The sequence below is a fragment of the Peromyscus leucopus genome, chromosome 4 (genome assembly GCF_004664715.2).
Source record: "Peromyscus leucopus breed LL Stock chromosome 4, UCI_PerLeu_2.1, whole genome shotgun sequence".
In the NCBI taxonomy this organism is placed as follows: domain Eukaryota; kingdom Metazoa; phylum Chordata; class Mammalia; order Rodentia; family Cricetidae; genus Peromyscus; species Peromyscus leucopus.
Window position 1 is genome coordinate 127983127 of NC_051066.1, and position 69436 is coordinate 128052562.

A 69436-nucleotide genomic window follows, 5' to 3' on the forward strand; every position below is an offset into this window, starting at 1 on the left:
TTTTCATGAAGCCAGAGGACAACCTCGGGAATACCCATTCACCTCTTTTGGCCTGGAGCTCACTAATTAGATTAGACTGGCTGGCTAGGAATCCTCTGGGAAGACCCTTTAAAAAGGTCTTGAAGGGCAGGTGGTGGTGGTGTCATAGCACTCAGGCGGCAGAGGCAGGTGGATCTCTGAGATTGAGGCCAACCTGGTCTACAGAGTGAGTTCCAGGACAGCCAGGGCTACACAGTGAGATCCTGTCTTTAAAGACCAGGAAGAGACAGAGAGAGAGACACACACAGAGAGACAGAGAGACAGTGACAGAGAGAGACACAGAACGAGAGAGAGAGAGAGAGAGAGAGAGAGAGAGAGAGAGAGAGAGAGAGAGAGAGAGAGATTTTGCAGAGTAAAAGTGTGAACCTTGGAATCTGGGCTAGAGAGAAGGATATGGAACCAAGAGGGGCCAATACTTATAGAAGAAAAAATTAATAACAGTGAGACTAGAGGAGCTCATCAAACAAACGCATGGGAGCATCTTCACTGGAGATCTGGGAGGTGAGGCAGTCTCTGGGGATGCCCTAACTGAGGTGGTGAAAATAGTAGCAGTGAGGTTGGAGAAGAAGCTCATCAAACAACTAGACTCACGGGAGCATCCTCACTAGGGATCTGGGAGATGAGGCAGTGTCTGTACATGACCCTCAGATGTCACTGAGCTTGGGTTTGAGTGTGTGTCCAGTTAGAAACCCGTAGGTGAGGAGCCCAAAGATCCGATTCGTCCAGTAGCATTTTGACCAAAAGATCACTGCTTTGCACAATTCAGCGAGGTAGTTCATAACCATCTCCATGAACTGTGGCCCTACCCCTGCGTCGTGCAGGCATAGCCAGCGGAGCTGCATAAGGCGACCCTGCTAAGCTCGGGGAGCCAGGTATGACCGGAGGATAAGCCCTTGGTAAGCGAAAGACTGCGTATAACCTTGGAACTTGGCAGTGTCCAGCCTCGTGAGTTCAGTATTTTCTTTTCACAACTATTTCACAGATAATAAAAGCAAAAGCAGTGACAAGATGTGGCCCAGCATGCACGCACAACAAAGTTCTAAGACTCCATCCTCCGCACCTGTTTTCCACTGTCAAGCCGCATGCGCGCGCCCCAGCCCCGCCCATACCAAGACGTGGGTCACGTGGGGGCGTGGCTGTCTGCGCGCCTGCGCGTCGCAGGCCGACGGAGACCAGCCTGCCCCGGCCGAACTGGGATTACACCGCGGTGGGAGCCGCGCCTCAGGCTCCGCCGCCAGCCGGGGCTCGGGCTGGGGCCCGGGCCCCCGGGGATGGCCCTCCGGTCCTCAAAGGGCGACGGCTCCGCGGGCAGCTGGAACCGCGGCACCGGGAAGGCAGGTACGGAGGGCGACGGGCGAGGGCCGCGCAGCGGCCGGGGCCTGAGGGGGGCGGCGGCGGATGAGGAACCGGGCCTCGCCCCAGCCGCCGCCCGCCACGTCCGCAGAGCCGGCTGGCTGCCTTTGGTAGGCGGCTGCCGGAGCTCCGGCCTCCACGCTGCACTCGTGACCCTAAAATTCTCCTCTGCACGCGCACACACACAAACTCGGGCAAAGTCGCCACTGTCCGATTCCAGAAACTCCCGCCGGTGAGACTTCACCCCACACTCCCTCCTGCTCAGCTACTCTCTGGCCCTCCCCTCGGCCACCTATGCTGGTGTTCTGTTGTGTACAAAGCAGTGCTGTTTTCTGTACTCTGCCGTCTAAATCGTTTCTGTGAAGTCTTGGTTCTGTTGTGCGTGTGTTCTGGAATGCAATTCCCATATGGTGGCTGCTTGTTGGTAAGAATTCCCGTACCAGGTGAGCTGATCCGAAGGCGCTGTTCCACTTGCGTCCTCTGACAGGTGGTGCGCATGTTAGAACCGACCCTGTTATCCCCCCCATATGTTTGGATGATGCTCCCAGATTCCACGGCTTGTTTCTCCAGACTCAATTTCTGTTACTCCTTTTCTCATCTGATAACTGGCCGCCATTGAGGCTCAGTCTGTGAGCCACTTTCCTGGGCTCTTTGGTATTTGTAACAACCTTGGCTTGTGGCTGTGTGGCATCTGTCTTGACGGCATAATAGCCAGTGTGCGCCAGTGTGCCTGTGACATGGGTCGCGTGACCTGTTGCAGTGCAGCTGTGTTTTGGTTGCAAAACTTCAGGCCCTCCAAGCTTGTCTGGCTGGAAAGGGAATTCAGAGGATCTTTCTTAGTTTAGATTGGTTTCAAATATATTGGTGACCAAATTACTAATGCTAAAAGTTATCTTTTGTAGAGCTCATGGCCAGATTGGTGTGCTCTGTTTTTCTCCATTCAGTTAAGTATTCTTTCTTTGAAGAGGGCAGGAAGTGCTTGAAGCTGGACCAAGGGCCCCGAGCTACACGGCCAGGGCCTTTTTACAGTTACTTTCGGAAAGGATCTTGATGATTTACCCAGGAACTTACTATCTTCCTGCTTCAATCTATCTTTATGTTAGTACTTAATGAATTCCTAATAGTTTAGTTATGTTTTGTAGAAATGAATTAGTACTATCAAAGAAAAAGGGAACTTGGGCTGATTTTCTTTTAACAAGAATTTTACCATGAATATAAGATTTTCATGGTCCACTGTCCATGGTTTATACAGACATGGTGCTCAAATGTATTTTTTCTTTTCCCTTTTCTTTTTAATTTATTGTTGTTGTTGTTGGCAGGGTGTGTTTTTTTTAAGGCTTCGTCTCACTGTGTAACCCTGGCTGTCCTGGAACTCACTCTGTAGACCAGGCTGGCCTCCAACTCAGAGACCCACCTGCCTCTTACAGGGACTCATAGATTCCAGGCTGGCCTTGAACTTACTTTGTAGCAGAGAATAGCATTGACTGTATCTTCTGCCTCTACCTCCATGGTATTAGGTACAGGCATGCACTGCCACACCTATTAATACTATTATTTTTCTTGTCTGTGTTTTTCCAGTATATGTGCTGTGGAACCAAGCACAGTACTACATTTTTTTGTTTGGTTGGATTTGGGAAACAGGGTCTCAATATGTAGCCTTAACTGGCCTGGAACTCCTTTGTACACCAGATTGGTCTCAAGAAAGCTTTACCGTCTTTTAAGCAGAAGTTAGATTGGATTTTAAAATGTTTCACCAGAACCACAAAATGTTTCATCAGAACCACAAAAATGTTTCACCAGAACCACAAAAACCAAACCAGAATAATATTCCTATAAAATGTTAGCACTGCCTAGGCATAGTAGTCCACATCTTTTATCCCAGCACTCTGGAGGCAGAGACAGGCAGATCTCTGTGAGTTTGAGGCCAGCCTTGTCTACATAGAGAGTTCTTGGTCAGCCATAGCTACACAGTGAGACCCTGTCTCAAAAACAGAGTAGGTAGGGGTTAGGGTTATAGCTTAGTAGGCAGTTGCTTGCCTACAGTATGTGAAGCCTGTGGTTCATTCTCCAGTAACAGGAAGGGAGAAGAAAAATCTTCTGCTTCAGTGGCCCTTTTAAAATAAGCATGTTGGGGGTAGGGGTTTAGCTCAGTACTAGCACACATTTATCTGCCATGCACAAGGCCCTAGGCTCCAGCCCCAGTGCCATGAAAAAAAAGAAAAATCACTGGAGAGCAGGCCAAAGGAGTGCCGTTATCATCTCTCTCTTTGGTTGAATCAATTACTTTTCAGGCATCTGGGGTTTATTTATAGTAGTTGTAATATTTTGTAAAAGACCTCGGACAATCATTTTATTTCATCATGGTGATGATAGCCAAGTCCTCTTCCATAAAGGAATTTGGTAGCTATCAGCTTAGGAGCATATGATACACCTTTCCTCTGAGTGAAGCATAAAGAAATCATTAATTGAATTTACCTTAAAATAAAACAGACAGTAGGCATGCATTTCAGTCTTTCTCCCATTAAAGAAAGGGTAACTTGACTTTTCTCTTTGTAGGATAAATAGGACGTTTGTGAATCAGTTGTCCAGTGTGACCCTGATGCTCTATTGTGTAGGCTGGCCGTTGGCCTCACTGTGCGGTTTATACACTACTAGCTCACTTGAGTTCTCTGACTTGTTTTTTCTTTCTTATTACAATGATATGCCATACATTGGGCTCAGGACAGAATGTGTAGGGGTGGCATATGTAAAAAAAAAAATGACTTCCTCATCCGCCACCAAGCTTTAAGCTTGTGACTACTGAGTATATATGGAGGTCAGAGGACAGCTCCCATGAGTCACTTCTTCTGCCACCTTGCGAGATCTTGGAATAGAACTTGGGTCATCTGGCTTGTATGCAAGTGCCTTTTCCCATTGAGCTATCTCACTGGCCCTGCCAACCTTACTTACTGGGAGGTTAAGGTTAAGGAAGGCAGTATCCAAGTGGCCAGACAGTTCTCCAAATCCACATTTGCGTACTCTTCTCAGGGAAACCAGAAAATCTACAAAGTTGTTTGGCACCCTGCAGTGAGCCACACCGTGGTGTGGGAAAAAGTAATGCCACTTACTATGGGGCAGTTTTCCCCAGACGAGCAGAAACTGAGGTAAATGATTTATTCGACTACACATGTAGTTTTTGAGTTCCACATAGTCAAAATTGAGGGTTAGCCAGGTTCAGTGGGCATACCTTTAATCCCAGCACTCAGGGTCAGAGGTAGGCAGAACTGAGTTCCAGGACAGCCAGGAGTAGTGAGACCCTGTCTCAAAAACAACAGCCAGACATGGTATCTCGTGCCTTTGATCTCAGGACTCAGGAAGCAGGGTTCAAGGCCAGCCTGGTCTACAGAGCAAGTTCCATAACAGCCTGTTGTGGGTACCGTTTTATATAAATAAAACATGGAGAGAAGCCCTCCAGCTACAACAGCCAGAACTACAAAGAGAGACCCTGTCTTAAAAAACAAAAAATAGCAAAAAGCTGAAAACATCAGGGAGAAGTAAGTATTGGAACCATGTTGCTGGGGGGCTTCTCTCCAGGTTCCACCAAGCCCCGCAGTCCCACAATCCACGTATAAAATAATCACTCAGACGCTTATATCACTTATAAACTGTATGGCCATGGCAGGCTTCTTGCTAACTGTTTTTATATCTTAAATTAACCCATTTCTATAAATCTATACCTTGCCACATGGCTGGTGGCTTACCGGCGTCTTTACATGCTGCTTGTCCTGGCGGTGGCTGCAGTGTCTCTCCCTCCTTCTTCCTGTTTCCCCAATTCTCCTCTCTCCTTGTCCTGCCTATACTTCCTGTCTGGTCACTGGCCATCAGTGTTTTATTTATATAGAACGATATCCACAGCAGAACCATGCTTTGGTTTAGAATTAGTTAACTCATGGCTGTGTCTTTGCCTAGACCCCTTGGGAATCCAGGAGATTGCAAACTATGTTCTTTCCCAACATCACTGAATACTCACTGGGAATGGGCAGAAACATGGCTTTTTGGTACTCTTGGCAAAGGGTCAACAGAACTTGGAAGTGACCTTGGGACTGTGACCTTAGTGCTCTTCTTCCCTGTGGTGTGTGGAGTGTGCAAGGGTACCTGCTGCCAAAGTTTTACATGGCGCTTATATTGTGCTTACTGTTGGAAACTATTTCAGCTCCTGCTGAGTTTCCTGATCAGCCTGTGCTGCTGAGGTCACACAGCATGCGGAGCTCTTGTGGTAGGTAGGGGTACTTGTGAAATATGCATAGGCCCCGAGTTCATCCCCAGCACTGCAAGAAAAAATTTCTTAAAAAAAAGTTGCTTATTCTTCTTGATCCTCATGGAAAGCATGCAGACTTGTTTTCAAAGGATGCATGTAGCCCTACAGGGAAAGCCCAGGCTGCCTGCAGAAAGAACCCAGCCCAAAGGTTCCACTTCCCCACTCCAGTTGTAACTTCCTCTGCTCTCTCCCTGTGCCTGTTTCTTGGCCATGATGTTTTGTTTACATGACATGTCTTTGCTCACACTCTTTCCTCTGCCAGGAGTGCTTTGCCTTTGACATACTCTTCAGTGTGCTAGTTTTCAGGAGATTTCAGAATCAATTCATGGCAAAGCCTTTCCTCATTACCTTAGAAATAGTCTATCCTCTGTCATCCTTCAGGGTTTTCAAATACCCTATGTAATAACTGTGTCCCTTCCTGCTGTGAGCTGCTCAGGAGCTATAAGGGAACCATGGTTCATCCTTCACCTCGGTGTTCGTACAGACCCATTAAATGATGGACTTCCTAAGAGAATGGGAGCCATGGAGGGAGGCACAGCTGAGGCAAGAGAAACATACCTCAGAAACATTTGCCTGAGGTCCTTTACTGAGAGAAGAGCCTGGTTGTTTTATTTCTAGGTACAGGAGCCATTTAATGTAACATCCTACCGGGCCAGTCTTGAGAGTGAAGAGAAGATTTTGAATTTACTCTGAGAAGTTATGCTCAGAGGCTAGACTTATACCAGGAAAATCTCAGACACTGGTCCTCCTCTCGTGTTACTAGGGACAATAGCCAACAGTCTAGCAAGAGAACAGGGTTACCTAGGCCAGAGATCACTGTGTCATCTTCCTGCCTGACCTCCAATAGCACGTGACTCCAAAGCTCTGGTTGTGTGGCTCACGTGTCATAGCTCACACAGGTAGGTCACCAGGACTCTTAACTCCAGTTGGTGTTAATAACGCCACCTTTGTCATGAACACCGTTGTAGACTATTGTCTCAGAATAGGACATTATTGAGGTCATCTGTTCAGTAACTCTTCCAGAATCTAAGATACTGTGTGATACTGTCACTTAAGTCAACCTCCCTTCTTCTGGGGGTGTCCACCTTACATGAACCCTAGTATCTAGTATCTGTTTTCTAGGTGTGTGTATGCCTATGTAGGTTGGCCTGACCTACTGTAGTCTCTTTGAACTCTTGGCTTTACTGTCTACATGCAAGTTTTCTTGACAATTATAGTGTACTGCCTTGTGACATTTGGTGCTTTTGTGTTAAAATTCTGAACAGTTTTTATTTTCTCAGTGCTGCAGGTAACCATAAAATCTGAGAAGTGTTGTCTGCTGTTTATAAAAGTAGACGTTCCACTTGAGAACCAAGAGGCTTTGTACTATTGAAATGGGAAAACTAAGACAGACAGCAGTCTCAGATGCTCATCCTTACTTTCTAAAAACTAATTTTTGAGGCAGAGGCAGGCAAATCTCTGCAAGTTTGAGACCAGCCTAGTCTATATAGTAAGTTCCTCGCCAACCTGTAATCACTGAGATCCTGTCTTAAAAAAAGAGTTGAGCCGGGCATGGTGGTGCATGTCTTTAATCCCAGCATTTGGGAGGCAAGCAGGTAGATCTCTTTGAGTTCAAGGCCAGCCTGGTCTATAAAGTGAGTTCCAGGATAGCCAGGGCTTCACAGAGAAACCCTGTCTTGAATTCTCCCCCTCCTCATAAAAATTCATTTTTGTTTTGTTTTGTTTTTTAAAATAGGATCTTATAGCCCAGGCTGGCCTTGAACATGCTATGTAGAAGAAAGAGGTTGGCTTTGAACTTGGGATACTTACTCCTGAGTCTGCCTCCCAAGTGCTGGGAATAATGGTACACTCCATTGTACCTAGCTTCTAAAAGAATATTTCAGCATTATAAACTGGCTGTAAATAGCATACTCTTCTTACATATGAATGTGAGCTACTCTGTGGCTGGGATGTAGGTCAGTTGGTAGGGTGCTAGGAAGCCCTGGCTTCAGTCCACTGCACTGCATAAAGTCAGGTATGACAGCACAGGCCTCTCTTGCAGCACTCAGGAGGCAGAGGCAGGAGGATCAGAAGTTAGGTCATGGTTATTGTTGGCTTCATGGAGAGCAAAAGACAGCTGCTAGAAAGATGGCACAGGAGTTAAGAGCACTTCATGCAGAGGGCCTGGATTCAGTTCCCAGCACACACGTGGCTGCTCACAACTATCCTTAACTCCAGTTCAGGGGATCCGAAACTTTTTCTGACTCCACTGGCCCCAGGCTTTGATGAGGTGCTCACACAGACATGCAGACAAAACACAAATATACAGAAAAACAAAACAAAACAAAAACACTTTCTGATTGCCAAAGATGAATGTGGCTTCAATTTTTTTTTTTTTTTTTTTTTTTTTTTTATGTGTATGAGTGCTTACCTTCATATATGTGTATCTGGTGCCTGCAGAGGCCAGAAGAGGGTGTTGGATCCCCTGGAACTAGTTGCAGGTAGTTGCGAGCTGCCTGATGTGGGTGCTAGGAACTGAGCTGGGCCCTCTGGAATACATTATCCACTTTTAACTGCCAAGCCATCTCTCCAGACCAGAATGTGGCTTTTGGCATTCTGTTCGCTTTCGTACAATGTCACAGCCTCTTGAACCACCAGACACGATAGGAACCTACACTCCTTTGACATTTGGCCTTTGAAAATGTCTCCCTGCATTTCTGGTGTTTTACTAGTTCTGTTAGCTTGCGGCTGGAGACTTGCATATGGTTTTGTTAAAATGTAGAGTTAAACATTTTTTTTTTCAGTGTTAGGGGTTGAACCCAGTACTTCTAATATGCTAGGCAGGTCCTCTACCACTGTACTACTCAACTCAAGAAGAACACTTCCGTTGAGACACCTGTGTTCTGAAGTTTGAACAGGAAAACATTGACAATAGCTTCTACTTAATGAATACTTCTTAAAACTATAATTCCTTGCTACTTATTTGGGGTCCACATTTTGCAACAAATATGTGTAGTTTGTAGAAGAAGCAAGCATGAGGATCCACGTTGTCTGAGAGGAGGCACCTGAGTTACATCAAACCAAATTAGAAGACAGGGACCTGAAGCAGAAGACTGCACGTGCTAAATGTGTGTTTCATCCTCTGCACACACACTGTTTATCTGTTTGTTTCTTAGACTTTAATGCCAAAAGGAAAAAGAAGGTGGCGGAAATACACCAGGCCCTGAACAGTGATCCCACCGACGTGGCCGCTCTCCGACGAATGGCTATCAGTGAAGGAGGCCTCCTGACTGATGAGATCAGGTGCCAAGTATGGCCCAAGCTCCTCAATGTCAACTCCAATGAGCCAGCACCTGAGTCAAGTAAGAGAGTAAAAGCCTGGGGTGGGGTGTTTTAACTAGGGATTAAAATATTGTCTAGCTAGAGGAGTTTATTGAAAATGCCTATTTTAGGGGGCTAGAAAAATGGCTCAGCAGTTAAGAACTGTTTTTTTTTTTTTTTTTCAAGACAGGGTTTCTCTGTGTAGTTTTGGTGCCTGTCCTGGAGCTCACTCTGTAGACCAGGCTGGCCTCAAACTCACAGAGATCCACCTGGCCCTGCCTCCCGAGTGCTGGGATTAAAGGTGTGCGCCACCACTGTGGCTGCTGGCCTCACTATTGCTTTTGCAGAGAACCTGGGTTCAGTTCCCAACACACATATGGCAGCTAACAACCTTTTGTGCCTCCAGTTTTAGGAGATTTGGTGTCCCCTCTGGCCTCTGAGGGCACTACAGAAATGCTAAGATTCCTTGGAGTTCCAGAATTCTTTAATTCTGCTAGAAGCTCTTCCTTAACTAATCTGTAAGCCATGCAGTTAAGGGAGTTCTGAGAGCAACTGAGAACAAGTGTTAGAGCCAGTGCCCACCCTGCCACCTCTGTGTGCTGGGTGCACCAGGGCTTCTCTTGTTCATTTGGCAAATCTTGGTGCCCCTGGGATGTGCCACATCCTGGATGTGATTAAAATGACTCATGTGCTAAATAGTTTGATGATGTGGTGCCAAGTGGATGCTGGGTTGCCACTTGTTACCAATGTTACAGATGTTTGAAACTGGCTGCCTGGGAGCAGTGGGCTTTGGGTTAGAAGGGCAGTCCTGTGCTGTGTCCTGGATTGTCATTCCAAACTGCCCCTGTCTGATGTTAAGATGAAGGGTGTGTGTGTGTGTGTGTGTGTGTGTGGTGTGAGCATATAAATCTTGCACAGGCTCCTCTGATAGCTTTCTGTGTAGATTGTAAGGAAAATCAACACTTACACAGCACTTGGCTTGAGGTGAAGGAAATACATGTTTATATCTGTAAACCATCTCTCCAGCTCAGTCAATAAGAGCATTTGCCTAGCATGTACAAAGTTCAATTCTAGCACTGTATAAAACTAGTTGCGTGGCACATGCCTATAATCCTAGTACTGGGTGGTAGCATCAGGAGGATCAAGGGTTTAAGGTCACACCTTTAATCCCAGCACCCAGGAGACAGATTGGTGGATCTCTGTGAGTTTGAGGACAGCCTAGTCTACATAGTGAGTTCCAGGACAGCCAGGGGCTACATAGGGAAACCCTGTCTTGAAAAACCAAAAAAAAAAAAAAAAAGAGTTCGAGTTCAAGGTCAGGGCTGGAGACATGTCTCAGTGGTTAGGATCACTGGCTGGCTGCTCTTCTATATGATTCAGGTTCCATTCTCGGTGCTAACATGTCAGCTAACAATTGTCTTTAACTCAAATTCCAGGGGATCTGACACCCACTTCTGGCCTTCTTGGGCATTGCATATATGCAGTGTATAGACATATATACAGGTAAAACACCCATCCATACATTTGAAATGAAAATAAATCCTTTTTTGTTTGTTTTTGTTTTATGAGACAGGGTTTCACTCTGTAGCACTGGCTGTCCTGGGAACTCACTCTGTAGACCAGGCTGGTCTCGAACTCAGAGATTCACCTGCTTCTGCCTCCCAAGTTCTGGGATTAAAAGGATATGCCACCATTACCCGGCTAAAATTAAATCCTTAAAATACACACACACACATACACACACACACACACACACACACACACACACACACACACACACACTTTGTAGGTGTGGTGTGGTGTGTGTGTATATATATATATGCACACACTTTGTAGGTGCAGTATATTGTGTATATATACATACACACTTTGTAGGTGCAGTGATATATATATATATATACACACACACTTTGTGCAGTGATATATATATATATACATATACACACACACACATACATATACATACTTTTCAGGTGCAGTGTGATGTACACACACACACACACACTTTTCAGGTGCAGTGTGGTGTTTTAATGTGCAGTTGTTTGTTAGCATTCAGTGTAGTTTCACTCCAGAACCACTTCCATGCCCATATCTTCAGATGCTCAAAGCCCTGCATGTAGAGTTACAGTGCTTGTGTGCTGAGCACAAACTGTGCCATGTTCATAATTCCAGTCAGTTCTCATGGTAACCTGAGAGGTGCATGGACAAGAACAACCTCACTTTACAGGTGGGGCAGTTTCTTGTGAGGACAGTGGCAGTGCACAGTAGCCAGGACCTCTTGACCTTTTTGTCCCCTCCCATCCTTCCTTACGTTGCTCAGGACAGTCTCTTCCCACCCTGTGCTCATCAGACTTGCATGTAACAGTTGTGTTTAGAACAAACTAGAGCTTACCTACTATCTTTTTGTTTTTAGTGGCAGTGGGCATCAAATTCAGGGCCTTGCATGTGCTAGGCAAGCACTCTACCGTTAAACTGTGTCCCTAGCCTCCCTCCTTTTAGTATTCCCCATCCTTTTGTGGTTTTTCATTCTCTTTTTACATTTTTATTTTGGATGGGGTCTTGCGGAGTAGCCTGGGTTGGCTTCAACCTGAGGCAGTCCTCTGCCGCAGTCTCCCAAGGACAGGAATTACAAGTGTAAGCCAGCACTGCACCTGACCGAGGAGCTGGGCTTCTGCCTTGACCTGGTGCTCAGATCCAGGTGTTACATTCTAAGTGATGTCCTCTTGAGGAAAAGGCTGCTCTGTGTGTCCTTTAGGTCTCAACTGTGACACAGAAAGCAGTTTCTGTTACTGTTTGCTTGCTCTGTGGTGCTGGGCCTAAACTCTGGCATCAAGCTTGCTAGGTTAACTCTCTGCCACTGAACTATACTGGAAGCCCCAGAAGAATTGACTCCTGCTCTGGTTCCCCAGACCTCTTTGTAATAATACCATGTTCCTCTCTCTCTGATAGGGAAGGATCTTCGACACATGAGCAAGGATTACCAGCAAGTGCTGCTAGATGTCAGGCGGTCTCTTCGGCGCTTCCCTCCTGGTGAGCAGATTTCCTGACTTACCACATCTGGAGTGAGGCTTTCCATCCCTTTGCATCACCTTACTGTGTTGATGATTGCCAAGGTTGGGTTGTTTCCTTCCTAGCAACCAAACACACATGTAGACCCTGCTCTCACGCACTCCAGTGGGTCCCCTCACTGTGAAGTCCTTGTGGCGAGTAAGAGAAACAACTCTCGCATCCTTGGCTGCCCTTGTGCCCTGGAGGAGCTTTGTAGGGATTGGCAGAGCAAGGGGTCTGGCTTTGGAGAGCAGGTTGGTTTGGAATTGTGCCCTAATGGGAACTATTAATATTTTCATTTGTGTTACCTCACATCTGTGGTTCCTGGGCCCCTTGTGATGGATGGAGGGTTCCTTTCCCTGCATGTTTGTAGAGTATGTTTCTGAAATTGCTTCTTGCTTTCCAGGACAAGAAAATGACTATACTTTCTGTTTTCATAATGGAAGGAATTGGGTAGCAAACCTCATCTGTATAATCTAGCTTTCTTCTCATGTAACTCTACCTGACTTCGGAAGAGATAGGGGCGCCTCTAACCCTTTTGTCATACTTAGCTGAAGCAAGCTCTGGTTGGGACACGTGTATTACAGGCCTTCTGCCCTACTTGGATCTTTTCTTCCTGGGAGGCTCATGAGGCTCCCACAGGCTGGTAGCCAGTCAGCGTGGTTATGATACAACTTATCCCATGGCCCAGTCCCTTGTCCTGCCCTGCTGGTCCGGTTGAGGTGACATAGGGCCGGTACCTCCCTGTTTTCCCGTGTCCTTTACTCATTGCATTTATGTCACTGGCTTGTGACTTCCTGCACGATGGCTCCTCCTTGGCATTTTAAACCCTTTGCATTCATGTCCTCTGGACTAGCCTGACCAATCTTAAACCAGAAATTCAATCAGGCTGTAGCTCTTGCTCTCGCTGCTTTCATGGTTTCACTTAATTCTTGGTTTTCTTTATTTTCCTTGTTTATCTTTACAGTGTACCTCTTTTGAGAAGGTGGAATTAATATGGGCAAGGAGTGACCTTTGCTCTTACCTTGAACCTTTATTGTTTAGTTTAATGTGGGTCTTTATCTTGCTGTTTTCTCTCATAAATCCTGCTTTTAACTGAAAGCTAAGCTAAGAGCATAAGAAATCTGTGCTTAGTGATATTCTTCTAAAATATGTCATGAGATCAAGGCTTGATATTCTTTACTTCCCCTAAGTGATTACCTCAGTTATTTTTATTTACAGCTCATTCTTGGAACTCAAAATTAACATCATTGCGCATGGGGTCTCAGAGATACCAAGCAGTTCGGCCTTCCAGTTTACACTGACCTGCTGCTGTGCACCATCCTTGTGGAAACCTTTGTGGCAGGCCACACCATCTCCTGTCAGCTTTCCACAAGGCCATGTGTGTACCTCAGTCAGTGTGCATCTCCCAGTGCGCTCGTTCATTTTTCAAACAGACTAAGGCAGAACTCTGCTGAGCAGCCAAGATTATTGCCAGTGACCATTTTCTCCAGTTCATACAATTGCAAAAATTGGAGTTTTCTGGATCGATTTTTAGTAGAGGAATTGGAACAGATTTGATAGCCCTCCAAACAACAGCATCTTTGGTTTCTTTGGTGGCATGGTTTTTAATTCCCTTAACAGAGCCTTGGGGTTCAAGATCACTTTCAGATCCAGGGGTACCTTGTAAATACAGAGTTTGAACTCTCCAGCCTTCTTGACTTTGGGTGACCAAGGTACACGGGCTGAGTATGGCCTTATCCCCTTTGAGCTCTGACTATAGGAAGAACAGATTTATGATTCTTTATCAAAACAAATGCACCAAAGAACCACACTGTCGTGGCTTACTGGCCCTATACTCCAGAGGTTTCTTGATCTGGTGCCTCTGCTTCCAGCTGAGACCATCTTAGAACATTGGCTTTGGCTTAGAGAAGAATACAACAGATTTAATTTTCATATAATTCCTTACACAATTTCATTCTAAGAAGTAGGGCAAAGAAATCTCTAGATACTTTTCTGCTGATCTCCTGTAGAGTCACACATCACCACATCAATTGCCTGTTCCTTTCTTTTGATACATACACAGGTAATTTTGTTTCTGAACTATTTAAAAAGCCATTGCAGCCCTTTTGTCCAAAATATCTATTCCACAGAATAGTTCATCTTTCACCATTTATTTTTATCACAAAAAGAAGTACAGATTCATGGATTTGCTGCTCAAGTCCTCTTTTGAGCCTCCTTCACTGTCAACAGTTTCTTTGTGTACACGGCAAGCCTGTTACTCTGTCCCTTTCTGCTTATTTTGCTTTGTCTGGTGTTTCCTCAGGAGGTTCAGGGTCATGTCTGTGATACTGGTGACAGGAGAGCCACTGAAGTGCCGAGCTCGTGGCAGTGTGGCACCTTGGAGGCATGTGCAGTCTTTCTCCATGATTGACCGTGCTGACTGTAAGGTTTTAGTTAGGTATTTGCCAGGGGCCCCTTCTATGTGGCTTTGCCTGTGTCAGGTGCCAGCAGCAATATTTTTCAAGGATTGCCAACTTTTTTGTAATTCATTGTCTGTTAGTGGACGCTTTTCTCTGAAAATCATTGCTGGCCTAGTCTGCTGTCACTAGGCTCCTCGCCAATTCAGATGCATCTCCTCTCCCCAGGCATGCCAGATGAGCAGAGAGAAGGGCTTCAGGAAGAACTGATCGACATCATCCTCCTCATCTTGGATCGAAACCCTCAGCTCCACTACTACCAGGGCTACCATGATATAGTGGTCACTTTTCTGCTGGTGGTGGGCGAGAGGCTGGCAACATCTCTGGTAGAAAAATTATCTACTCACCACCTCAGGTACCTGTGCATCTGATTTTGTGCCAGCCTCCTCAGAATAGTCAGATGTCTGAATATTTAGAGCCCACTCCATTCACCAGCCCTAACCTGAATGTTGGACCTGACCAAGTACATTGACTGGATTATCTTCCCATAGGGATTTCATGGATCCCACAATGGACAACACCAAGCACATCCTAAATTATCTGATGCCCATCATTGACCAAGTGAACCCAGAACTCCATGACTTCATGCAGAGGTAAGTCTATATTTGTGTATATACGAGACACACATGGCAGCCCAGTGCCATGCTCTTTTGGCTTTTTGTTTCTTCACAAATCTAGCTTGTTTGCATCATCATATTAATGGTTAGTGTTAAATTCTTCAGGCTTCTTTCTGTCCTTTAGAGGTCTGACCAGTTCAGGCCTGTCCACGGTCTTGGAGAACTTACTGGATACTGTGCTTTTGAGGGCATGTAGGGATGATAGCTCATGGCTTGAGGAGCTTGAATCTGGTGGGTATATCATAAATTCTTAGCAGAGTAAGGCAAAAGCTACATGTGGTGCCACATGCCTGTGGTGAAGCACTAGCAAGCTAAAGACAGGAGGATCAGAGAGTTCGAGGTCAGGGGCTAAAGAGACGGTTCAGTGGTTAAGGGCCCTTGGTGGTCGTGAAGAGGACCAGAATTTCAGTTCCCAGCACCTACATTAGATAGCTCATAACTGCCTGTTTCTCCAGCTCCGGGGAATCCAACACCTTCTGGCTTCTATAGGCACCTATACATGTATGTAGTAACACATAGACACATACAAATATAAAAGTAAAATTTTATTTTTACTAAGTATTTATTCATTCGTTCATTCGTTTGTTTGTTTGTTTATCTTATTTATTTATTTTGAGACAGGGTTTCTTTGCATAGTTTGGCTGTTCTTAGAACTAGCTCTGTAGACCAGGCTGGCCTCAAACTCATGGAGATCCACCTGCCTCTGCCTCTGAGTACTGGGATTGAAGGCATGCACCACCACCACCCAGCTTTATTTTTATTTCTTGAGACAGAGTCTTACTATGTAGTCTGGACCAGTCTGGAACTCATATGATGATCCTCTGCTTCCTAAGTGCAGGGATTAAAGGCATGTGCCACCATACCCAGTGGTAAAAAATAAATTTCTATAAAATAATACAAAGAATTCTAGGCCAGCCTTGGCTATGTAATGAGTTTGAAACCAATCTGAGATACACAAAAACCTATATTTAAAACAAAAAACAAACAAACAAAAAACAAGCTGGGTGGTATGGTGTACACCAGTGAGAGAGGCAGGCAGATCTCTGAGTTTGAGGCCAACCTGGTCTACATAGTGAGTTCCAAGCCAGTCAAGGCTACATAGTGATACCCTGTCTCAAAAAAAGGAAAAAACATTAAAAAGCAAAACAAAACAGAAGGGCCTGGAAAACTGGCTAGAATGCTTACTGTTCTTTTATAGGACCCAGGTTCAGTTCTTGGCACTGGATCAGGTGCTTCACAGCTGCTCTTAACTGCACTTCCAGGAGGCCCAACATGCTCTGGCCTCCACAGGTACCTGTGTGGGATTCATAAACACACACAGCCTCACACACATGTGTAAAGATAATAAATAAATCCTTTTTAAGATTTACTTTAATGTGTACGTGTACTTTGCCTGTACATATATAAGTGCATTGCCTCTATGCCTGGTGCTCGAGGAGGCCAGAAAGAGAGCACTGGATCTGCTGGAACTGGGATCACAGATGGTTCTGAGTGGACAGTTAGGAGCTGCTCAGTGTGTATGCCGGCAACTGAACCCGGGTCCTTAGCAACAGCATCGAGTGCTCCTAACTGCTGAGCATCTCTCTGGCCCCACAGCTGAGTTTTTTGGGGGTTTTGTTTTGTTTTTTTGAGCCCTGGTCTCACTGTTTTGTTGATGTAACCAACGGTCTTATTAAATAAGAAACACAGAAACAATGTAAAAGAGAAAGCCTAGAGGCCAGAGCTCAGAGCTAAAATCTCACCCTTCCTCCTCTGTCCCAGCTTCCCGAAAGAGAACTATTTCCTGTGTGTAAGTCGATTTTCCAGTCATTCTGCCTTCTCATTGGTTGTAAACCCAAACACGTGACTGCCTCGTCACTGTATGAATGTACAGCCCCCTAGGTCTTAAAGGCATATGTCTCCAATGCTGGCTGTATCCCTGAACACACAGAGATCTATGGGATTAAAGGCGTGTGCCACCACCGCCACACTCTGTCTATGGCTCTAATAGCTCTGACCCCCGGGCAACTTTTATTTATTAACATACAATCAAAATCACATTTCAGTACAATTAGAATACCACATTTCCCCTTTTCTATTTTAATAAAAAGAAAAAAAAAGCAAAAGGTTATAACTAACAAAAGAAAAACTATATACAAAAGTACAATAACTATATACAATATATACAAGTAATAAATACCTAAACAGGTATTTGACAAATCAGAGAAAATAATTCCATTATCTATCCTATTTTGGTAAATCCAAGATGTATCTAATGCATTTTCTATCCTAATTAATTTTCAACTATAACTAACTAATCTTCAACCATAACTAACTAATCTTCAACTCCCTCAGAGACCCAAGAAGGGAATAATATTAGCTAACAAAAATAAAAAACAGGTGTAGCAGGAATCTTAAAAGTTCTTATTAATAAAATCAAACCTGAGGCGAGTTATTGGGGTCCATGCTGGTAGATCAGAGAGACAGAGCAAGCCACAGCTATCTCACCTTGCCGGATCCTCAGCTGGTCTTGTCTCCTCAGACTGGAGGCCTCTGAGTCCTCATCCCAATGGCTCTCAGCTGAACTGCTGCTCGAAAGCCTGAATGCTTAACCAGCCAAATGCCTAACCAGCCAAAATGCTTAACCAGCCAAAACCTTCTAGTTTCTGGTTCTCACGCCTTATATATCTTTCTACTTTCTACCACCACTCCTTGGGATTAAAGGCTGGCTTTCTGGGATTAAAGGCGTGTCACCATGCTTGGCTGTTTCCAATGTGGCCTTGAACTCACAGAGATCCAGAGGGATTTCTATCTCTGGAATGCTAGGATTAAAGGTGTGAGTGCCACCATTTTCTAGCCTTTGTATCTAGTGGCTGTCTGTTCTCTGACCCCAGATAAATTTATTAGAATACACAATATTTTGGGGGACACAATACCCCCACATCTCCTCTCTTTTTGTCTAAAATTAAAAAAGCTTATAACTAATACAAGAAAAACTATCTTCAATAAGTATATGCAATATACATTCAAGATTACATTAACAATGTCTAGTCCATTAACATCTGACAGATCCAGACAAAAAAAACTCCATTATATATATTAACAATGTCCGGTCCAGTAACATCTGATAAACTCAGACCAAGAAATTTTCATTACTTATCTTATTTAAAACAAGTAGTTCCTTTTTAAAAGTAGATTCCATAATCTCCCTTTTTATCTTATCATATCCATATTCTTTCTCTTTTCTTTTCATAATAGATTCAGTAGTCTACCTTTTGTCATTTTTATATCTTCCCCTTTTTCTTCAGTGTAGATTCAATGATCTACCTATTTATCCTATTATTTCTTTACCTTTTTTCTCAGAGTAGATTCAATGATCTATCTCATATCTATATTCTCTTTTTCTTTTCGCTTTCTAGGGGTGAAGATATCTTTAGGGAATCTTGAAAAGAAAATTTTTGGGTTAATCGTCAAGTCCTGTATCATTTGTCCATTCTCTGCATAAAAGGAAAGTTCAGGGCTTGTTTCAAGTCCTTGTTCGAGTAGTCTGTCAGGCTGTATCATCTCAGCTAGTCCTCTCGAAATTGTCCTGACCAGTTTGTAGTCCAAAGTCGATTTTTCCATGGTGTTAATCGGCTTAATGGCTTTATCATAGTCCATGTGGAATCATCATTGTAGGATCTTGTCATCTTTTTGAAGATTTCAAAGTCACTGTTAGGCATGGTCATGGTTTCCTGCGGCTTTTTTTTTTTTTTTTTTTTTTTTTTTGCCTCCTCTGTGGTTTGGAGCAATCACAGTCTGATAAATGTCTGTCTCTAGGAACCATGAACATTCAACCCTAGAACAGAAAATCTTCACAGCAGTTTCTCCCCACCATTTGTCTTGCCAAACTTTTTCAAACTGACCTTTGCCGATGCTTTCTTGTAACACGATGGTCCTGGCAATTCTTCTCTGAACCAGCAGCAGTAAACCCTTTGTTCCAGGTAGCAGCATCACCGCAGTCACCAACATGATGAGAAGGAGCTGGCAACGTGGAGCAGTAGCCACTGCTTCCATGGTCCCACCACTGTTTGTGGCTCAGTCCAGGCCAAAGCTTCCTAGGCCGGCGTCAAACTCGGGATCCTACTGCCTCTGTCTCCTTCAGCAAATCTTACCGGTGCGCGCCACCACAACCGGCTGAGTGTAGCTTGGGCCTGAGCTCGGGCTCACAAGGCCACAGGCAAACAGCTTTTTCATGAATTCGTAACACGAACGTTGGGCGCCAGATGTAGTAGGAATCTTAAAAGTTCTTATTAATAAAATCAAACCCGAGCTGAGTTATTGGGGTCCATGCTAGTAGATCAGAGAGACAGGACAAGCCACAGCTATCTCACCTTGCCAATTCCTTAGCTGGTCTTGTCTCCTCAGACTGGAGGCCTCTGAGTCCTCATCCTGATGGCTCTCAGCTGAACTGCTGCTGGAAAGCCTGAAGCTTAACCAGCCACATGCTTAACCAGCCAAAAGCTTAACCAGCCAAATGCCTCTAGTTTCTGGTCCTCACGCCTTATATAGCTTTCTATTTTCTACCACCACTCCCTGGGATTAAAGGCTGGCTTTCTGGGATTAAAGGCGTGTCACCATGCTTGGCTGTTTCCAATGTGGCCTTGAACTCACAGAGATCCAGAGGGATTTCTATCTCTGGAATGCTAGGATTAAAGGTGTGAGTGCCACCATTTTCTAGCCTTTGTATCTAGTGGCTGTCTGTTCTCTGACCCCAGATAAATTTATTAGAATACACAATATTTTGGGGGACACAATACCCCCACAAACAGGAAGTGCATGCAAGCAACTTCCAAAAAATTTGTGAGTTGACAGAAACAGCTAGCTGCCTGGGCAGTCACCTGAGGTTTCTCTGCAGTGTTGGGGCATCATCTTCAGCCTATAGGCTTAGTGTATCTGACAGACTCATTTGTAAAGTAGGATGTCCACAAGGTCAACAGTTCAACCTCACATTGGGTGAGAGCAGTCCACGTACCAGAAACACCTGAATTCCACTAGTGTCCTGTCATGATTCAGGATTTTAAATTCTGGAAATTGTTGATAGTTTTTTAATTCAGCTGTTCATTCTTCTTGGCTGTGTATATATGGCTTCATCTCAGCATCCCCTTCTTCTCCACATCCCTCTATTAAATGCCAGTCTACTTACTGGGCAAAGAACTGCCCTTGCCTTGACGGCTGACAGTACAAATGCAATGCTGTCCTTTCTGGACAAGCAGGACACAAGGAAAGCGACCACTGTACTCTGCCAAGACAGGGTAAGATGGTCTCTCAGAATTCCTGCTTCTGAAAATGGTCTGTCAAATACTCTAGGCCTGTAGCCAGTTTGAATGCACCAACAATGCTAAGAAACATTAGGTGACTGTTCAGGCTGCCAGCTGTCTTGGTCTACTCTTGCAAGATTCCCGAAAGTTGCTTGCATCCATCTACCATTTCTCAGGTATCATTATGTTCCTTCTCAGGTCTTTGATGTAGTTGAAAACTAGATAGTTGTAATTTCCTCAGTTATGATAAAAGATAAGTTAGATATAAAACCTTAAACTCACAAATATAAGATAGATAGGACATCTTCTTTAATATTGTAACCATAATTCTTGCTCGGTAATTGTTTTGTTATATGTAATTTTACCATGTTAAAGTTAAAACCTTCCTTTTTAAAAAAAGAAAAAAAGGGGAAGTGCTGTGGATATTGCTCTATATAAATAAAACACTGATGGCCAGTGACCAGACAGGAAGTAGGTTGCCAGGCAGGAAGTAGGTGGGACAAGGAGAGAGGAGAATTCTGGGAAGCGGAAGGCTGAGGGGAGAGACACTGCAGCCACCGCCAGGACAAGCAGCATGTAAAGACTCTGGTAAGCCACCAGCCACGTGGCAAGGTATAGATTTATAAAAATGGGTTAATTTAAGAGAAAAGAACAGTTAGCAAGAAGCCTGCCATGGCCATACAGTTTATAAGTGATATAAGCGTCTGAGTGATTATTTTATAAGTGGACTGCGGGACTGCGGGGCTTGGGGAACCTGGAGAGAAGCCCTCCAGCAACACTGTTTAGCTATGACTATCCTAGAACTCACTATGTAGATAAGACTGGCCTTGAACTCAACAGGAGAGATCCTCCTGCCTGCCTCTGTGTTCTGTGTGCCACCATGTCCGACTGACGGATTTTCTAAGCCTGAGAACATATGCCTATGTCAGCAGGAAACCACAGTGCAGTTCTCTGAGAGAGCTGCCCCTTGTGAGGTGGAGGCTTGTTGCACATTAGAAGAACAGAGGTGAGGGAGCTGGGACACTTCAGTATTGCTGTCACGTGTTGTCTGTTTTTCTGATGCTAAGGATCGAACCCAGGACCTTTTACGTGCTAGGCAAGCACTCTGCCAATGAGCTCCTTCCCCAGCCATCGTTGTACTCTTCTGTTTGTTTTGTTTTTAGAGACAGGGGTTCTCTGTAAAGCCCTGGCTGTCCTGGAACTTGCTCTGTAGGCAAGGCTGGCTTCAAACCCAGAGATCTGCCTGCCTCTGCCCTACAACCCTCAGTGCTGAAATTAAAGGCATGTGCCACCATGTTGTGCAATTAAGATTTTGTGGGGTTTGTTGTTGTTGTTGTTTAGATTTTATGTGCATTGGTGTTTTGCCTGCATTCATATCTGTGTGAGGGTATTAGATCCTTGGAACTGGAGTTATAGACAGTTTTAAGCTGCCATATGGGTGCTGGGAATTAAACCCAGTCCTCTGGAAGAGCAGCCAGTGATCTTAACCACTGGGCCATCTCTCCAGCCCCAAGATGTGTTTTTTAAGAAGAAGCTAGTGTGGTGGCACACACCTTTAATCCCGGGGGGGGGGGGGGGGGGGGACGACACGGGACACGGACAGACGGACAGGGGACACAAGGGCAGATCTCTTGAGTTCAAGGCCAGCTTGGTCTACCCTGGTCTACAGAGCTAGTTCCAGGATAGCCAGGACTACACAGAGAAATCCTGTCTCAAAAAACCAAAAATAAATAAAATTTAAAATATATATATATTTATATATAGAGAGAGGATGTTGAGTTCCTAAATAGCATAATTTTTCAAGAAGTATATTTTCTGTATACTTCTTCCTCATTAGCTCTTGAGAACAAAGACAGAGAAAGGGATGGGATGAGCTGGTGGGGCACCTAACATCTGGATTTTCTTTGCTCCTAGTGCTGAGGTGGGGACCATCTTTGCCCTCAGCTGGCTCATCACCTGGTTTGGGCACGTCCTGTCGGACTTCAGGCACGTTGTGCGGTTATACGACTTTTTCCTGGCCTGCCACCCACTCATGCCCATTTACTTTGCAGCTGTGGTAGGTACCACTGTTACCCATCCAGCTTGATCAGTGTTCTTGAAGGGGACAGATAGCAGTTCCCCAGCTGGTGACCGACTTCCCAGTCTAAGAAGTTTTAGGAGATGTTGGTTAAGCAGCTATTCTCACTTTGAGACTTCTGACCCTTCAAAGCACCAGAGTGTCGTGCGACTGTTAGAGGCCCTGTGACACCTGGAGCAGTTTGCCTGGTGGACATCACAGGTGACAGTTCAGTCTGCCGCAAGTCAGTGCAAGGCTTCAGGAAGGGAGAGAGGTCTGGGATTAGGCTTCAAAGAGGGGTGGCTTATGGAAGAGTGTGGGGCTCCTTCCCAAGTGCTGAGTGGAATGGAGAGTGGCCTTCAGCAGCTATGAACGTGAGCACTCCTGTCAGGGAGATGTCTAAAGGAAACAAGATGGCTGTCAGGCTGTTCTAAAGCTCCTCAGAGTCTCCTGTAGCACTTTTCTTCTTCCTAAAAGAGTGTCAGTTTGTGAGGTCTGGAAATGGGGAGAGCTTGGTGCACACTTGAACAGACAGGTATTCTGGGAGGACTTGCTAGAATTGGTCAGTCTTTCACATTATAGGTGGAGTGGGATATAGCATTTGCCAAACCTTTGGGCTGAGCACTGTCTTTTACAAAGAGTTAGATCTGTGTGTAAAGAAAGGCAAGTACCCAGGTCCTGTGCCTCTGTGTCTGATTCAAAGCCTGCCTTTGCCAGATTGTGCTGTACCGGGAGCAGGAAGTCCTGGACTGTGACTGTGACATGGCCTCTGTCCACCACCTGTTGTCCCAGATCCCTCAGGACCTGCCCTATGAGACACTCATCAGCAGAGCCGGAGACCTCTTTGTTCAGTTTCCCCCTTCGGAACTTGCAAGGGAGGCGGCTGCGCAGCAGGAGGCTGAAAGGTGAGGTGGGGGAGGCGCTGCTGCAGCAGGGCAGTGGAAGCCAGCGGAGGGAGGGAGGGAGGGAGGGAGGGAGAGGGAGGGAGGGAGGGAGGAGGGAGGGCCGGCCTGTCTGGAGGGTCTGCGGTTCAGGTGTTTGCCGAGATCTACACTGGAGCAGATTCTGCACTACAGGCCATAGAGGTCCGTGTCATGAAGAGCTTGCTGAGCAGTGGCCTGCTCTGCAGCAGCTCGCTCAGTGTCTCCTGCCTTTCTCTACCACCTTCTGCTCCCATCCACAGAACGGCAGCCTCTACTTTCAAAGACTTTGAGCTGGCCTCAGCGCAGCAGAGGCCAGACATGGTGCTGCGGCAGCGGTTTCGGGGACTTCTGCGGCCTGAGGCTCGTACGAAAGATGTCCTGACCAAACCAAGGACCAACCGCTTTGTGAAACTGGCAGTGATGGGGCTCACAGTGGCACTTGGAGCGGCGGCACTGGCGGTGGTGAAGAGTGCCCTGGAGTGGGCCCCCAAGTTCCAGCTGCAGCTGTTCCCCTAAACTCAGCCCAAGGAGCCACTTCCTCACCCAGTGCACCAAGCTCTCCCCATTTCCAGAAAGGCGCAGAGGGTGGAAATGCTGTGATTAAAGGGTTTCTGTCAGGGGTGTTCTGTTCTGCCACCCTTGGCAGCTTGTCTTGTGGTTTGGGTGGCAGAGCTGCCCGACACGGCTCAGTGGACCTGAGTGCTCTCTAACTGTTGGAAGTGGCTCTGCAGCACCTGGCTACCCAGCTCACTGCCTAGAAGAAAGTTGGGCCCAGAGATGCCCTCCTCCCAGCACCCCATGTCCTATGTATCCTAGACAAAGAGGCAAGGGCTGCTGACACAGTCCAGCCTTGGGATGAGAGCAAGGGGAGGGATCGATAGCCTGGGAGCCCCCTGGTCAGAGTCAGAGACAGACATGAGCTGGGTTCAAGTTAAATTTCATGATCCCGGCCTAGAGTTCCTAGCAGGGGAGTGTTAATTCCCCTGGATGATGTTGCCTGGGTCTCCCTGTTCTTTCTCTACAAACCACGTGACATTACCTGTAAAGACATTTTTAATACTATTTTTATGACTGTATACTACACCTAACATAGCAACTATTCTCACTTTAAAAAAAAAATTACTTGTGTGTGTGTGTGTGTGGGTGGGTGGTGTGTGTGTGTGTGGGTGGGTGTGTGTGTGTGTGTGTGTGGGTGCCCACAGAGGCCAGAAGTGGGCTTCAGATTTCCTGGAGTCTGGTGTGGGTGCTGAGATCTAAAGGCCGGTCCTCTAGTAAAGCCGAAGCAGTAACTTAACTGTGGAGCTGTCTCCAGCCTCCTCTCTCATAGTTCCTTCATGAGAGAAGCTATCAGCGATGAGCTTGTACTGGGCTAACATTTATTTTTCCCTTTTTTGGAGGGGAATGGAATCCAGGGCCTTGTACTTGTGAGGCAAGTGTTCTACCACTGAATAAATAGCACCAGACTTTAGTAGTTTTTATTTTTGAGACAGGGTCTACCTAGGTTACCCAGGATGGCCTTGAACTTTTGATCCTCCTGCCTCAGCTCCTGATTATCTGGGATGACAGGATTGCACCTGAGATGCGTTCCCTGCTCAGTTTAGCCAAAGTTGCTTTGTGAACAGCCCCATGCCCTACAGTGCCACTTCCTGTCTCACTTTATTATTTTCCACTAATCACCCACCTTGGCCTGCCCGTATATTGGCCTCCTCAGCTGCTGGTCTCAGAATGGGAATGTCCTTGGAAACTTGCATGCAGACAGGCTTTGGCAGGAACCCCACACTACCAGCCCCACTTACCCCTGGGCTCCTCCAGGAGGGGTGCATGGGATCCATGGGATCTCTCTGTCTTCCTAGGATGGCTTTGTTAAAAGCGAAGCCAGGTTTGTTTTATATAAACTCTGGCTTGAAAACAAAAGTGCCTTTTGCTGCTTTAAAGAGTGTGTAGTGGGAAGCATTTACATGCTTCTATTTTCCTGATCTTTCCTGGGCACTCTTCTCCAGTCCTACCATGTCCAGACCTATGTGTCCCCTGTGCCCACTGTATGCAGTGGGACGCTCTGCGAGCCAGGCAGCCACAAGCCAGAGCGCAGAGGAGGTGTCCAGGCTGAGTTACAAAAAGCACTTTAACCAGACCAAGCTGGGGTGAGTGATTCACAGGGATTAATTCAGGACAAAGGAGAATTTTCCAGGATCCAGAGTGATAAAGTGACAGATATTGTCAATCTACCACGGGAGCTTGTCATCTGTGCCTCTAGCATACTTGAGCTATAGGGAGTGTGTTGGTTGAGGGGAGGGGCATGGGCCCAGGGTCCAAGCCACAATTCTGCATCCAAACAAGCAGGTGGCACTGGCGTGTGCTGAGCTGAAGAGTGGTGTGTGCCCACACCAGGACTCCCCGCTACTGAGGAGAAAGCGCTGTCAGTTTACCTTCAGGTATTTACTTATTCTGTAAAGAGATGTGTAGATGGTTTGTACAGAGCCCTGTATGAAATAAACACCCTTATGTGGTTCCCAATCACCTGTCCTTGTAGCTCTGCTGCTTGCCTGGAAGTGGACCCACCAGTTTCTACCCTGGGCCCCACTGGGATCTGGGCCTGAGGTCTGTAGACTAGTCAACCTTGGCTGTCAGCACCACAGCCTTTCCAGTTCTGTTCCACATACAGGTGTGATGAGTTTAGGGCAAAAGGCCTGGCTCCAGCAGCCAGAAAGGGCTATGCTAGCGTTTCCCTAACTTGATACCCAACTTAGAGACGAGAGCAGCAGTTTAATCAGCACATGGAACAAAGGTCCAGTGACCTCAAGTCATCTTGTGGGTACTGACATGAGAAAGAATTGGGAAGAGAAGTCACATAATGAAATAGTTCTGTTGAGGGTGTGACTTGGCACTAACTCAAGTCCAGGGTAGTCCAGGCCTTCCCACTACTTCCTGAAAGGACCAGTGATGACTTCTGTAAGGTGCAGCCTCCTGTTCGTGGACAGTGCTCTCATCTGGGTGGGACTTGTCTTCAAGGCTTTGTTTAGGACATGTTTATGACAAGGGCCTCAGGGAGCGAGCTAGGTTAGGTGGGCAAACACTCGTGTGATTAACATGCCCAAGCAGAGGCAAGCAGGAGACTGACCCCCAATCAAGGCTGAGACTCCAGGCTTTCATCCTGCCATCCATAATCTCTTTGTGGGCACAAGTAAGGACTTCCAGCAAAAGTATTTCAATTTCTTTTTTTTTTCTAAGATTTTGTTTTCAATTATGTGTATGTGTGATTGCAGGTGTCCTCAGAAGTCAGAAGGTGGTATCAGCTGGAGTTACAGGTGACTGTAAGCTTTCTGACCAGTTGCTGGAAACTGAACTTGGGTGCATGCTCTTTCCGTGTTTCCTAAGTGCCAGTCACACAGAATCGTGGCCTTCGCCCTGCAGCTGCTGTGGGCACCGTCACAGCCAGTGACAGGTGCAGGGTGTGCTCCGGGCTTTTTTGCTCTGCAGGCCTCCAACTCAGAAGGCCAGCACTTGGGTTCAGAACCCAACAGCCTGTTGTGGAAAGGGCACTCCCGCCCATCATGTCTGGTTTCTGTCTGCCGAGGAACATGAGAGTTGCCTCACTCGGCTTCTAGCCTAGCTGTTCTCAACCTGTGGATCATGACCCCTTCAGCAAACCTCAATCTCCAAAATATTTACATTAGGATTCCTAACAATAGTAAAACTACAGTTTTAAAGTAGCAACAAAAATATCATGTTTGGGGGGCATCACAACATAAGGAACTCCACTAAAGGGCCGAGGCGGCATCAGGAAGGTGAGACCCACTGGTCCCGTCTCTCAGCAGCCCACTCCCAGCAGTAGAGCACACAGCAGCCGGGTCCCTGCTTCTCTACCTCCGCCTGCAGAGGAGCCAGTCAGGAGCATGGAGTCAATGCTGGACGTAGACATTCTTCGTTGATCCTTGCTCTACCGCAATAGGCCACCAGCCGGTGATGCCCTCTGATAGGGCAGCCATGAGCCTCAAAGGGTTAACAGGGACAAGTCTAAACTCTAGCTTATTGTAGAAGGCTAAAGAACAGTCTGAGTTCAGATGATTTAAGTCAGCCTTGGACTTAAGGACCAAACACAAAGGATGAGTAGGATTTTGGTAACTAGGTAATGAAGGAAGGGCGTACATATAAGAGCACATATAGGTCAGGCCAAGCCTGGTGCATTCTGTAATACCAACACCCTGGAGGCCAAGGCAGGAAAAAGACTGCCATGAATTCAAGGACAATCTGTGCTACACAGACTTTCTCTCTAAAAAAATCCTCATTCTCTGGGTTCCTGTTGTGATCCCACTCAAGGCAATAGGTCCATCCAGGGCTCCACATTCCAGGGGCTGGAAAACATTCACCCCGGAAAAGCTACATAGCCTAGCATCTGGGGTGAGGCTTTGACCATCACATGTACTATGCTTACTGTTAAGATCATTGTGGGGTTACAGCAACACTCAATCTCAGAAGGGACTGGATGGGTCACAGTGGAGGGAAGCACCAGGACAGATGTCAACAGCAAAACTGCGCTACTCCTCACCATAGATGCCAGAGAGAAAGAACAGCCAAGCCTTTCCTCGCAGTCTGTAGCTGCTGCCATGGTCTCCCTCCCCAGCATCCCTCCAGCCTTCAAGCTCTTCTTTGTAAATTTCATGTCTGGGCTGATATTGGCCCTAGCAATGCTTGTCCAGGGGTTAGGCATGGTGGTGCCAGGGCTGAGCCAGCCTGATTCCCCCAACCTCCAGGGCCCACAGATCACCTCCAGGTGCTGTTCCAAGCTCCCCATCCTGCCTGTATGGCACTCAACCTAGGACATTTGCTCCCTCAAGCACAACACACCTCCCTTTCTGGAAAACAATTTTAATTCACTTATTCAAAGGGGATACAGAGCTGGACCCCATGGGCTGTGTTTTCTGACCTACCGTTCTACCTGCTTGGGTTCACAGCGGCCCTAAGAGGTGCCAGGCCTTCAGCAGCAACAGCAGCAAAAGTGCTCAGAAAGCCAGCAAGGCAAAGGATGAGGCTATGGGTCCTCAGGGAGCATGCTGAGGGAGAACAGTCACTCGGAGGCTCAGAGCACTAGCCAGCCGGGCCTTAGGCCAAGGCTGTGTTTAATTAAGGCTGGTGGCTAGTAAGGGTAGGGTATCTAGCTCAGGGCCATAAGGTCTGGTCAGTAACCCTGCGGAGCAACGCAGGCAGGGGACCGACGTGATCCCAGCTCAGCTGGGCTCCTGTAACAGCAAGCAGGCTGGCAGCACAGCTCAGGGCCTTCTCCCTGGCCTGGTCCTCCATTAGCTGCTACACATGTGGGTCTGGATCAATACTGAGGGCTACCATCTTCGACTCAGTGGCAGTTCTGACAGCTAGGATGGCAAGGAACCCCATTGACACGGCAGCGGCAGCCCCCACTGGTGTCCCCTGGGCCCTAAAGGACAGAGAAAAGAGGGTATCAGGGTGGTAACAGCAGGCTATCCCCAAGTCACTCCATCAGCCCAAAGCAGAGCCCACCTGAAGGTACAAATTGGCTGCCAAAAGCCCTCCTGCAAAGAATAGCCACACCAACCTGAGGGCGGCAGCTGTGAAGGCTGTTCAACCCCATCCCAGCCCTCCAGCACCCCCAACTCCATGGCCAGAGAGGGAAGGGTTGCACCCGCAGGTGGATCTGTGCCTGGGTAGAGGGAAATAGTACTGTTCCCTCTGCACCACCTGTCTCTAAATCCACCAGCGGTGATACCAGCTCTGACTTCTGCAACCCTCCTCTCACACTGCCACCACCTACAGGGCCCTCAACCTGTGACAGGCACCCACTGAGCACTTCTCTCATATTTGAGACAGGATCTGACACTTGGCATTGTGTGGAGGAAGAATCGAAAACTGAGAGGTGGCAAATACGTGCCAGGGGACTTGCAGTCCCCCTCCCAACCCAGCAAGACCCTGACTTGCTCCCCCCTCAAACAGAACAGCAAGCAAGCCTTGCTGCACAAGCCAGGTCCGAGGCCTGGCCAGCCTTGAGCCCTCCACATGAGCACAGCTGCAGGCAAGTGGCAAAAGCCTGGGATGGGTGGGCTCCAGCACTATTTACTGTGGCCTTTTGATAACTTAAGACACTTTGGAGATGTAAAATTTCTTAACCCTCAAGCCCAGCAAGGTGACACATGCTATAATCTCCAGCACTCAGGAGGCTGAGGCAGGAGGATTGCCAAGTCAGCCCAGACTACAGAGTGAGAAAGTCAGAAGAGAAAAAGAAAATCAGCTGGAAATAAAGGCATTGGTGGTGCACACCTTCAATCCCAGCACTCAGGATGCAGAGACAGACAATCTGTGAGTTCCAGGACAGCCAGGGCTGTTACACAGAGAAACCCTGTCTTGAAAAACAACAACAAAGAAAAAAGAAAAGAAAAAAGGAACTCTTCCCCTGAGCTGCTGAGGTGGCTCAGCAGATTAAAGGTCTTGCCACACAAAACTGCTGACACACCAAGACGGAAGGAAGGAGAGATTAACTCCACCCGCTGTCCTCTGACCTCCACATGAACGCCATGGCACCTTCTCCTCCTCCCTCTCTCTTCTCTTTTCTCTCATTCATACACACACAGGTGCACAGACAATAAAACATAAAATTAAGCCAGGCTTGGTGGCACACACCTTTAATCCCAGCACTTGGGAAGCAGAGATAGGTAGATCTCTGAGTTGGAGGGCAATCTGGTCTACAAGTGAGTTCCAGGTCAGCCAGGGCTACACAATGAGACCCTGCCTCGAAATTAAACAAAGTAAAATAACAATCCTTCCCCTTAAGCTGTACATGGTAGGTTAGACTTGGCTGATGGCTCAAGTTTTGAGTCCCACTTGAGTAACGACACCCGCCCTCAGTTCTCTGGTACCCTGAAGACTCACCCCAGGGCCCCAGCGTGGACCCTTGGTGACCCAGCAGATCTCAGTGTGGCAGACAGTGCAGCGGATCCAGTCACAGCCGTCCTTCTTCTGTACCACAATCCGGCACTGCGGGCAGTGCATCGCCTCACCCTGCTGCAGCATCACCTGGAAGGGTAGCTACTAAGGCCCTGGCCTTGCCCTCCGCGGTGTCCTCTCCTCAGAGCCTGGCCGGCTAGCTGCTCCGCCGTCCCTGAGGGCTCCCCCAGCCAGACTCTTCCTGCAGCTCCACACCTGACACCCTCACTGGAAGACACACCTTGAAACGTGGGTTCAACCACAAGAGAGACTGGGTAGGCCTCCAAGACTATGTGAACTTAGTCCTTCCCAAGAAGCATCTAGAACATAAGTCCCTGGGCCCTCGCTAAGACCCTGCCTTACCCTCAGCATCTCTGTTGTCTGCCGGGCAGCCACATCATTCTGAGCCCGAAGGGCCAAGTCGTCCTGATACTCCCTGCAATTCATGCGCTCATGGATGGCCTGCAGGGCAAGGGGCTCAGAGTGAGATGTTTCCTCAGGGGCTGAAGCTGTGAGGGGCAGAAGAGGCCCCACCACCAGCAGTGAGTGCCTCTGGGTATCTTCAGTGAAAGCCATCACTTAGGAAACCAACACCCATTTTATAGAACATTTTACAAAAGACACAGGGTCCAGGGACGTGGAGCCAGGGTCATCAGTAGGAGCCTAATATAGATCCTATTTGCTGATGGCCACTGTAACCCTACAACAGCTCTCCCTTGGGCCCGGACTGCAGCCAGTCACAGCAAGCCCCAGCCCCATGAAGGCAGTGAGGCCACATGGGCCCTGCCCCACCTTGCAGAGCAGACAGTTGACATGGGAGCACACGGGACAGGTGAACTCGTTGACATCATCCTCAAAGAAGCACCAGCCCCTGCAGTCGGGCGTCTTGCAGTGGTAGCTCAAGGTGCTGCGGTTCTCTGCGATGGACACACCCAGGTCCAGGAAGCGCTGGTAGTCCTCAGGGGACAGGAGCTGCACACACACGGCTTTGGTGTCAGAGTTCAGAACACCCAGCGATGCTCTCCTCCTATCAAATGCTCCCAGGAAACCCAGCACCTCAACCCAGTCCCAAGCCTTGTTTGTTTGTTTTTGAGATAGGGTTTCATGTAATGTAGGCTAGCCTAAATTCCTGGTGTCTCTCTACTTCCCAAGGGCTGGATAACAGATGAGCTACCACATAGGGATCAAGCTCTCTTCTTCAGAGCCCCCCCAGCACTTAACACCTCCACTTAGACAGTCATGACAACCCACCATCCCAGCATAGGGGAGGCTGTGGCAGGAAGCTGGCAAAGCTCTGACAATGGATGGTCATGATGGCTACAGAGCTGAGAGAGAGATGAATGCCTCAGAACTGCATACCTAAGGGCTTTGAGGACAAACAGCCAACAGGGCAAATTTTATGAGGAAAACAGACACAAGTGATAGGGGACAAAGAGGTTGCATTCCTATCCTGGAACCAACAGTGGCATAAGCCATTAGGTCCCAGTACTTTGAAGGCTGAGGCAGAAGGATCACTGAGAGTTCAAGGCCATGCTGTACTAAGTAGCAAGACCCGGTCTCACAGACAAATCCAGATCCAGGTACACTGCACCCTGCAAACAACATGGAAACGGCCCGGACTTGACCGTCTTCTGGTGGCCTCCACGCCCCATAAGTCTGTCTCACATGGAAGAGTTCCCAAGCAGTTCTACGAAGCTGCCCTTCCTAGCAGGGAAGGCTGACCTGCTTCGAGGGGAGACAGACCGGCACTGGATGCCAAGGAGCTGCATCGCTCCTTAAAGACGAGAGTGAGTGACGGGAGTCAGGCCTTTGTTCTGCATCTTGGCTGGGTGGTGCTTAAGTTACGTGGGTCAGAACCCACATACTGCACTCCTCTAAGAGGTCCATCCTGTCATGTGTTAATTACAGTGAACGATGTCTATCTCAGAAACACTGCCTGGGACCAAAGACAGGCACAACAGGCCAGGGTGTTCGAAACCAAATCTGCCAACCTGAATTTGATCTCTGAGATCGACATGGTTGAAAAGGCAGAATTGATTTTGACCAGCTGTCCTCTGAACTCCATACACATGCTGTGTGTTGCACGCTCATACTGATTCACACACAAATGTAACTAAAAAAATTGTGTGTGTGTGTGTGTGTGTGTGTAGCTGGGAACAGTAGTGCACACCTCTACTCCAGCACTCAGGAGGCAGTGTCAGGGGGATCTCTGTGAGTCAAGCTAGCCAAGACTACATAGTGAGATCCTGTCACAAACAAAACAAAACAACCAACAAAATGTTATCTGTGGACAAAGAGGGAGACAGGACAGATGCTCCTGGAGGACGACTAGGGCCAGAGAGTCGGGCTGCTCTTTCATTCTCCTAGTCTCTGCCACTTTTGGTTTGGTTTTTCGAGACAGGTTTCTCTGTGTAGTCCTGGCTGTGTTGGAACTCACTCTGTAGACCAGGCTGGCCTTGAACTCAGACCCACTGCCTCTGACTCCCGAGAGCTGGGATTAAAGGTGTGTGCCACCACCACCAGGCTATTCTCTGCCACTTAAAAACATGCCATGCCGCTCTGCTGACACCTGCCTCTTCTCACTGCCACACCTGAAGCTTGAGTGAGGACCTGGATACTTCTAGGGTGTTCTGTATGCACCCCCGTAGGAGAATATGACCTTTGGCAGGGTGGCCTTCTCAGGGAACCTCTGAGTCAGTGACTCCGAGGGCCAGTGTCCTGGTCTCTCTAGCGCACAATAAGGATACTTCAGCAAGGCCCAGGAGCTGGCCCACTCAGAAGCCCCATGGACAAGGTAAAAGCGGCTTTGAATATAAAACTGAAACGCTCCAAGTTCTAATCTCTCAGATCCCCTTCCCACCTCAGTGGAGCCCCTTGGGCAGGAGAAACATCTGGTAAAGTTTTGGGGGACTTGAGGAGAAACATGGTCAGAGGAGGCGGGGGTGACGGGAGGAAAGGGGATCTCTGCGTGCCTGAGTCTCCCATCTGGACCCTGGCCACTGTGATGCTGCTTTTCTGTCTATGATCAAACCCAGGCACAGCGCTTGCTAGCCAAGGGCTCTACCCACCAGCCCTTAACTCTGTAAGCTTGCCTTGCTATAGAGCTCAGGCTGGCCTGAAGCTTTTCATCCTGACACCTCAGCAGTGCTGGGATGACAGAGTGCTGCCATGCCGGTTCCGCTCCCGTTTTTACCCTTGAATGGCCATATTACAACAAGATGTTCAGACCACGGTTCGTCTTGGTCCCCACAAGGAATATGGGCCTGAACATGTAATTTGCACTGGTTAACAGGATTACAGCATAAGCAGTTTATATACACTTAGAGTTGTGCTTTGAACACCAAAAGCTAACTACTGCCACGGACGAGGCCTGGACAGCTCGCTTACAGAGGGGACCCAAGCAGAAGTGGATCCCAGGCAAGGCCATCATGAATTATCTCATCCTTACCCCTGAGCAGACAGGCCAGGAGCCAACCCTGAAGCACAGAAACCCCAGCTCCACCCACGTGAAAGCACCACCTTGCAATTCACAGACCAGAGTGCTTTAAGGCACCAGGCCTGGAGTGACTGGTTACAAGGCAAAAGCAGCTGATACTGCAGCTGCACAAGCCTAGCACGCTAGCAGACGCCACCTTTGGTGCCGGCTGAGGACAGAGCAGAGGCTGAGTGTCTGCAGCCACAGCCCCCGCTCGCTGCACTGGTGAAGTGGAAGCAGCTGAGGTTACACCTACTCCTTCCAACGCTGCCCTGCTTGGGCCCCAGGAACTCCAAATGAACGCTCCTGGGAAATGTCGGCTGGGGGACGCAGATGGTCAATGCTCCTGAGCTGTGCCTGCTGCCCCATCAGGGCCAGCTCCCAAGACTCAGAATTCCTCCCACCCCATGCCTTACCGCCCGGATCTCCCTCTCCAGCAGCTTGCCAGGGCACGAGTAGGTGCTGTCAATGAAGGGGCAGGATACCTCCGCCTCCTGGCTGTTTCGGATGGTGCCCTGCAGGCACTCCCTGGAGGGCAGAGGGTGGCAGTTGGGCTCATTTCAAACTCCACGGGGACTCCAGCCCTCAGATGGCAGGGCCTGATCCCAGGACCCTTCCTTCCCATCCCTCTCTCCACCCCACCATCCCTGCCATCGGGTCTAGGGCACTGGCATCCCTGCCCAGGTGACTGCAGGAACCTCCTTGGGAGCTGCTCAGAGCTTTCGTCGCCTGCATGGGCACAACTACCCTGTCCCATCACCCCCACCATCCCTCAGCTCCCTGATCTTTTCAGACAGCTTTCCAACCTCTGCTCCAGCCTGACTTCCTTAGGGCCTGCCAGCCCTGCCCAGCCCCACCCCCCACAACCTGAACAAGGCTCACAACCTAGTCACTTGCATGTGGCATCGGACATGAACAGACTCCCCACTGGCACATAACCTAGAAGGGGCACTCCACCAGGGCCCGTGACGGGGAATGAGCACACTTTCCCCAGCCCAAGGGTAGAAGGGCTGTGCAGGAGACCCGAGGGGAAGAACGCCAACGCCACAGGACCGAATGCTGTGGTTGTCCGAGCTCGGCCCTGCTGTCTTTACATATGCCAGGAGAGCAACGGCAGTGAGGAAGGACAAGGACAGCGCCTCTGCAGTCAGAACACTTGTCTCATTTCTGAGCTGCTTCCAAGCTGTGGAGCCTTGACCACATGGATGCTTGGATTCTCTCTCCCATTCCTTTTTCTTTGGATTTTTGAGACAAGGTCTCATGTAGCCCTGGCTGGCCTTGAACTCACTATTCAGCCAAAGCTATTCTTGAACTTCTGATCCTCTTGCCTCCACCTCCTGAGTACTGGCATTCCAGGCAGGAGCCACAACACCTCTTGCATAAATGGCGTTTTGTGGGCATCCAGCGTGATAAAGAAGAGCTCACTTTCACCGTGGCTCTGGTAAGCACTGTGGCTAGTGGGGGTCGGGCCGCACCTGCAGAAGGTGTGCAGACACTCACGCAGCACCACGGCCTCGCCGGGCGCCAGCGCCGAGTAGCACACGGGGCACTCAGCGGGCTCGGTGTTCAGCACCAGGCTCCTCTGCTCCAGCTGCACGTGCTGCAGGTAGTTCCCCTCCTGCTGCTGTTGTTTCCGCTGGGCACACGGGCAGGGCGGGGCCACCAGGGGGGTCAGACGGGACGTGGGGCAAGCCTGGGCTAGCACTGGGGGCAGCGGGGCAGTAGTGGGCTGGGAATATGGGCAGGCCAGGACCGCCAGGGTGGGGCTACCGCAGAGGAAGAAGCGGGGTGAGGGGGCAAGGGGAGCAGAGAAAGAAAAGGTTCTGGGTACAAGAGGGAGTGGAGGGCCCACAGGGGTCCAACTCTGGGTAAGCAAGCTGGGGCCGGAGCAGGGCCAGAAGGAGGGTCAAAGCTGAAGGCAGAGCCAGCTGCAGATAAGGCTTGGCTAGGCTGGGGTCACGGTCAAGGTGGTCAGGCTGCACGGAATCCCCAGGGAGTGCAGGTGGGCTAAGAGCATGCTCTTGGAGCAGGGAGCACCAGAACTGGGTGTCTGTGAGTCAGTATTTGTGGGGGGAACTGACGACTCTAGGGAGCTGAGGTCAGAGCCCCCCCACAAGGAGCGTGGGAAGGCAGTCCATGAGAGAGGAAGGGAGAAGAGGTGGGGCAGAGCAGGAGCCAAGCAGAGGTTCCAGGCCATGGTGTGAGGTATCGGACAGTTAGTAGAGCACAGTCAGGGACGCTTAGATACCCGGGAGGTGGGGGTGTAAGAGTGAGGATCAGAACGAGTGAAAAGCCTGGCCGTGCATCACACCACGAGAGAGAGTCTGGGCCGCAGAACTGGCCTCAGAGAGAGGCAGCTCTCAGTCAAGGGCAAGGCTTTGGCTTAGCAGTGCGCTCACGAGAGGAATGGCAGCGGCCAGGGGCACAGCATTAGGCAGGTGGCTCCCCTTCCGGCTTAGGCCTTCCTCAAGCAGCCTGCAGGTGTCTGTCCCCGGACCTGTGTGCCCACCTGCTGGTACTGGCGCAGCGCCTCCTCCTCACCAGCCAAGCGCGCCCGCTCTTCCTCATCAGGCTGGTACGAGGCAGGTATCTGGTAGGTTTCAGGCCTTGCACGACAGCACATCTCACACCCAGGCCGTGTGGGTTTGTTGATGAAAGTACAGCCAGGGCACTGCCAGCCCACCTGGATGCAGAGTGGGTGTGAGCTCAGCCGGGCTGGGCAGGGAAGACCAGGCGCACAGGAAGCGAGACACTTACCGGTGGCGGCTCTGAGGCTGCGTCTGGCTGCCCGGGCTCCTGCTGGGCCCTGGGCTTGGCAAGGACAGGCTCCAAGGGGCCCCGTGGCTGCAGGGTAAGGTCCTTGAAGCCCAAATCTGCAGGAGGAATGTATGTGGATCCGGGCTGCCCAGGTACCCACATGCTGAACCAGCAAGGCATACCCCACCTTGAGTCATCTCCCAACTCTGACAGTGTTTCTAGCCTCCTCCTGAAGGTGGGCATCCAGGACACCCCAAGGCTAAGGCTTTACCGCACCCATGACTGCATTTTCATAACCACCATCCCTTTTGGGAGGAGGGGCAGCCTGACCCCGACTCCACCATGCTGAAATGCCCGCCAAGAAGAAAGAGACCTGAACATCTCCAGTCTGCAGGGTAACCAGGGACCCGAGGGGATCAGGGCTGGGAGGGGCTGAGATATGGCAGCTGAATGCTATGTCTTTGGCCACCAAGGACACTGGTTGAACCACTGGCAAAACCCACATGAGAGAGGCCACACTGTGTCAGTGTTGGAGGGTTCAGTGGACAGGTGCTGCCACCAAGCCTGGTGACCCGACTGTGAGCCCCGGACCACAGAGGGGGAGAGAATGGACTCCAGCAAGTTGATCTCCTCTCTCCCCACGTGTGAGTGTGTGCGGGGCATGTGTACTGCTACACACATAATTTTTAAATTATTTACCGACTTTCTGGGGTGTTGTTTTATTTTTTTTCATGATTTATTTACTTTTATTTTATGTGCATTGGTGTTTTGCCTGCCTGAATGTCGTTATGAGGGTGTCGGATCCCCTGGAACTAGAGTTACAGAGAGCTGTGAGCTGCCATATGGGTGCTGGGAATTGAACCTGGGTCCTTTGGAAGAGCAGACAGTGCTCTTAACCACTGGGCCATCTCTCCAGCTGCATTTTATTTTTTAGGACAGGGTTTCTCATATACTCCTGGCTCTCCTGGAACTCACTCTGTAGACCGGGTTGGTCTCGAACTCAAGAGATCTACCTGCCTCTGCCTCTTAAATGCTGCGATTAAAGGCGTGTTCCACTATGCCCGGCCCAATAAATGTAATTTAAAAATCAAGAAAAGCCAGGCAGTGGCAGCGCATGCTTTTAGTCCCAGCACTTGGGAGGTTAGAGTGAGCTTCAGGACAGCCAGGACTAAACAAAGAACCCCTGTCTCAAAATAAAAACAAATCAAAACAACAACACCACACTGTACTACATGGATGTTAACTTCCTGCATTAGAGTTGTTCAGGAAAATGGCTTTTCTCTTGAAAAAATGACACAAGTATTCAGGAGAGGAAGATCTCATTTCCTAAGATTCTGCACCCAGGGGTAAAGCTAAAGAAGGAAAATGTTTCTCTGTACAGCTGTGAAGCTTTTCTACAGGTCTGAAATACTGCAGTAAAAGCAACCCTACTAACATCACCAACGTACACAAACAGAAACATGGAAAACCGAGGGGCAGAGACAGCATGAGCTTGCTCAGGGTCCCATGGCTGGCAAAGGCCGGGCTAGGACTAAAGAGCCCCTCTCCTCCTGCAGCCCTGCTCAGGAGTTCTAGAAGAAGCTCCCTCCCTCATCTGACATCCTCTTCCGCGGACAGGGCCCTCCAGCCCATCCCCGACAGAGCGCTTCACCTTCCAACATGCGAAGCTGCCGCTGCCGCTGCAGCTCCTGAGGGTTGAGGGAGGTGTTGCAGGCAGACAGCAGGTAGAGGTAGGCGCTGTCTCCGTTCCGTCGGACACCATGCGAATGCAGGGTCTCCTGGTCACGTGCCAGCCTCTGTCCAACCACCCACTGCTGCAGGCTGGGTGGAAAGCCATAGTCCAGAAATACCTGGAGGAGACAGTTACAGCTTGAAAGTAAAATATCTACTGCCACACTCACATTTGAACACTTGATCCAAGATGGGGACGATTTTTACTCAAACTGTGGAACCTTCGCCGTGGAGTCCTGGCTGGCACAGGTGGGCCACTGAAGGCTGGCTTTCAGAGTTAGAGACGACCCCAGTTCTCTGCTCCCGGGCCATCTCAAAAGCCACAAGTGAGGCCAGGCACAAAGAAGTGGTGGTGCAAATCTTTGATCCCAGCACTCAGGAGGCAGAGGCACACGGACTTCTGTAAATTCAAGGCCAGCCTGGTCTACAGAGTGAGTTCCAGACCACCCAGGGTTACATAGGGAAACCCTATATTCACAAAAGGAGAGAGAGGGGGGCTGGAGAGATGGCTAGTGGTTAAGAGCACTTGCTGCTCTTACAGAGGACCTGGTTCAATTCCCAGCACACATATGGTGGCTCACAATCATCCATAACCCCAGTTCCAGGGGATCCAACGGGCAGACACATGAAACAATACACACATGCAGGCCAACATTCATACACATTAAGTAAAATAAATAGCTTTAAAAAAAAATTAAAGGAAGGTCAGAAGAAAAAAAAGCTGCAGCTGTAAGTTCCCGTTCCCTCAATGGAGTCTCTTAAGTACCACCCCTTCCCATGATGCACTGTGTGCTCTGAACTGTGAGCCCAAATGAGCCTCTCCTCAAGTTGTTTCTAGCAGGTGTTTGACCACAGTAACAGAAAACATGAGGTGGGAGGGACACAGGATGGGGAGAGCAGAGAGGAGACACAAGTCAGAGAGGAGGCCGCCTGCCTCCAGCCCCTCACTCACCATGTCCTTGAGGGAGGCCACTGTCATATCAGGGCGCACTGTGAGCCAAATGGTGACGGTGTGCATGTAGGCATCCTCCACGCTCACACACAGCCTGTTGGAAAAAAGGGTAGGCATGGATTTGAGCTACCAGCGTGGGAATGTTCACGCCTACGTGTGTGCAGGTGCTGTGTGCTGGTTAGTTTTTTTGTCAATGTACCAAGTTAGAAGAGAAAATATCAAGTGAAAAAATGCCTCCTGCAAACTGGTCTATAGACAAGCCTGTGGGCGTTTTCTTTCCTTTTTAAAAATCAATGTTTTAAAGATTTATCTGCTGTCATGTGTACGAGTGTTGCCTGCATGGGCATATGAGGAGTTTGCCTGTACCTGTGCGTACCGCTTGCATGCCTGGGACCTGTAAAGTCAGAAGAGGATGCCAGATCCCCTGGAACCAGAGTTACAAAGAGTATTGAGTCACCGTGTGGGTGCTAAGAACTGAACCTAGGTCTTCCACGAGAGCAGCAAGCACTCTTAACTGCTGAGCCAGCTCTCCAGCCCAGCTGTGGGCAGGTGGTCCTGGGTTGTATTAAAAAGCAATCAGAGCAATGGGAGCAAGCTAGTAAGCAGCACTCCTCCAGGGTCTCCGCTTCAGCTCCTGCCTTCAGGCTCCTGCTTTAGTTCCTGATCTGACTTCCCTCAGTGATGGAATATAACCTGGGATGTATAAGCCAAAATCCCCTTTTGCTCCCCCAAGCTGCTTTTGGTCATAGTGTTTATTACAGCCACAGAAAGCTAACCAGAACAACCCTCAGGGACAGCCCACCTGGGGAGGTCTCTCTGGATCCCCCTTCCATACGTGTCCTAGCCCTTTATTTTTATTTTGAGACAGGATCAGTAAATTGCCAAGGCAGGCCTTGAATTTATCATCTATCTGTTTCAGCCGCCCAAGAAGCTCTCACCAAGCCTGACAAGCTTTTTTGAGGGGAAAGGGAAGATTCCTCTGGTTTGGTTTGGTTTGAAACCGGGTCCCATGTAGATCAGGCTAGCCTTGAACTGCCGATGAAGCTGGATGCCCTTGAACTCCTGGTCCTTCCTCTTCTCTCACCCAAGTGTTAGGATTACAGTCTGCCCTGGCTCCATCCGTTCCTCTCTTCTGCCAAATGAGCAGCATCTGCGTTGAGCAGACACCTGGATCCTAGTGGCACCTAATCATTTAACCCACTTAATCCTTCCCATCAGCCCGAGGCAGGCCCTGTCACATCCTATTCCAGACAGAAACGGACCGTGGCAGCCACGCTGCAGTAGCAATCAATAACCATGATTACGTCATGGCGACTTAAGTCCAAACTGTATCATTCCAAATGATGTCTGACTTTGTTTTCCGTGCTGGAGATAGAACTGAGAGCCTTACACACCCCAGGGAATCGCTGCACCATGGAGCAATTCTTTGTGTAGCCCTGGCTGTCCTGGACTGGCTGTTCTGTAAACCAGGTTAGCCTCAAACTCGGAGATCCGCTTGCTTCTGCCTCTTGAGTGCCAGGGTTAAAGGTGTGCACCACCATCCAGCATTACTCTAGTATTTTAAACATCAGTTTTCTCAAGGATCTGTAAGCTTATTTTATTTTGTCTTTGTTTAAGACAGGATCTCACTATGCAGCCCAGACTAGCATGGCACTCATCATCCTCCTGCCTCAGTCTTCCAAATGCCAGCTAGCACTGTAGATGTGTGCCACCATGCCTGGCTTCTGAAACATGGTGTAAGACCAAAAAGCAAGAAAAATGAGAATGAACATGAAAAACTGAGCTGACCTCAAAGGAAAACAGATAAGCTACAGCACAGGACCAGAGTCCAGCCTTCTAAGATCTCGGAGAGCCGTGGGAAACACTGCATCATCAGAGCAAAGGAGGCCGGGCAAGGCAGTGCACACCACTGAGTTCTGCAGGATAGCCCCAAGTTCCAGGCCAGCCTAGGCTCCATAACCAAATGCTGTCTCAGCAGCTCCTATTCTGAAAATACACCAGGAAGTACCCAAGAAACTCTTCCAGAAAATGATCTATTTATTTTTATTTATTTAATGTATGAGTGCTCTGTCTGCATGTATGCCTGCATGCCAGAAGAAAGAACCAGATCCTATTATAGATGGTTGTGAGCCACCATATGGTTGCTGGGATTGAACTCAGGTCCTCTAGAAGAGCAGCCAGTGCTCTTAACTACTGAGCCATCTCTCCAGCCCTGTTTTTGTTGTTGTTGTTGTTGTTGCTGTTTTGTTTTGTTTTGAATGACTCAGGGTCTCATTATTTAGCACTGGCTGGATTGGAATGAACTATGTAGAACAGGCTGACCTCTAACTCAGAGACTCAGAGATTCACCTATCTCTGCCTCTTAAATGCTAGGATTACAGGCACGTAATCATTTTGATACTCAACTATCAGTTAAAAAAAAAACAGAAATAAACCGGTAGTGGCACATGTCTTCATCTCAGCACTCAGGAGGCAGAGGCAGGCGGATCTCTGTGAGTTTGAGCCAGCCTATTCTACAGAATGGGTTCCAGGATAGGTATGGCTACACAGAGAAACCCTGTCTTGAAAAACAAAACAAAAGCCGGGCGTTGGTTGCGCACGCCTTTAATCCCAGCACTCGGGAGGCAGGCGGATCTCGTGAGTTCGAGCAGCCTGGCTACCAATGAGCTCCAGGAAAGCGCAAAGCTACACAGAGAAACCCTGTCTCGAAAAAAAAAAACAAAAAAAAACAAAAAAAAGAAAAACAAAACAAAACAGATTTAAAAAAAAAAGTTCCCCAGAAATAGACATACAAAAACTCAAAGTTTTCTGTTCATGTTTGTTTTCTTTCTTTCTTTCTTTCTTTTTTTTTTTTTTTTTTTTTTTTTTTTTTTTCAAGACAGGGTTTCTTTGTGTAGCTTTACGCCTTTCCTGGAGCTCACTTGGTAGCCCAGGCTGGCCTTGAACTCACAGAGATCCACCTGTCTCTGCCTCCCGAGTGCTGGGATTAAAGGCGTGTACCACCACCGCCCAGCTCTGTTCACATTTTCATAGGAAAAGTTTTTTTGTTGTTTGTTTCAGTATTCTTGTGAGGTACAGTTTCATGGATTCAGGTTGGCTCTGAAACTTCTCATACTCCTGCCTCTGGGATCACAGGCATGCATCAATCACCACACCCAGCTCAGACCAGATTCTTAGCCTTCAAATCATCTTAGGAGTTTGGAAACATACAGGTACACATGCTTTAAAACTGCAACACTCATTCCACAGTGAACAATCCCATAACTACAACACTATGAATCCCACAGAGCAGCTGTTCTCAATCTGTGGGTCATGACCCCTTTGGGGGTGGGCCACCTAAGACCATCAGAAAACACAGAGATTTATGTTATGATTCATAACAGTAGCAAAATTACAGTTATGAAGTCGCAACGTAAATAGTTTTATGGTTGGGTGTTACCACAACATGGGGAAGTGTATTAAAGGGCACTTGTAGCATTAGGAAGGTTGAGAACCACTGCCAGAGGCTAGACATGTTCAGAACCAAAGAGGTGTAAATTACGGAAGCCTTACAGTAACAAAACAAAATCTAAAAGTTACTATCTTACCTAGTCTGGTAGTATACACGTGTAATTCTAATACTCTGGAGACAAAATTGTCTTGAGTTGAAGGCTAGCCTGGGCTAAACAGTGATTTATAGGCTAACTTGAACTACATAGTAAGTCTGGTCTGTAAAAACAAAAAGCAAATTAAAAAATAAAAACAGAGGTTGGGGAGATGACTCGGTGGGTAAAAGCCCTTGCTGTGCAAGCCTGCTGACCTGAGTTCATCTCCAGCTCCACCGTGGGAGGGAGAGAACCATCTCTTGACCGTCCTCTGGCTTCTACCATCTAAGAGAAGGAACCCCGTGCTTGCTCTGGCAGCACAGACACTACAACTGGAATGACGTAGGGAAGACCAGCATAACCCTCTGGGCAAGGATGACACCCACTGTCCAGGGTCCCCTTAAAAAGAGAAAAAATGAACCCCAGCACAGGAAGCTGCCTACCCCAGAGCTCAGTCTATTAGCAAGTAGGGCTTAAAGTTCAATCTCCTCCATGAGAAGCTGCCAGGGAGGCCCTGCACTGTTTGATCCCCAGCACTGTAGGTTGAGAAAATGATAACCTGTCCACAGAGGTTCAGGAGCCTCCATCCCCTTTAATTTATCACACTCACCTGATGTCCTGTGTTGGGGAGACCTCGGGTTTTACTTGCACTCTGAGGGGCACCCTCTGCTCTGCCAACCAGGTGGCATACTTCATAGCAGCCTGTTCATCTCCGCCGGCCACTGCCCGGGCGAGGTTCAGGGCCATCTCCTCTGCTGAAGAGCAGCACACAGCAAGCAGGTTAGCACCAGTTTACTTGGGGAGGCTGGAGAGGTGACCCTTGGTAAATGCTTTGTGCTATTTCCCTATCCGGTTATCTTCCACACCTGGCTACTTTAAGTCCTTTTTTTTTTTTTTTAAAGTGGGGAGAGGGTGCTTTTTCAGTCCTCCCCTGCACCCTGGACTCACGGGGTGCCCCAACCCCTCATGCTGAGTCCCCATACTTCCATTCATTTACCTAACAAGCATTTCTTGAAACTCCGCTGTATGCCAGCCACTAGTCCAGAAAAAGGACTTAACAGTGGTTAAGATGAAAAGCATCCTTCTCCTCACAAACCTCTATTTTAAGGTTTGACAAGATAATCGGGCTGTGATCCATTCTAGCAATAATTGAGTAAGGAGGTCGGGAGAAACCTCTCGGAGGTAAGGGAAACTGAGGCCTGAATGAGGGGTTGCTGGGCATTCCAATATCCAATAAGGAAGACTGTTTCAAGAAGCTAGAAAATGAGCAAAGGCCTTGGGCAAGATGTGGTTGGATCAGAACAAAAAAGCCAAGGACTGGAGGCATATCTCAGTCATAGAGCACTTGCCTAGCATGCATGAAGCCCCAGGTTCAATCCCCAGTAGGGGACAGAAGAGGCTGGTAGGAGTGAATGCAAGAAAATGGGAGAGGTCACTAATGGTGGCCCAGAGCTCTGAGCTTGGTTCTATTAGGAGGGCAGGATTTCCAGCAAACAGGACGTAACACTATCGGTGTTCCTCCAAATCTGGGTGGAAGGGCAAGGGATAGAGGCATATAGTGTTCCCTCCCCGCCTTACCCTGACCAACTAAAGTCTGTTTCCCTAACAACCAGAAGTTCTCCAGGTTCGATGTTCTGTGTTCACTCAGTCTACGACCCCAGCACGGACCCAAGCCCAGGGCCCCACTTCCACCAGCTCCAGTCGGTGCCCACCTTTCTTGGTCTTCTCGTCCATCTGGCCTGGCTGCGCCCATCCCCTCAGAAAGGGCTGCTGTTCCCGGGAAATGGTACCTTGGGGTCACCTGGGGTTGGGCGGGAGGACAGCAGCGATTCAGCCGGAGCCGGCCTCGCGCGCGTGTCCCAAGCGGTGTCCCGGGCCGCACTCGGGCAGCATCACACGGCCCAGGGCCGAGGGCCCGGCATTGGGAACCGGTGGGGCCCCGCGAGGGACACAGGAAGCGAAGGAGGCCCGGGGCCAAGTCCGCAGTGGGCGATGGGTAACCACGACCCAAAAGTGACGGACAGAGGGAGGCCAGCCGGCGCGGGCGCCCCAGCGTCCGGAACCAGAGCCCCGCGCGCGGCTCGCGCTACCCGGAAGACAGAGAGGGCTGCATCCCCGGAAGAGAAAGTGAAAGTGGCAGCCCCGGAAGTGCAGCCGACCGAGCGGAAAACTCTCCTCTCATCCGAGACTCTGCGCAGGCTCACCGGCTGGAGCAGGCGTCTAGACTGTTCCCGGCACCTACGCCCCACCACATGGTCTCGCAGACCAGGAACACTAGGTCTAGGTGTTCATGATCGCCCCTCGGCTGACCGCGGTCTCCAGCGGGGGGCGTGGCGTGTCCTGGGGGCGTGGTGTGGGGGCGTGGCCTGGGGCGGGGTCTGGAGGCTCAGCGGATGAGTTCCTCATCGCCAGCGGTTCCCCACTCGCACTTCTTAGGCTCTGTCCTTGCTAGCGCCTTGCACTTGGCATAGCCTGCAGGCTCGCGGAATCGCCAACATACCAATGGGTAGCTCCTGTTTTGGGCCCCGTTTTCAGCTGATGAAACAGAGGGTTTGAATCCAAACGTGACACTCTCGAGACTTGTCTCTGGTATTCGCCTAGCAAAGGCTGGGAAATCTTTTCAGCCTCCACTCACTTTTCATCCCACAGATTAGCAGATACAGTGGGCCCCGCCTGCAGAATGGATAACAGAAACTCATCCTCTCTCTTGGCCAGATCTCATCCTGCCAGCCCCTCGCCTGTCTGTTTCCCCTCAGCTGTCCTGAAGGATCCTGTTAAAATATAGGTACACGGCTAGGGGAGACAGCTCAGTGGATTAAATGCTTGCTGTGCAAGCCTTAGGACCTGAGTTCAATACTCAGTGCCCCATAAAAAGCTGGGCATGGTGGTGGGAGCTTGTAATCCCACCTCTGAGGAGGCAGACAGGAGGAGCCTTGGGGTTCCCTGGCCAGCCAAGATAGCCTAACCAGTGGAGACCCTGTCTCAACAAGATGGATAGTGCCCCATAGGAACATGAGCGCGCGTGTACACACACACACACACACACACACACACACACACACACACACACACACACGGAAAACATGCATGAACACTTTCCCACCTGCCCCAACCTTTACCTGCATTGCCCACTATCTCCCCCCTCCCTCGGCTCACTGCACACTGAAGCACTAGCTCTTGAATCCCGGAATAAATTAGTTGGCCAAGTTTGGGAGCTTCTGTTTTAGAATTTTCCATCCACGACTGGGAATGTCTGTAAATCCAGCATTTGGGAGGTGGAGGCTCTGGAGAGAGAGCGGGGAGGGGGAGAGGACAGGGAAGGAAAGAAGGAATGAATGAATGGATGGATGGATGAATGAATGAATTTCTACTTGGGATCTTCTGGTAACAAATATTCTTGGGTTTTGACAGAAAATCTTGGTTTATACCTTCCAAATTCTAAGATTATAGTCACAAATATCACACTCAGATCATTTTGGTTTTGAGATAGGGTCTCACTGTGTAGACCTGGACAGTCTGGAATAGGCTTTGTAGACCAGGCTGGCCTCAAACTTGTATAATCCCACATGCTGGGATTCTAGGAGACCACCACAGCTCTTTTGTTTTGTTTTGTTTTGTTTAATAATCTCTGCTTCTCTTCCTCTGAGTGCTTTTAAGAACCTTTTAAACTTCTTTTTTTTTTTTTTTTTTTTTTTTTTACATTTTGACTTTGATGTGCCTGTAAAATTTTGTAAATATTCTTGAATTTGTGGTATTTGGTTCCTCCCTAATTCCCTCTTTGGTCATGTCTAACCTGCTGGTTAACACATCATTTGGAATTTGATTTTTTGTTTGTTTGTTTGTTTTAATTTGGGAACACAACTTTGGTTGGTCTGAAACTTAGCATATAGACTAGGCAGGCCTCAAAGTTGGAGTAACCCCCTGCCTCTGCCTCCAAGTGCTGGGATTACAAGTGTGTGCCATTTGATAATAATTGTATGTTTTTATTCTGAAATACCTGGTAGATTATTTTCATTACCATTACTATCATTACCACTTAGTGAAATTTCCTTTTGTTTTTACAATAGTTCCCAGCGTGAGTTTATCCATTTACATACAATAACACCTTTTTTCTGTGCCAGATGACAGGTAAGCTCTGGTGGTCTGTGTTTGAGAGTCCACATTCCTGTTGCCTTATTTTCTGCTGTGGACTATGTAGATGTGTATAGTGGTGTCCCATCAGCCCTGATATCATCTGCAAAAATTAGCTGCGGGGGAGGGTAGATGTGTTGTGGAATGACCTTTTTGTACACTGTGAAGATGTGTTACTCTGACTGGTTTAATAAAAAGCTGAACGGCCAGTAGGGAGGCAGGATTTCTGGACAGAAAGGACACAGGGAGGAAGGAGGAGGACACCAGGAGACAGAGAACAAGCAAGACATGCAGGAGGAGAAGTCACAGCCACGAGCCACACTGTAGCACTTAGACGAATAGAAATGGGTTCATTTAAGTCATAAGAACGAGTTAGGAACTAGCCTAAGCTATAGGCCAAGCTTTCATAATTAATAAGTCTCTGTGTCATTTTTTGTGAGCTGGTGGCCCAAAAAGAAAAATCTGCCTATACAGATGCAGTCTTCATTTTTTCTGGCCTTAGCCTTCTCCTTTTAAGGGGCAAGCTGGCATTCACTTTGGGCGCCTTTGACCTCAGTGGGTAGACTCTAACATTCATGAAAACCCAAGTTCCCAATCAAGGCGACAGTTCCATGTCTGTGTGAGCCTAAACAAGAGACTCCCTGTCTCTGGGTCTCAGTTTCTTCCTCTGCACATTGATAGTCGTGGCAGCTCCTTTCTCACCAGCTGTTGTAAGGATCTATATAAATTACCAGTTACTCTTATGTATCACATTATATTACCTCAAAGTTAGCTTAAAACAGTAGACAGGACGCGGTGGCACACATTGTGATCTCAGGACTCTGGAGGCAGAGGCAAAAAGATCACAGACTCGAAGCCAGTTTGAGCTACTGACTTTGACTCTATCTGAAACACCCTAACAATAGACATTTCTGCGGGTCAGGAACAGAGAATGGCCTCTTAGTAGGTTCTGGCTTGAACTTGGGCTGAGATTTGATTGGGGCTACAGGCTGACTTGCAGGAAAGCCCCCTTTCTCATGAGCCTGGGTGCACACAGCTCTCCCCACAGGGCTGATTACACGCCTTCATCAAATGGCAGCTGGCTGTCCCCAGTGCAGGTGCTCCAGGAGAGGGAGGCAGAAGCAAACCCAGAACGTCATGAATGCTGGGTAGGCAAGCACTTATTGCCAAGCTATATCCCAGCCCGATATATATCCCTCTCCTTCCATCCCTCCTTTCTTCTTTCCTCCTATTAGTCCCCACATTGTGCTTTTTTTTTTTTTTTTACAGACAGAGTTTGGACTAGGATGATGGCTCAGTAGTTAAGAGGGCTGATAGAAAAAGAATTCTGTTCTCAGCACCCACATTAGGCAACTCAACAACTGTTTGTGATTCCACTTTCAAGGGATCCTACTTCCTCTCTGGCCTCCGTGGGCACCTGCACACCTGTACACACACACACCTGTACACCCACACACAAATAAATAAATAAATAGCAAATCTTAAAAGAAAGACCAGATTTTACTATGCAGCCTTACCTGAAACTCATAGCAATCCTCCTGCCTCTCTCTGTTGGAATTACAGTCATATAATATCACATGTGGCTCTAATACACATATATATGCATGTGTTTTATATGCATATATTTTTATTATTAGCCACACATTTTCTGCTCCTCTCATCAATAACAAATCTGTTTTTCTGCCTTCCAAAGTAGGCTGTGTGATATGCACAGTGTGTGCGTCAGACTTACACTTTCTTGTGTTTTGAAACCCTAGACCACCACATGGCATGATGGTGGAGCCTATGAAGGATGCCGCAGGATTGATCAGTAACTGCACAGAACCTGTATAAGATGTTGGCTGCAGCCAGGCGGTGGTGGCGCACGCCTTTATTCCCAGCACTCGGGAGGCAGAGCCAGGCAGATCTCTGTGAGTTCGAAGCCAGCCTGGTCTTACAGAGTGAGATCCAGGACAGGCACCAAAACTACACAGAGAAACCCTGTCTGGGGGGGGGGGGGAGATGTTGGCTGCAGAATCATTCAGTGCTCACATACTTCCTTCAAGCTATTGCCAGGGAGAAGTCATAGGACCGTTCTGGGAGTGTGGGGAACAATTAGGCACACTTTCTAGAAGCTTAAGAAAGAGCTGTGGAAACAGCAGCTAATGCTGCCTGCAAGGTCCTGCTTGTTCTGAATGCGTTATTGGTGCTGGGAAGATGGCCGAGGGCTTAAAGTGTTTGTACTCATGTGAGGACCCTAATTCAGATCCCCAGAACCCACATAAATGCCTTGGAAGATAGAGACGGGATCCCCAGAGCAAGCTGGCTGACAAGACTAGCCATATCAGGAAGATCAGGCTTTGCTTGAGACCCTACTCAGCTAGGCTGTGGCGCACACCTTTAATCCCAGCAACACCTGAGAGGCAGAAGCAGGTGGATCTCTGAATTCAAGGCCAGCCTGGTCTGCAGAGTGAGCTCCAGGACAGTCAGAGTTACACAGAGGAACTGTCTTCAAATATCCAAAACTGGGCTGGAGAGATGGCTCAGTGGTTAAGAGCACTGGCTGTTCTTCCAGAGGACCTGAGTTCAATTCCCAGCACCCACATGGTGGCTCACAGCTACCTATAGTGGGATCTGATGCCCGCTCTGGCCTAAGGTTGTACATGACATGCATAGACATTAAATAAATAAATAAATCTTTAAACAACAAAAACAAAAAACCAAAACCAAACAAAACAAAAAGAAACGAGAAAGAGACCCTCCTCAAGGAATAAAGTGGAAGAGTGATTAGGATGATTTAAGCCAGGCCGTGGTAGTGGCACATGCCTTTAATCCCAGCACTCAGGAGGCAGAGACAGGCAGATCTCTGTGAGTTTGAGGGCAGCCTGGTCTACAGAGCAATTTCCAGGACTACACAGAGAAACCTTGTCTTAAAAAGCCAAAAAAAAAAAAAAAAAAAAAAAGGTATGTTTTGTGATATCTACCTCCAGCCTCTGCATGCATGGGCACACCTATGCACACCACACACACACACACACACACACACACACACACACACACACACACAAATTCTTTGCCTTCTCAGATGAAGAGGCTGAGGTATAGAATGGTTAAGAAATTTGTTGAGGGCCCAACAGCTAGTGTGTTCTGGATTTGGGGACTCGAGTACTGAGTTCTTAAGTACTACAATGCTACTTTTCTTTGTGAAATATGACACATGTGCCAGCCACCTCCATGGCAAGCAGCCAGGGACTGAAGGAGTGAAGAAAGCAGGCATCCTGCCAGCGTCTTGGAGAGCCAGACTGACCCGCCCTAAAGCCACCCTGTTCACTGACCCATCTTTAGGCAAAGTATATTACCTCCTGTTTAAGCCAAACCCCACTGCCACCCCCGCGCCTTGGGCTGAGGATGGAACCCAGAACCCTGAGCGTGTTAGATGTGTGCTTACATCTGAGCTACACCCACCCTCAGCTTGGAAAGGCCCCCATGTGAGACCTGAGGTCTCTAGGAGAAACAGCATGTACAGGAGGATTGGTGGGGGAATCTTATCACAAACCACTTGGTTGGGGTTGAGATGGATCTGGCTTTCATGCTGGGGCCAGCGTTGAAGGCAGGGAAAATCCCCAAGGATGTTAGAAGGTAGAATTCTCTAATTCTCTGACATATGGAACTAATTCACAGTTCTCTTTTATTAGGCACAGAGTGAAAATCCATATTCAACCGAACATAAGCCAGCATACTGACTGTGGGCCTGGGTACTAAAAGTCCCCAGAACAGGGCCTGAGACTTTCTGTATGGTAGTAGGACAGTGCCTATCTTGTCCTTTCCTCTCCAACAGTAATGCTCCAGTTAGAGGCTACCAGGGTGAAGGGACCCGAACTCTCATTCCCTGAGGCGGATGCTTCTTTGTTGGAGTTTCATCCTTTTGGCTTGACTCTGGGGCCAAGCCTTCGAGTTTCCCTGCCTGGGGGCCGGATTCAGGCAGCACAATCCCAGCCTGGCCTGACTTGTGGTCCTGAGGCATAGGGTGAGGCCTTTGGTCTTTGGCACAGAGATGCTCCCTTTGTTTAAAGGTGCAAGATACAAGGCCTCTGGGGCACAGATGAAGAGGGCTGTCCTGTGAACACTAGCCCGGAGAAGGCAACCTGGTATGAAATGTGCCCAGGGCAGAGGGCACGGGAGCACATGGCACTGTGGTAACACAGCCAGCAACTTATTTTGCTCTCCCTAGCTTTTTGCTGTTCACAGCACCTAGAACAGGGCTCGGCACCCCGGGGAGCATCACCCCACAATGCCTGTGGGAGAGCACGGAATGCATGAGGCACAGTGGCTGTTTCTTCCTTCTGAAAGGCACTTAAGGTTTAGCTTGGCCCAAAGAGACAGGAGAAAGCATGGAAGTCCGGTACTCAACTCACGGCTTGCGGCTGAGGGGCCAGTAGGGTGGCCTTAGCCATACAGTCCCACCTCCTCTTCCTCAGCCTCCTCCAGCCCTGGCCCATCGGGGACCACCTGGTCAGTGTCCCAGCGGCCAGACTGTGGAGGGGAGACAAGGCTGTGGTCCTCCCTCAGCCAGGGATGCAGGAGGATGCTGGGGGCCACTAGTCTCTCTGAAGGCTCCTTGCGAAGGAGACAGCGGATCAGGCATCGGGCTGGAGCTGATAGGCCTTCAGGCAGGGCAAAGGTCCCCCTGCGGATCTTGCCGAAGAGCAGAGCTGGCTCAGAGTCCTGGAAAGGGTAGTGGCCAGCAAGCATAGTGAAGAGCGCCACGCCCAGGCTCCAGACATCAGCTGCTCTGCCGGAGTAGGATGGCTGGGAGCTGAGTATCTCTGGTCCCACGTAGGCAGGGCATGCATGCTTGTCCCACAGAGAGTCATCTGGTCCAGTCATCACACAGGCATCGTCCAGGTTCTCCAGCACCAGCTTCGTCCTGGGTCACAGACAGAAAGCTCAGGTCTTACTCAGGTCCTCTGGAATAGCAGCACTAAGCCATCTCCAGCCCCTGTCTTTGTTTGTTAATTGGGTCTTTTTTTTTTGGGGGGGGGCTATTTTTTGGAGATAAGATTTCACTACAACCGGGTGGTGGTGGCCCACGCCTTTAATCCCAGCACTCAGGAGGCAGAGGCAGGTGGATCTCTGTGAGTTCAAGGCCAGCCTGGTCTACAGAGTGAGATTCAGGACAGAATCCAAAGCTAAACAGAGAAACCGTCTCGAAAAACCAAAAGATTTCACTACATTGTCCTGGCTAGCGTCTAACTTACTGTGTCAGCCTCCTGAGTGCTGGGGTTACAGAAGTGGGCCATCATGCTGAGCCTCAATGTCTTAATATTGGGGGGCGGGTTGGCTTGGTTTTGGCTTTGGTGGGTTAGGGTCTCTCAATGTAGCCCTGGCTGACTTGGAACTCACTATGTAGACCAGGCTGGCCTCGAACTCACAGAGATCTGCCTGGCCTCCACCCGCAAGGGGCTTCCATAACACTGAGTCAAATTTGTCAAAGAAACTGGAGAACTGGTCTGTGCGTGCTAAGTCAGGTCCCATCCCCTCCCCCTTTCTTTTCAGTTTTTATTTTAGTGTTGTAATTTTCAAATGTGTGAGTTTTTGTGTGTAGTGTATGGGGAGGGGGGGCGTACCCATTCCGAGACCAGAGGTCAACTTTAAGTGTATTCCTTGATCTTTCTCCCACTTCTTTTCTTTCTTTTTTGGTTTTTCGAGACAGGGTTTCTCTGTGTAACAGTCCTAGCTGTCCTGGATCTTGCTCTGTAGACCAGGCTGGCCTCGAACTCACAGAGATCCGCCTGCCTCTGCCTCCCGAGTGCTGGGATTAAAGGCGTGTGCCACCACTGCCTAGCCTCTTTCTTTTTTAAAAAAAAGATTTATTTATTAGTTGTTTTTTTTTTTTTTTTTAATTCGAATGGGTGTTTTGCCTGTGTGTGTTTGGACACTATGAGCATGCAGTGCCCACAATGGCCAGAAGAGGGTGTCAGATCCCCTGGACTTGGAGTTACAGATGGTTGTGAGCCACCATGTGGGTGCTGGGTACTGAACCTGGGTCCTCTGTTAGAGCAAAAGCACTTTAACCACTGAATCATCTCTCCAACCCTCCCTTCCCCCAACACACACCGTGTGTGTGCGTGTGCGTGTGCGTGTGCGTGTGCGTGTGTGTGTGTGTGTGTGTGTGCGTGACAGGATCTCACTATATAGCCCTGTGGAACTCACTATGTATGCTAGGCTGGCCTCCAGCACACAAGATCCACCTGTCTCTGCCTCTCCCAGGATTTAAAAGTGTGTGCTAGCATGCCCAGCTCTTCCATTATTTCTTGTTTAACTTGAGATAGTCTGACACTAAACCAGGAGCTCACCAATTGGAGAGACTAGCAGGCCAGAGATCTCTGGGGGTCTGCCTGTCTCTGCCCCTCACCCCCATGCCCAGCGTTAGGGTTACAGACTCCACACCACAGGCCACTGCCACTCAGTGCTGGGGATTTTTTTCCCCGTCTCTTTTGCTGCCTAGGATGGAATCTTAGCCTTGCACATGCTGAGCACATCCTTTGCCACTGTGCTACGCCTGCCTAAGTTACTCTGCCCTCGTGGACCTGTTTCCCTGCCACGGCCCACTTCTCAAATGTGCCTCTGGGGTCACACTTACCTCTCACAGTCGCTGAAGACAAAGCGACACAGCTTGAGGTCGCGCAAGACAAGCCCGTGTTGGTGGCAGTGTGCCACGGCAGCAGCCATCTGCCGGAAAAGCGCCGCGGCCTCGGGCTCAGGGATGCCACGGCGGCTGCGCACCAGGCTGTGCAAGTCCCCGTGGGTCTTCTCGAAGAAGGCGTAGAGAAACTGAGAGCCCAGCAGGATGTCCGCCGGACGGGCCACGTGCCGATGGGTAGGCAGCCTTGCATAGGGTGCCAGCACCGCCTGGGCCTCACAGGACGGGTACACCTGGGGACAGAGCCAGGAGTAAGCACAGCTAGGGACCTGGGAAGCCAGGCTGGCCTAGCAAAACGGCAGAGCCAACCACTAGACACGTGAGCTACACACATAGGGGGCCTTGCTTAGCAAGTCACTCATAGCCTGACGTCCGCCGACTCTCCGCAGGCCACAGGTCAGGAGGTCTGGGGCCACAAGGCCAGCAAGTAGCACACGTGGGACTAGAACCTGTGCACCCACCTCAGTGCTCTAAACTGCCACCCTGTGTGACCTTAGGCCTCAGAGGATTGAAACTAGGGTATAAACCAAATAGAGAAACACTCCCGGGGGCAGACCACCACCAAAGCCCCCCTCCCTGCTGGCCCAAGAACAGCCAGCTCAAGAGCCTGCCTGCAGCCCCTGCCCAGCTGACTGGACTCACAGCGTTGCCTGTTCACTTCCTGTCCACAGCGCAGCACCAGGGAGCCCACAGACTATAGCTTCCCAAGGAACTCAGAAAGAGGCCAGAACCCAGAATATTTTGTTTTTTTTCAATCTCAGAGATCAAATCCAGGGCCAGTCTTTGCTAGGCAAGTGTGAACTAGTATTTTGGAAGGAAGCACTTATTTTTAGAAAGTCTGAGCCTGCCGTGGAAGCACACTCAGGAGGCAGAGGCAGGTGGAACTCTGTGTCTGAGGCCAGCCTGATCTACAAAGTAAGTTCCGGGCTAGCCAGAGCTACACAGTGAAATTCTGACAAAAAAAAAAAAAAAAAGGTGGACCCACAGGACTCAGAAGTGACCTGAATGACCAAAAAATACCCTTGGGAAAAAACTTCCCAAGTTGGGGGCATTTGGGAAATGCGCTGCGTTCATGGACATTACGCACACACCTGGAAGGTGGGTCCACTATTCTGGAGAATGAAATTGAAGTTCAGAAAAGGGAAGTAATGACTTGTGTGAAGACACCACACTTGAACCTGTTGGAAGTTGGTTATTGCAGCGCTGATACAACACTTCATTGCTTTTGACTTTGAACTCATGCATGCTACTAATATATTTAATCTATGAAAAACGTAAAGCATGTGATCTTTAAAGAAACGTGGCGGGTGGGGGGCTGGAGAGAGCACTGGCTTGTGGCGGCTCCTGCTGAGCTGCAGCTGGCCTGGCTCCGGAGAGTAGCACCTAGCCCCAATCCATCTTTTGTTTAGCAGACACCTTTTGTTTCCCTTGCTGCCCTCTGTGTGAATCCTGTCTCGAGTCTCCCAAGGATACAAAGGCCTATGCAAACTTGGTTCAGGAACCCTGGAAAACCGTGGTACCTGAGAAATCGAGGAATTTGCACTTGGCATTGCACTGTTGGGAGCCCCTTTCAGGTTGTTTTGAGCATATGGAAATTAACTGGCTAAACTGTAGTGGAGAGAAATAAAACTGCCCTAGGCGAAGGGATAGTGCTTCAGTCCTTCGAGGCTGGACCCCCCTGCAGCCATGAAAGGCTAGATTCATTCTTAAGATGCCTCTGAATCTTCATTCCACGGATCCGCGTGAATCCACACACCCGTGCCACGACCACTCAGCTATACTGACTGCTCTTCTAGAGGACCCAGGTTCAATTCCCGGCACCCACATGGAAACTCACAACTGTCTCTTAACCCCAGTTCCAGGGGATCCAGACATACACACAAGCAAAACAACCATACAAATAAAATAATAAAAAATAATTAAAAAGAAAAGCTAGGGTAGCAGGAGAAAATAAAATACACAGACTACTACTTTCTCCTCCAAAGCCTGGTCCTGCCTAGTACATTTACACCTCTTTATTTTTTCAGAAAGGGGATAAGACATCTCTCTATGTCTCCCTGGCTGCCCTAGAACTCACTATGTAGACCAGGCTGGCCTCGAACTCACAGAGACACACTTGCCTCTGCCTCTCAAGTGCTGTGTGTCACCACACTTGGCCCTATGTGCCTCCTGTACCTGCAGCCAGGACACTCTCTGCCTTTGGAACCTCCTCCCAATGCCTCCTTCAGCTTCTGACATGCACTGTCCTCTGGCATCGGCAGGCCCTCCCGGACTTCCTTGTGTTCCCCTGCATCCCTTCCCCTCCTCTCTCTCCTCCTCCCTCCCCACAGGCACCAGCTTTCTGTCCATGATGCTCATCACGGCCTGTTCTCCTCTGGTGTGCACCGGAGAAAAACCTCAGGTGCCAGCCAATCTTTTCCTTAAGACTGATTTTTTATTAATCGTGTCTGTCTGTCTGTGTATGTATATGTGCACAGGAGTCAGAAGCCTGAGGCCAGAAGCCCTGCATTTCCCTGGAGCTGGAGTTGTATAGGCAGTGGTGACCTGCCTCAAGGGATGCTAGGAACAGACCTCGGTCTCTGCAAGAGACTCTTAACCAGGGCACCACGTCTCTGGCCCTTTTATTCATCCTCTCTCCCTCTCTCTACCTGAGGTAGAGTCTCGCACTAAACAGGCTGGCTGACCAGTGAGCTCTGGAGGTCCGCCGGTCTCCACCTTCTCAGTGCAGGATCACAAGTGTGCAACACCTCTCCCCCCCCCCACCCCCACCCCTTTCTCTCCCAACATGGACTCTGGGGCTCACCAACAGCCCTCTCTCCCTAGCCCCACATGCTCTTTTTTTTAATCTCTCCATGCCTCTCACTAGAATGTCCGTTTGATAGCAGAAGCACTTGCGTCTAGGTTTGTTTTGGTTTTGAAACAGGTTCCTGGCATGTAGCCCAGGCTTGCCTGAAATTTGAGGCAATCCTCCTGTCTCAGCCACTCTGGTGCTGGGATTACAGGCATGTGCCACCACACCCTGCTTGGGTCTGTTTTTTGGCTATAGCGGGTGCATTGCGTTTATGATGCTCTATGAAGTTTTGTTAGTTGAGGAACCCCTGGACCCCGCAATCCCCTGGGTCCCAGTCCCTTTGCAGGGTCCTGGGGTGTTGGAGGGGAGGGCTCACGGACCATACCTTGCAGGTGTACTTTGTGCCTGTGGGGCAGTGCAGGGCCGCGTAAGTGCGGCTGCCTTGCTCTTGTTCCAAAAGGACATAGGGCCCCAGCCGGGTTGCCGGGGTCACAGCAGGTGACAAGTCTGAGGCAGGAGGCGGGCTGGGGGGCAGCAGGCAGGGGCGCGGCCCAGGCTCAGGCCCACCTCTCACTCGTTTTAGGACTGGGCATTCGGAGTCAATGTTGTCATCGAACTCCAACGGTTTCTTCCTGCAGGGGACACCAGCAGCAGCAGCAGCAGCCAGAGGGGTGGCTCGCATCTAGAGAGAAGGGAAGAAAGACTGTTTGGTAGCCCCTGTCTTCTCCGCTAGGACCCTCTGGACAGGGAAACATTACCCTGGGTTTTCCGAAGCTCACTAGGCAGGGTGCTCTCAAATGCAGGGACAGCTGGAGAAGGAAGGAACCCCAATGAAAGGCTTAATAGTAATGCAATAAGGAAAGCTGGGCACAGGGACACACCCACGCACTGCCAGCATCGGGGAGGCAGAGGCTGCATTAATGAGCCGCTGCAACCGCTCAGGCCTAGGGCGCTCCCAGGCGTCGGAGTTAGAGAACGAGAAAGTGAGAGTGAGAGACAGAGAACGAAAGACAAAGAGAGAAAGAGAGAATATGAATGAGTATTCATAAATACGTCGGGACTCCCAATATCCCTCTTGCCAGACTCGGGGAAACCCCCCTTCGCACCTCCCCAACCGGTACCTTGTCCTAGGGTTCCTCGCGGGTCTCAGAACCGCCCGCGCACGTACACGTGCCCCGCGGCCGGCTTCACCTAGCCGATCTCGGGGTCCCCGGCACCTTGGTGCCAGACCTCAGCCTCCGCAGATTCCGCAGTAGCGGCTTCCGCTGCTCAAGTGCGGCGGCACGGGACTCGGGCTCCCATCCCCGCCCGGCTGATGTAAACCTGAGCTAATCTGCGGCTGACGCCCTGCGGCCCTGGATTGCACCATCCACGACCCGCCCCTGTAGCCGAGCGCGCTCGCCCGCGCCTTCGGGGCCACTCGTCCTCCCCTTACCCTCCCCCATCCCCGTTTAGCCCCCTGAAGTAGTACCCGGGGCCACCAACTCTCCTTACCTTAGAACTTTACGCCTAGTTCCGCATATATGAAATGGGAACGAGATCCTAATGGAAAAAAGAACAAACAGAGGCTGTTTACAAAATCGCGTCCCACCCTATGAAGCCCCTAGCTTGACCTGGGCAAGAAGCCCCACGCTCTGAATCCTGGGAACCTTCCCTCCGAGCAACCCTTGTAAGTGTGCGCACAGCCCTGCTCTGACTGGTGGTGCAGCTCGGAAAAGCCACTTAACGCCCCGGCTGGCTGGGGGTGTGGCTCTGTGAGCGCACTTTCCTACCACGCGTGAAAGGCCCTGCTCTGTAACAAAGCCAAAAACAAGCCAAGAAAACACAGCTTCAGTTCCATTCTCCATAAAAATGGATTTGGAACGGTGCTCACTTCATAGAGTTGCTGTGGGAGTTAGTAAGTTCGTGTATGCGAAACTCTTAGATCAGCTGGGTGTAATACACACCTAGAAGCTCAGTTACTCAGAAGCCCGAGGCAGGAGGATGGCCTGTTGGATGGTTTAGCTCTAGCTTGCCTGGAACTCACTCTGTAGACCAGGCTGATCTCGAACTCACAGAGATGCACCTGCCTCTGCCCCCAGTACTAGGACTAGAGACCTTCTTATCAAGATAAAAGAAATTTTAAAAAGTAATAAAAATTTAAAAAAATAAATTTAAAAATTTTTTTAAAAGATAAAAGAAATTTAAGGGCAGAAGTGGGGGAAGGGAGGAGGGCTGTAGCTCAACCACAGAACATTTGCCTAGTATGCACTAGGCAGTGAGTTCAATTCCCAGTAACAACAAATGAAATGTAGAGCCGTTAGCCAGGTGCACACCTTTAATCCCAGCACTCAGGAGGCAGAAGCAGGCAGAGCTCTGTGAGTTCGAAGCCAGCCTGGTCTACAGAGCGGGTTCTAGGACAGCCAGGGCTACAGACAGAGAAACCCTGCCTCAAAAAACAAAACAAAACAAAAATTGGGGCTGCAGAGATGGCTTAGTGATTAAGAGCATTGGCTACTCTTCCAGGTTCAATTCTCAGCACCCACATGGCAGCTCACACCAGTCTGTTACTCCAGTTCCAGGGGATCCGACACCCTCATATCGACATACACACAGGCAAAACACCAATGAACACAAAAGAAAAATAAAATAACAAAATAAATAACAATAACAACAAAAAACAATCCCAAAATGAAGAGTGGTGCGTGGCCCACGAAGGCACTCAGAAAACAGGATGGAGCCACTGGACACAGGAGGTGGACGGATATAACAGGATTCCAGGCACAGTTGAAGCTAGACATGGTGGTGACACCTACCCCACTCGGCCGCCCTGGCAAAGCCCCAAGGCCAGTGCTTCGGACACTCTAACTTACATCCTGACACTTGAGCTCATATATCATATCAAAACAAAAGAAAAAAGGGGAAAAAATTCCTTCAGGAAGAGCTAGAGGGAGGCAGGGCCAGGACACCGTTGTTTCTCTAGTTCTGGAAGCCAGGGAATCAACTCTTGTATTTCTCTCTCCCAAACACACATACAGCCGAGGATTCTGGGATCTAATTTGATTCTGCCCACCTGGCAGCTGGGGAGGGATAAATGAACTTATTTTCAGACCCCAAGCGAGTTGGAAGAGGCTAGAGCTGTGAGAGACAGAGGGTGGGACAGTTGTCTTCTGTGTACCCATCTAGCACCAGGCCTGAGCGAGGTGTGCCTGCCACCGCACGCTCCCTGCTTGTTTGCGATGGATGCCAGGCCTGTTCAAAAGCTGTGGACTCAAGATAACTACACTGACTGCCCTAGGCTCCCAGATCTTATAAATAAAAAAATAAATAGTAACCACAGTCATTTAAAGTAGATCATAGTGCTGGGTGATGGCGGCACATGCCTCTAGTCCCAGCAGCACTCTGGAGGCAGAGGCAGGTGGGTCTCTAAATTTGAGGTCAGCCTGGTCTACAGAGTTAGTTTCAGGACAGCTAAGGCTACACAGTGAAACCTTGTCTCAAAACAAACAAACAAACCAACAAAAAAAAACCAAGAAAACAAAAACAACAACAAACTTTTTAAGATGGGATAATTGCCAGGAGTGGTGGTGTACACTTTTAATCAAAGTTATCCTCTGCTCCATTGCAAGTTTGAGGCCAGCCTGAGCAACATAGACCCTTGTTGTGGTTGAAGAAAAATGAAAAGAAATTCCCTTTATTCACCTATCATATTTAGTACAGCCTGGACATGTTATCTCAACAGACAGTCAACAAAACTGCCGGTAGCATTATACTAATATTACTAATTATTACACTAATACTAATATTCTCAGAATCTGGTTTTTTGCTTTAGTTTTTTTTTTATGTTTTGTATGGTTTGGGTTTGTTGTTGTTTTATTGAGACAGAGTTATAGAGTGGAAGCTGGTCTTGAAGCTGATCCTCCTGCCTCTACCTCAAATGCTCTGAGGACCAGTGTGTGCCATATGTCAGTTTATTGAGCTGCCAGGGCCTGCGCAAGCTAAGTGAGGCCTCCGCCAACTTAGCTGCATTCCCAGCCTCAACTTTCTTTTTCCCATTTTTTGAGACGGGATCTTTTTTTGTTTTTTTTTTTCCTTTTCCAAGGCAGGCTTTCTCTGTGTAACAGTCCTGGCTATTCTGGAACTACTCTGTAGACCAGGCTGCCTCGAACTCACAGAGACCCACCTGTCTCTGCCTCCTGAGTGCTGGGATTGAAGGCGTGCGCCGCCGCCGCCGCCGCCTGGCTCTTGAGATAGGATCTTCCATAACCTATGCTGGCTTCAAATTCACAATGCTGCCAAGGCTGACCTGGAACTCTTGATCCTCTTGCTTACCTGCTGGGATTACAGACCTGTGCCACTACACTTGGCCTGGTTCAAAGGCCTCCTTATGTAACCTAGGCTGGTGTCTATCTCTCCTGAGTGCTAAAATTACAGGTGTACATATGGTACCCAGCTTCCCAGTGTGTGTTTTACACTTCTTTTGAATCTGAAGGTTCATGGGAACTAAGCTATTCATAGTTCAGCCGGGTATGGTGGCCCATGCCTGGAATCCCAGCCTTTAAGAGACCGAGACAGGACGGTTGACATAAATTCAGCCTAGGCTATAGAGTGAGGTCCTTATCTCAACAAACAAAACAAATGTGGGCTGGCAAGATAGCTTACTGTGTAAAAGGTGCCTGTCACCAAGGCTGACAATGAGAGTTGGAACCTCCAAACCCACGTGAGGAAAGAAGAACTGTCATCCGACTTCCTCAGCAAACTGTGGTACACAAATTCCCACACACATATGCACAGAGAAGAAATCTATAAATGTGTACCATACACGCAGATTAATAATTTTACTAAAAAATAAAAATTGGAAGAGAAGGTTGGAATAGGTCAGTGTACTCAGAAGTGTCCTCTGAGGGCTAGGATAGCATCGCTGTGTGGGAAAAGTGACTCACAGCAGAGACATGGAGTCTCCTCCCCGTGAGACTCCTCCTCCTCCGCCACTGTCAACCCTTGGGGAAGAATTCTGACTCCAGAGTTTCTCTGTCTTTCACACCTCTCTCTTAAGAACTAGGGAGCAAAGCTCAGATCAGAGGCTTCAGTCAGAACTGAATTGAGCTGGTATTGCATAATCTTGTTTTGTTCTTCTGGTATTTAAGTTTATGGTGCCCTTTTTCTACGTCAGTTTTTTTGGGGTTTTGTTTTGTTGTTTTTTTCTGTAGTGCTGGAGGCCAAGCTGGGGCCTTATGTATGTTGGACAAGTGTTCAGTCACTGAACCCACCAGGAAGCTCGTCCCCAACCACAGGACACTGCATCTAGGCACAGTCCTGCCACTGGGCTTCAGGCCTAGTCCTCGCCTTTTCCTAAAATTTAAAAAAATTTTGAGACACCATCTCACTGAATTGTCTATGCTGGCCTCTAACTCAACCGCATAGACAAAGTCAACCTTGAATGTGCTATTCTTCTGCCTCAGCCTCCCAAGTAAATAAAGGTTATAGATGTATGCACCAAGTCAAGCTTAAAATGGACATTTTATCTATTTATTATTATTTTATTAGGTTTCTCTGCATAGCCTTGGCTGTCCTGGAACTCAATCTGTAGATGAGGCTGGCCTGGAACTCACAGAGACTACCTGCTTCTACCTCCCAAGTGCTAGAATTAAAGGTGTGCACCATTATCAACTGGCTATTTTAAAATGCATACTATTTTATTTTATTTTAGTGTGTGTGTGTGTGTGTGTGTGTGTGTGTGTGTGTGTGTGTGATGCTCATGCTGGGATCTCCAAATTTCCAAGAATCCTGATCCCCTTACCTTCTTCCACATCCACCCCCTGCCTCTCCTAGGACTGAACGCACTGCTGAGTCATCTGACCCCTGTTTGGCCTGCCTTCCTGTCTGGAGGCTATGGGAGGCCAGGGAGGCAAGGAGACTCTGTGTGTTGGGTCCTGGCCTCTGCCCAGCCCTTCCCTTTCTGAGAAAGGCTGGGGGAGGGAGGTTCAGCTGGTTGCATCAGAAAGCCTTGCACAAGACACTCTCTTGGATAGACACAGTTAGGTCCCCAGCCTCCACCCCACCCTACTGCCCTTGGACCCCAGGGAGAACTGTAAACCCCCTTGGTAGACCCCCAAGACAAGTTGACCTTCAGAGAGTGACCACAGGAGGTCTAGCCCTTCAGACGTGATGGGTGGCTGGGTTTGGAGCAGGTGCTAAGAGGACTTGGGCTCCCTGGTGAGATTGCAAGACACACTCAGGAAAGCCAGCGCCCATTCCACCCTTTTTCCAGAGAAAGGGGACTGGGCTGGTGTGGTAGACATTGATTGAGCCCTAATCCTTGACTCTGTTCACAGACTGAGCCGCAAACAAACCCAGCTCTAGCCCTAGGCACCCTCCTCATAGACAAGAAGGCGTAGGAATGGGCACCAAGAGCTTGTCACTTGCTCTCTGCCCTGCTGTATGCTGGACCTCTCCCCAGAGTGCAGGCCTGCTCCTGCATCAGACATACTGCTTGCTCCTGTCCAAACAAAGCCTAAGTGGCAGGGTGAGGCAGGAGTGGAATAGGCAGGGTCCCTGGGACGGCTGGATAGGTGCTGAGTCAGTACCAGAAACACCATCTGGAGCTCTGAGCTAGGGGAGAGTGTGGCGAGTCCTGATCCAGAAGTTCACAGCCATCGGGAAGGGCTTCTCTGTGGGTTTGTGGTCATTGCTGTTTGTTTTGAGTCAGGATCTCAACTATGTAGACCAGGCTGTCCTTGAACTAACAGAGAGCCTCCTGTCTCTGTCTCCCGAGTTCTGGGATTAGAGATGCACCACTATGCCCAGCTATTTATCTTGAACTTTAAAAAGTAAAGCATTCCCCTCCCCTTGCAGATCTGCTCACCTCTGTACCTGCCCATTTATGGCCATTTCCTATTACTTATCCACATTGTTCTCTCCTAGAGCCCCAGAGACCCCTGTTCTTTTCCATAATGACACTTTTTTAAATTTAAATTTTATTTTATGTGCATTGGTGTTTTGCCTGCATGTATGTCTGTGTGAGGGTGTCGGATCCCCTGGAATTGGAGTTACAGACATTTGTGAGCTGCCGTGCGGAACTGAACCTGGGTCCTATGGAAGAGCGGCAGGTGCTCTTCACCTCTGAGCCATCTCTCCAGACCCATGACGACACTTTTTATAAACAGGATTGTGTATGTTTTGGTCGATTGTCTAGTGTTGCTCTCCCCCTCCTACCCATAGGCTCCACTCAGTATGCATCTGTCTGTCCGTCCACTCATCCACCCATCTTTCCAACAGCAATGATACCATGTATACATTTATTCGTCTGTTAAACAAATATTTGTTGAACACTGCCGCTTGCCAGGCTCTGTTCCAAAGGCTGGGGAGGCTGCAAAGAGAATAACAAAGACATGTGCTTCCATGTCGAGGCAGGTGCCCGAGAGAAAGGAAATGGACCACTGCGTAAGGAGAGGATGGGAACTGGGATGTGGGGGATGGCCAGAGCAAGGACACCAGGAGACCTCCTGGAAGGCAGCCACGTAGGCTGGGACAGCTGCTGTAGAACTCCTAGGGCTGTTGCACAGGGCAAGAGGGTGGCGGTGGTGAATGAGGTCTGAGGAGGGTCCAGACCATCTGGAGCTTCAGGGGCCTCAGAAGGACTCTGAGGAATGGGAGGGAGTCTTGGAAGGGTTGACGCAAAGGAAGAAAGTGGTCGGACTTTTGAAGTGGGCTCCTGGAGGCTAGAGAGAAGGCCCAAGAGTGCGTGTTGCTCTTGCAGAGGACCCCTGTTTGATCACAACCATCAGTCACTCCAGGTCCAGGGCATCTGACACCCTCCTCTGGCCTCTGAGTGGACCAGTCGCGCGTGGTGCACACCCACAGATGCATGCAAAAACCACCCCTACACATAGAATAAAATGAACACATGTTTAAATAAAAATAGTTTAAACGAGCTAACTAAAGTGGTCTCCTGGAAGGAGCTGTGCTTGGAACGGACCACAGGAAGTAAGGACAGCCGCAGAGGAAGCAGTCTGATAAACTGTGTGTGCTGAGGGAAGACTGGACTCTGGGGACCCAGGGGCACCTCCATTTAGATGGGGTTACTTCTCCATTAATAGGTCCTGGGAGATGACTCAGAGGATAAAAATATTTGTCGTCCAGCAACGCAAGCCTAATGACCTAAGTTTAATCCCTGGAACCCATACAAAGGTGAGAGAAGAAAACTGACTCCACAAAGCTGTCCTCTGACCTCCACATGTACCACAGCATGTACCTCCATAGGCATGTTGCGTGTGCATGAGTGTACACACACACACACACACCACGCACCATGAGTTGTGTTGCTGGTTTACTATCTTGTATCATGATCTTGTAGTTTATGGGAGCTGGATTTTTTTTTTTTTTTTTTTTTTTTTTTTTTTACTATTTCAGGATAAAACAAAAACCAAAAAAATTCCAAATTCTGAGTACAGTTTCCACTGAATTCATGTCCCTTTCAATATGTGTCCCTTTCTTGTCCACTGTGCAAATCAAATTACTGTAAGTTAGAGGTCATATTTTGTTTGTTTGTTTGAGACAGGGTTTGTTTGTAGAGCTCACTATGTAGACTAGCCTGATCTGGAATCCACAGAGAGCTTTCCATCTCTGGTTCCCCAAGGGCTGGGCCTGAAGCTCAGCTGTGTTTTAAAGCTGGAGCCGAGAGGGGGTGGCAGCTTTATTTTCATTTTATTTGTTTGTTTGTTTGTTTGTTTATGGTGCTTGGAGATTGACTACAGGGTCTTACGTATGGTAAGTTTGTGCTCTACCATGGAGCCTCTGAGCAATGGGACTACAGGTCCTGCTAACGTTCTAAATGTGGGGTGAGGGAGAAAAGGGGGTGCCAAGGACACCTCCCAGTTTTTGGCCTGAACAAAGGCAAGTCAAGAGCTTTGCCTTTGGTAAGATGGGGAAGCCGGGGCCTGTTTGGTTAGGTGAACGGCCTGAGATCAGGACGTCTTTGCTGAAGGTCAGACATGAAAGTCGCAGCTGTGAGACCTGTTGAGAGTTGGGCCGTGGGGCCAGATGCCTCCCCTGGACGGACTGAAGAGAAGCAACGTGAGCTGGGAAGGAGGAAAGCAGAGTGTGGAGAGCATGGCCACCAGAAGAGAGAAAGGAACAGGGAGGTAGTAACTGTCAAAAGCAGGGCGCTAGAAGCAGAACACCAACAGAATGAATATAGATTTACAGGCGGATAGATTAAATTGGCTTTCAAATCTGAGTGGCGCACACCTTTAATCCCAGCACTAGGGAGGCAGGGACAGGCAGATCTCTGTGAGTTTGAGGCCAGCCTGGTCTACAGAGTGAGTTCCAGGACAGGCACCAAAGCTACACAGGGAAACCCTGTCTCGAAAAACAAACAAACAAACAAATAAAAATCTGGGTAGTCCAAGAATGGCTGTCTTCACACTGGAGAGGACCGAGACCTGCTGTGGACATCACTCTATATAAATAAAACACTGATGGCCAGTGACCAGGCAGGAAGTATAGGCAGGACAAAGAGAGAGGAGAATTGGGGAAACAGGAAGAAGTGGGGAGACACTGCAGCCACTGCCAGGATAAGCAGCATGTAAAGACGCCGGTAAGCCACCAGCCACGTGGCAAGGTATAGATTTATAGAAATGGGTTAATTTAAGATAAAAGAACAGTTAGCAAGAAGCCTGCCACGGCCATACAGTTTGTAAGCAATATAAGTCTCTGTGTTTACTTGGTCGGGTCTGAGCGGCTGTGGGACTGGCAGGTGACAAAGCTTTGTCTTGACTGTGGGCAAGGCAGAAAAACTCTAGCTACAGAGACCTGGGAGCAGCTCAGTTCATGAGTCTGGATGCTTCAGTGATCCCAACCTGCAGCTGAATACCTGGAGAGTCATTGGTCTTCAGTCTACATTGGAAGCCTGACGAGGCTGGGTTGTGCCATTAGTGAAGGAATGGAACAGCAGCCACAGCAGCCACAGCAGCCACAGGGCAGACGAACTCACCAGCAAGACCTGAAGGCAATGAGGCAAAAAGCACTTTTTTCCTTAGCGCCTCTTTTTATGTGGCTCCCACCAGAAACTGCTGCTCAAATTTAGGAGAGGTCTCTCCGTTTCAAATAACCTGAGCATGAAAATCCTTTCACAGATGTGCCCAGTGGCTTATATATTACTTGATTTCAGATATAACCAAGTTACAACCCAGATTAACTGCCACAAGTCCACCCCTTGTCAACTTGACACCCCAAAACACCCCTTTAAAGCCACAATTTTCCTCCCTTTTTCTGTAGAGGTTCACAACCATAGTATAAGGTAAAAATGCATTCAGTCCAACTTTAAAAGTTCCTGAAGTCTTTAGTGTGTGTGTGTGTGTGTGTGTGTGTGTGTGTGTGTGTGTGTGTGTGTGTGTGTATGTATGTTACTTTGCTTCCATGCAAACAACCGTGCATGGGGGTGTGACAATGTGGAGGTGAGGGAGCCTGTGGATGTGTGTGCAGGAAGAGGAAGGCTGTGCAGAGGAAGCAGCAGAGTCTCTCTGCTGATCACTTGCATGCCTGGTGCCCAGGGAAGCCAAAAGATCCCCTGGCATTGGAGTTATAGATAGAACTGAACCTGGGTCCTCTTAACCAGTGCGCCATCTCTCCAGCCTCGCCTTTAGAGCTTCTGAGACAGTGTTGCATGTTGCCCAGGCTGGCCTTGAACTCAGGATGTAGCCAAGGCCATCCTTGAACAGCCTCTTCAGTGCTAGGTGTGCTCTCCAACACCCGAGTCCTTCTGGTTTAACCGGATGTCTTCAGGGGGACCGGCTCTCTGTTCACAGTGACCTTCCTGTGAGTCCTTGCAAGTCACAGACCCCACGGCAGGGACGCAGACATTTGCCCTCCCCTCCGTGACAGGCATTCGGGATGTCCGAGCTTGTGTGTGTGTGTAAGCAAGGCTGGTGTTCGCGCAGGTGCTGTGCAAAAACACTTGGAGCCAATTACTTACACACAGAAGTCAAACGTCTGTTTGTACTTTGACAGGAACCCTTCCATGGAGCTTGTCCCCAACCACCTCTGCCTGTGTCCCCACAATTTCCACAGTTCTCCAAACTTCTGATCTTAGCCAACTTGGAAAACTGGAAGTAGGTGTCTTTGTGAAGCTTTTCTGGAGCCTTCTCTGGTTCTGGTGGGTGAATCTTTCTGTATTCTACCACCCTGAGGGCAGACGTGCAGGGACCCAGGTTGGTGACCGGGGTACACTTGTTAGAAGGAGGAACTGCTAGAGAGGAAGGGGCTGTGGAAGCCAAGAGACCCTGCTGCTTCCTCTGCACAGGCTCCCTCTTCCTCCACACACCCGTGGGCTCCCACACCTCCAGAGGGTCCCACACTCCCACCCTTCCTCTCTGTAGGAAGCCGCTCCTCTTCCTGTCATTTCTTTCGCCCTGGGATTCCAGAAGTCTGGGCTAGAGAGATACTCGGTCCTTCTGTTAGAAGATAATAGACTCCGAGGCAGTCTGTCCTACCCTCTGTGGAGCAGTGAGCAAAGACAATATGTGGATACTGGCGTGCCTGGCAGGAATGGATAACTCCATAGCAACAATAGCCTCTAAAGTTATCTGTATGACATTTGACCAGCCCCTTAGCCTCAGAGTGTGGAGACTCCTGCCTACCAAGTTGGGTCAGTGATAAAGGAGCAGACCCTTGCTGAGTCACCTTCCACGCCTCCCCTACTCACTGGACTCTGACTTCACATCCTTTGTTCTCACCCTTGAACCTGCTGAGCTGGGAGGTCTTTTCCACAGGAGACTCCCGGAGTTTATGCTGATGACTCCTTTGTCCTGTAGCTGGAAGAAGCTTTGCGTGGGTACTAGATCTGACATGGGGCGGGCCCAGTGGGTGCAGGACAGGACCAGAGGTGGATACCCAGGCTGTGACAGACAGCTCTCTGTGAAGGCTCACATGCACACACATACACACTGCCTGCTCCTCCACATAAGTCACACTCATGCTCACAGGGCTTGTTCCACATTCCAGGCGTCCTCTTAGTGTTCACACTGTGGCAAGGTCAGATCAAGTGGTCGCCAAACATCCATACTGCCCATTCTGAGCCACCTTTAAAAAAATGCAGATTTCTGTGTGTGTGTGTGTGTGTGTGTGTGTGTGTGTGTGTGTGTGTGTAGTGTGTGTGTGTGTGTGTGCACTGAGACAGAGTTTTACTACTGTAGCCCTCACTGGCCTGGAACTCACTATATAGATCAGACCGGCTTTGAACTCATAGAGATCTGCCTGCCTCCACCTCTGGAGTGCTGGGATTAAAGGTGTGAGCCATCACACTTGGTCACTTAGGATTTCTGAAAACGCTACCTGGTGTGGCTGCTCTTGCCCCTGTAATCCCAGCATTTGAGAAGATGAGGCAGGAGCTCTGGGCAGCAGCCAGGCTACCTCATCTCTTAAAACAACAACAAAAGATTTATGAAAAAAAAAAAAATGAATTCACCCCCCCCCCTTCTTTTCTCCATCCCTTCCCACTGGCCTCCCTCAGCAGCTGGCCTCCTGGGACCAGTGAAGTCCTCCCTCCCTGTAAGGCCTCCCTCCGCTCACATTCACACACCTGCTTAGTGTGTGCACACAACCAGATGCCAAGCCTGGCAGCTCCTCCCTGCCAAACCAGATCAGGTCTGGCCCCTGACCAGGTGTATGCCCCAGAGGACATCCTGTTTTTCTCTCTGCCCCGAGCACATGTCCCAGATCGGATGCTTATGAAATCCTCTGAGTTCTTTCCTACCAGGTCCCTGATGGCCTGGTGCCCAGAGCTTGGGTTTGGTGAGGCTGGGACAGGAAGCTCCCAAGCCTGCTGAGAACAGCCCCGCCCAATACGTGGAAGGAAGCAGTTACCGTTTCTGTCACCACGCATGACCGTGGAGCGCACCTGTGACCACAGGAGGAGGTGACACATGCAAGGTCACAGGGAATGTCAGTGTGGGAACCCAGCCGTGGCACCTCTGTTCGCTCAGGTACACCAGTGAAGCCGGGGAGACGCCACTGCTGATAGGACCAGGGCTC

At 49.0% G+C, this 69436-nt stretch overlaps 3 protein-coding genes across 7 annotated transcripts; 1 reads left to right on the forward strand and 2 right to left on the reverse strand.

The window, feature by feature from the left end:
* The first annotated feature begins 1185 nt into the window (after positions 1–1185).
* On the forward strand, positions 1186–24454 carry Tbc1d20 (TBC1 domain family member 20). 2 transcript variants are annotated; one of them, XM_028887442.2, is made up of 8 exons: positions 1186–1377; positions 8845–9030; positions 11939–12019; positions 14665–14851; positions 14988–15089; positions 22307–22448; positions 23241–23353; positions 23632–24454. In XM_028887442.2, exons 1-8 carry the CDS (start codon positions 1311–1313, stop codon positions 23885–23887), a joined length of 1134 nt encoding a protein of 377 aa, XP_028743275.1. In that variant the 5' UTR covers positions 1186–1310; the 3' UTR covers positions 23888–24454. The 2 variants fall into 2 exon arrangements, with proteins under 2 accessions (XP_028743275.1, XP_028743274.1); XM_028887441.2 differs by having other exon boundaries at positions 1187–1377; positions 23166–23353.
* A 3767-nt stretch (positions 24455–28221) lies between these two features.
* Positions 28222–45155, reverse strand: Rbck1 (RANBP2-type and C3HC4-type zinc finger containing 1). 3 transcript variants are annotated; one of them, XM_028887437.2, is made up of 13 exons: positions 45026–45155; positions 44534–44622; positions 43432–43576; positions 39238–39331; positions 38206–38404; positions 36555–36670; positions 36307–36480; positions 35273–35433; positions 34214–34325; positions 31115–31294; positions 30686–30784; positions 30269–30412; positions 28222–28802 (listed from the first exon to the last, which is right to left on the reverse strand). In XM_028887437.2, exons 2-13 carry the CDS (start codon positions 44553–44555, stop codon positions 28722–28724), a joined length of 1527 nt encoding a protein of 508 aa, XP_028743270.1. In that variant the 5' UTR covers positions 44556–44622; positions 45026–45155; the 3' UTR covers positions 28222–28721. The 3 variants fall into 3 exon arrangements, with proteins under 3 accessions (XP_028743270.1, XP_028743271.1, XP_037061192.1); XM_028887438.2 differs by lacking the exon at positions 45026–45155 and having other exon boundaries at positions 43432–43573; positions 44534–44987; XM_037205297.1 differs by lacking the exons at positions 28222–28802; positions 30269–30412; positions 45026–45155 and adding an exon at positions 30421–30563 and having other exon boundaries at positions 44534–44996.
* Positions 45156–50600: 5445 nt separating this feature from the next.
* Positions 50601–58154, reverse strand: Trib3 (tribbles pseudokinase 3). Of its 2 annotated transcripts, none has more exons than XM_028887495.2 (4): positions 57920–58154; positions 56811–57107; positions 53575–53867; positions 50601–51858 (listed from the first exon to the last, which is right to left on the reverse strand). In XM_028887495.2, the coding sequence occupies exons 2-4, from the start codon at positions 57105–57107 to the stop codon at positions 51378–51380; spliced, it is 1071 nt and encodes a 356-aa protein (XP_028743328.1). In that variant the 5' UTR covers positions 57920–58154; the 3' UTR covers positions 50601–51377. The 2 variants fall into 2 exon arrangements, with proteins under 2 accessions (XP_028743328.1, XP_028743329.1); XM_028887496.2 differs by lacking the exon at positions 57920–58154 and adding an exon at positions 57547–57774.
* Positions 58155–69436: the final 11282 nt, after the last annotated feature.

Coding starts and splice junctions, on each gene's coding strand:
- Tbc1d20 (XM_028887441.2), top strand. CDS start 1,311: ATGGCCCTCCGGTCCTCAAAGGGCGACGGCTCCGCGGGCAGCTGGAAC. Junction 9,031..11,938: donor TGAGCCAGCACCTGAGTCAA/GTAAGAGAGTAA, acceptor TCTCTCTGATAG/GGAAGGATCTTCGACACATG. Junction 12,020..14,664: donor TCTTCGGCGCTTCCCTCCTG/GTGAGCAGATTT, acceptor TCCTCTCCCCAG/GCATGCCAGATGAGCAGAGA.
- Rbck1 (XM_028887437.2), bottom strand. CDS start 44,555: ATGGACGAGAAGACCAAGAAAG. Junction 38,405..39,237: donor TGGCCTCCCTCAAGGACATG/GTGAGTGAGGGG, acceptor TGTCTCCTCCAG/GTATTTCTGGACTATGGCTT. Junction 36,481..36,554: donor CAGCCTCAGAGCCGCCACCG/GTAAGTGTCTCG, acceptor CTCTGCATCCAG/GTGGGCTGGCAGTGCCCTGG.
- Trib3 (XM_028887495.2), bottom strand. CDS start 57,107: ATGCGAGCCACCCCTCTGGCTGCTGCTGCTGCTGCTGGTGTCCCCTGC. Junction 53,868..56,810: donor GCACAAAGTACACCTGCAAG/GTATGGTCCGTG, acceptor CTCTGTCCCCAG/GTGTACCCGTCCTGTGAGGC. Junction 51,859..53,574: donor GTCTTCAGCGACTGTGAGAG/GTAAGTGTGACC, acceptor TCTGTGACCCAG/GACGAAGCTGGTGCTGGAGA.